This window comes from Tursiops truncatus, chromosome 11 (assembly GCF_011762595.2).
Source record: "Tursiops truncatus isolate mTurTru1 chromosome 11, mTurTru1.mat.Y, whole genome shotgun sequence".
Classification (NCBI taxonomy): Eukaryota; Metazoa; Chordata; class Mammalia; order Artiodactyla; family Delphinidae; genus Tursiops; species Tursiops truncatus.
This window is the reverse complement of record NC_047044.1, coordinates 58,883,073-58,955,161: the sequence shown is the minus strand read 5'-3', so window position 1 is coordinate 58,955,161 and position 72,089 is coordinate 58,883,073. Positions and strand designations below refer to the sequence as shown.

The following is a 72,089-nucleotide window of genomic DNA, read 5'->3' as shown; positions in this document are numbered from 1 at the left end:
AACTTGCCTTCCAAAGAGACAGGCAAGAAACAAGAGAATTAATCATATGGAACTTCCTTTAGGTATCAATTACTTTCCTGAAACTGTAGCATTTGAATGAATCCTTTTAACCTTTCTTCCTCCTTTTCTCCCTCTCTCTTTTCTACTTTCTTCCTTTTTGATTCCTCTTTTCCACCCTATATTTATCGATGTATTTAGCTGGACTTTGTGCTATATTTTAAGAAAATAGTGCGACATGAGTGATGTAAGAGTGCAGAGTCTAGATGTGGAGAGAGAATGACTATAATAAAAGTGAATGTAACAGAAAAGCAGAAGATGCAACAGGATAAGATGGCAGCTCACTGAACCAATGTGGGTCAAGGAAGGCTTCCAAGAAGGAGGATGCAGGAGTGAATCTAGAATAATGAGATTTCAGGCAGAAGAGGAGTTGGAAGGGTTTTAGGACAGGAGTTCACAGAAGGATTAGCATGTAGAACAGCCCACAGGGTGCATTCTAGTGTGGATTACCATGGTTAGAACAGTTCAAACTGTAAGTTCCAATTTGAAGAGGAGCCTTCTCAGAGCAAGGAGGAATATGACCTCATTGGGGTGTGTATGAAGCTTTATAGATTGAAAACCGGACAAGATTCATAGGGTTATAAAAAAGTTATTTAATACAAATTCCTGATAGGGATATAAAAATAAACTTCAAAAAGGGCAGTCTTTGTGAGGTATATGGTTCTGAAAACTTTTCCTTTAAAATTAAAAAAAAAATTTTTATACAAATTTTAAAGGTTACTTTCCATTTATAGTTATTACAAAATATTGGCTAAGACATGGAAACAACCTAAATGTCCATCGAAAGATGAATGGATAAAGAAGATGTAGTACATATATACAATGGAATACTACTCAGCCGTAAGAATGGCTGAGAATGAAATAATGCCATTTGCAGCAACATGGATGCAACTAGCGATTATCATACTAAGTGAAGTAAGTCAGAAAGAGAAACACAAATACCATATGATGTCACTTATATGTGGAAACTAAAAGAGGATGCAAATGAACCTATTTACGAAACAGAAACAGAATTATGAACATAGAGAAGAGACTGGTGGTTGCCAAGGGGTAGGGGATAGGGGAAGGGATGGAGTGGGAGGTTGGGGTTAGCAGATGTAAGCTTTTATATAGAGAATGAATAAACAACAAGATCCTACTGTATAGCACAGAGACTACATTCAACATCCTCTGATAAACCATAATGGAAAAGAATATAAAAAAGAATGTAAGTATATGTGTAACTGAATCACTTTGCTGTACAGCAGAAATTAACACAACACTGTAAATCAGCTGTATGTCAATTAAAAATTTAAAAAGCCCAAACCACATAATATTGGCTATGCTCCTTGCCTTGTACAATACATTCTTGAACCTATCTTATGCCAAACAGTTTGTACATTTATGCTTGTACATCCCGCTACCCCATCCTGTTATTGTCCCTCCCCACCACTGGTAATCACTAGTTTGTTCTCTATATGTGTGAGTCTGCTTTTTTTTTTTTTTTTTTTTTTTTGTGGTATGCGGGTCTTTCACTGTTTTAGTCTCTCCCGTTGCAGAGCACAGGCTCCGGACGCGCAGGCCCGGCGGCCACGGCTCACAGGCCCAGCCACTCCGCGGCACGTGGGATCCTCCCAGACCGGGGCACGAACCCGCGTCCCCTGCATCGGCAGGGGGACTCTCAACCACTGCGCCACCAGGGAAGCCCAAGCCTGCTTTTTTTTATGTTCACTCATTTGTTGTGTTTTTAAGGTTCCACATATAAGCGATATCATACAATATTTATCTTTCTCTGTTGGACTTATTTCACTTAGTGTAATGCCCTCCAAGTCCATCCATGGTGCTGAAAACGGCAAAGTTTTGTTCTTTTTTATGGCTGAGTAGTATTCCTTTGTACATATATGTGTGTGTGTGTGTGTGTGTGTGTGTGTGTGTGTGTGTGTGTGTGTGTCTGTGTATCTCACATCTTTATCCATTCATCTGTTGATCAACACTTAGGTTGCTTCCATAACTTGGCATTTGTAAATAATGCTGCTATGAACATTGGAGTGCATGTATCTTTTTGAATTAGTGTTTTCATTTTTTTGGATATATATCCAGGAGTAAAATTGCTGGATGACATGGTAGCTCTATTTTTAGTTTTTTGAGAAACTGCCATACTGTTTTCCAAGGTGGCTGCACCAATTTACATCCTCATCAACAATGGATAAGGGTTCCCCTTTCTCCATGTCCCAGCCAACATTTGTTATTTGTGTTCTTTTAAATGATAGCCATTCTTAGAGGTGTGAGGTGATATCTCATTGTGGTTTTAATTTGCACTTCTCTGATGATTAACCATGTCGAGCATCTTTTCTTTTCATGTGCCTGTTAGCCATCTGTATGCCTTCTTTGGAAAAATGTCTATTCAGGTCTTCTGCCCGTTTTTAATTGGGTTGCGTTTTTCTGATTTTGAGTTGTATGAATTGTTTATGTATTTTTGATATTAACCCTTTATCGGTTATATCACTGGCAAATATTTTCTCCCATTCAGTAGGTTGCCTTTTCTCTATCTGCTAATATCCACCTTCTGAGTGGGTGTCTTTATGTGGTTCCTAGATTGTCTAGGTTCTCCACTTCACACTGGACTATGTATATTGGGGCAGGAGAAGGTATGAGAAATTCCCTGTGTTTTCCTTGCTCTCTACTTTCATTTGGTTTTCCATAGCAAGTAGACAGAAATTGGTGGGACCACAAGGTATGTACTTATTGGCTACTACCTTGACTTATTTTTCCTTTAGCATGAGGTCTGTCTAACTTCATCTTTAATAGAAAATTTACGGTAAAGACCAAAAAGTTTCAGCCTTTGGCCATGTACCTATTTGTGGTAGCTATAATCAGTCAATTCACTTTCCCTTTGGAGAATTTCCCAAGAAGTAGAAAATGACTTTATAGTGGGTACTTGTCAGGGAAGAAGTATGGACCATATAATTTTGACAGTCTTTCAGAGTGTATTGGAAATGTTTAAATCTTATTGCAGGTCAAGATTTAGGCCTGCCTTGCAGGTTTACCTATTCTCCCCTTCCCACCAGCATACCGATTTATTATAAATATTTTTTAATCTAAGACTTCCGGGCACCATGTTAAATATTTCACATATTAAATAAAAGTTTCATCTTACACCAACTTTTAAAAGTAGCAAATTGTGAAGAAGTGGAAATGGATGTACAGAGATCGTGAGTAGCTGTTCTGGACACATGGCATATATGGCCAAGAACTGTTTTGTATTCAAGTAGTCTAAGTTCAAGTAGTCTAAGGAGGCTGTTACTAACATTGCTTTATATTATTTCACTGTCTGGCCATATGTTGGCACATGATCAAGGATCTGTATTGGACTGCCTGTGACTAAAATTTTGATCTTCCTTCTTTTCACAGTAAGGCTGTCTCATTGCATATTTTTGGAAAAAGATTTAATAAGTCTTGGGATTCTTCTCATTGTCAAACTTTCAGCTTGAGGTAGGCTCCTATGCTGGGTTGCATAGACCACCACATTCTTTTGGAGAAAAGTTGATCTTCTCCCATGTACTGGGCTCTAGGAGCTCAAAACTCAGATCCTTTGACTCTTATGAATTCAGTGACATTAGGCACTGTTGTTCCCCTGGCAGGTAGTATATAAGGGAGCCACATTCTGTAAACGTCTATGGAACTGTCGACAATCTCTCTCTCTTTCTCTCTTTTTTTAATGTGTGTTACAGTTTTATTTGCATGAATTGCCTCACTAGTGGGGGATATTTGGTGAAGTCACCCAGCTGGTCAGTCATAGGCACACGTTGCCTTTTCTGCCTTTGGCCCTGCTGGGCTGGAATGTGCCCACAGTTCATCTCACCTGATTGCCTACCTTCTCTTCACATCTACTCTTCTCAACAAATGTATCAGTATTCAAATAAAGCCACATTAAAAGCAAAATACATTTCCTCTTATAAAACTATCCAGATAGGAATGGAGAAGTCTCAGGGAACAGAGTTAGAGCTGCACTTTGGAAACTTAGAGTAATAAACATGGAGCATCTGCATTAAATAATATAATCTGTGATATAAAATGTGTGCTAAACATGCAAAAGACCTTAAGAACCCAGGTTATAGGTAGTTTCTTTCTGCCCGAAATGATAGTTTTTTGTTTTTGTTTTTTTTCTGTCTGCTTAATTATTTAATCAATATAACCAAGTTGGTCAATCTTCTTTCGTTGAAGACAAACCATCAAGGAAGTAAAGGAATGCAGGTGACCCAGTGGAATCCTGTTATCAGCTAGATGTCGGGTAGGTAGACGAATATTCATTACTAAGAGGCAGAGACCGTATTTGTAGAATGGCCTTAGCTGGGTGTCCAGATTTAGGGTTACTTATAGTAAATAATCCCAGAATCTATAGATTTATGAGCACAGGTTTCTGGAAATGGCTATGTCAGCCATACATTTCATTTAATCATTTCACATATAAAAGTTTGTTTTAGGGCTTCCCTGGTGGCGCAGTGGTTAAGAATCTGCCTGCAAATGCAGGGGACATGGGTTCGAGCCCTGGTCTGGGAAGATCCCACATGCTGCGGAGCAACTAAGCCCGTGCGCCATAACTACTGAGCCCGTGTGCCACAACTACTGAAGCCCATGTGCCTAGAGCCCATGCTCCGCAACGGGAAGCCACCGCAATGAGAAGCCCGTGCACCACAACGAAGAGTAGCCCCCGCTCACCACAACTAGGGAAAAGCCCGCATGCAGCAACGAAGACCCAATGCAGCCAAAAAAAAAAAATTTTTTTTAATTTTAATCTTATACCAACTTTAGGATATATACATATCTTCTTTTTCATATTCTTTCCCATTATAGGTTATTACAAGATGTTGAATGTAGTTCCCTGTGCTATACAGTAGGTTCTTGTTGGTTATCTATTTTATATATGGTGGTGTGTATGTTAATCCCAAATTCCTAATTTATCTCTCCTCTCCCCGTCGCCCCGCACTAGCCCTTTTGTTAAACATAAGTTTGTTTTCTATGTCTGTGAGTCTATTTCTGTCTTGTAAATAAGTTTCTATTATTTATTTAGATTCCACATATAAGTGATATATGATATCTGTCTTTGACTTACTTCACTTAGTATGATTATCTCTAGGTCCATCCATGTTGCTACAAATAGCATTATTTTATTGTTTTTTATGGCTAATATCCATTGTGTATATATACCGCATCTTCTTCATCCATTTATCTGTTGATGGACATTTAGGTTGCTTCCATATAAATAGTGCTGCTATAAACATAGGGGTGCAAATTACAGTTTTCTCCAGATATATGCCCAGGAGTGTGATTGCAGGATCATATGGTAGCTCTATTTTTAGTTTTGAAATGAACCTCCATACTCTTCTCCATAGTGGCTGCACAAATTTACAGTCCCCCCAGCAGTATAGGAGGGTTCCTTTTTCTCCACACCCTCTCCAGCAGTTATTATTTGTAAACTTTTTTTTTTTTTTTTTTTTTTACGGTACGTGGGCCTCTCACTATTGTGGCCTCTCCCATTGCGGAGCACAGGCTCCGGACACACAGGCTCAGCGGCCATGGCTCACGGGCCCAGCCGCTCCGCGGCATGTGGGATCTCCCCGGACCGGGGCACAAACCCGTGTCCCCTGCATCGGCAGGCGGACTCTCAACCACTGTGCCACCAGGGAAGCCCCTATTTGTAAACTTTTTAATGATGGCCATTCTGACTGGTGTGAGGTGATACCTCATTTTAGTTTTGATTTGCATTTCTCTAATAATTAGCAATATTGAGCATCTTTTCATGTGCCTGTTGGCCATATGTATGTCTTCTTTGGAGAAATGTCTATTTAGGTGTGTCCATTTTTTGATTCAGTTGTATGTTTTTTTGATATTAAGCTGTATGAGTGTTTGTATGTATTGGAAATTAATCCCTTGTCTGTAGCATCATTTGCAAATATTTTCTCCCATTCTTGGGGTTGTCTTTTCATTTTGTTTATGGTTTTCTCTGCTATGCAAAAGCTTTTAAGTTTCATTAGGTCGCACTTTTTAATTTTTGTTTTTATTTCCATTGCTCTCAGAGATAGATCCAAAAACATATTGCTGCAATTTATGTTAAAGAGTGTTCTGCCTATGTTTTCCTCTAAGAGTTTTACAGTATCTGGTCTTACATTTAGGTCTTTAATCCATTTTGATTTTATTTTTGTATATGGTGTTAGAAAATATTCTAATTCCATTCTTTTACATGTAACTCTCCAGTTTTCCCAGAAGTGGGAAAGCAATCTTGAACTTTAAATCTGGAACACATACTGTAGCTCATTCCTGACTTACTACAAAGATACACACATACGATCAAAGGATTTTTGCAAAGCTAGCCAAACAATTCAATGAGGAAATATAAAAACTCTTCAACAAATGGTACTTGATAAATATCAATATTACAAAAGAGAATCTAAACCTTATGTAATACCATTCCAAAAAATAAATTTATGATAGATTATAGATATAAACCTAAAAGCTAAATGAGAAAGCTACTAGTAAAAACACAGAAAGGTATTTTATGAGCTTATGGTAGCCAAAAATTTCTCAGAAGGAATACAAAATGCATCAATATTAAAACAAAAAATTGATGAGTTGGACTTCGTCAAAATAAAAAAGTTTGACTCATCAAAACCACCATCAAGAGAAAATAAACAAGCCACCAATTGAGATAAAATACTAACAACACATATCTGATAATTAACGAAAAGACAAACAAGCAAATTGAAATGGGCAAAACACCTGAAGATATAATTTACAATCCAAGATGTAAATAAGCACGTAAAAAACCGCTCAGGTTCATTAGCCATCAAAGGAATACAAAATAAAACCAAAATGAGATATCATTACATATCCACTAGAGTGATTAAAATGAAAAAGTATGACAACAGATGTTGGCAAGGATGTGGATGAACCAGAATTCTCATTCATTGCTGGTGGGAGTGTAGGATAGAAGAAGGACTTTGGAAGAGTGTTTGGCAATATTTAGAAAATACTTATATCTATCCTATAACCTGGCAATTCTATTTCTGGGTGTTTATTCAAGAAAACTGAAATATGTCACAAATGGTTTCATAAATGATAATTCACAGGAACTTTATTTGCAATTGCCCAACAGTTGCTGAATCTTTCTAATTTTTTCTGAAGTTTAATAGAGGTATGATGATAACTCCTGCTGAATTTTTTATATTTAATAAGAACTTTTTTTATTAGAATGGTAAGAAAGACATCCGTATATTAATAGGATGAGGACTAAATAAAGCCATACAACGTACATGCAGGATGATATGTGCGTATTCTTGCTGAGTTTAATCAGCATTTGCCAGTCAGTAAATTCAAGCGTCCTGCGATTGCTGATTAGCTTTCTGAGTTCCTTTTTTTGTAAGTTGCCTATTCACATCCTTTGCTCATTTTTTCTATTAAAAGTGGTTTTTGGTTGATTTTCTGCAGTTCCCTAATTATTTTAAATATTGGACATTTGTTGATTTTAGAACCAACTTTTTATGTCAACTGTCTATTAACTTTGCCCATCATGGACCAAGAAGAGTTGAGGAATTAGGCATAATTAAGAAAAACATGAAACTGGCATTTCCCAATAGCAGAGTTTTCACCAATTACAGATAGAAATCTTGACTAGAATAAATATATTATACCCTGGATCTTTTGTAGCCTATCCACACTATTTATTTGCACCATCCTTTGAAAAATCCTTAATCAGTATGGTTTGTGTTAGTGTATTCTGTTAAAATGATGAAAGAGTTTGGGAAATTAAGCCCCACTTTGTAGCATATATGTGTTAAAACGAGCTCATACATAGGATATATTTGGCTTTGTTTTTCCAGACAATTTCATTCACTGGAATGATCCCATCCTGGCACAATAAAGAATCTCAAAGACTTGATTATATAAATGGGAACTAATTAAATTAAAAAAACTAAATATATGATCCAGCAATCCCACTCCTGGGCACTTATCCAGAGAAAAACATGGTTTGAAAGGATACATACCCCTCAATGTTCACTGCAGTGCTGTTTATAATAACCAAGACATGGAAGCAACCTAAATGTCCATCGACAGAGGAATGGATAAAGAAGATGCGGTACACATGTACAATGGAAATTACTCAGCCATTAAAGAGAATGAAATAATGCCATTTGCAGCAACACGGATACAACTAGAGATTATCATACTAAGTGAAGTAAGTCAGAAGGGAAAGACAAATACCATATGATATCACTTATACATGGAATCTAAAAAGAAAATGATGCAAGTGAACTTATTTACGAAGCAGGAACAGACTCACAGACATAGAAAAGAAACTATGGTTACCAAAAGGGAGAGGGGGTGGGGGAGAAATAGATCAGGAGTTGGGGATTAACATACACACACTACTATATATGAAATAGGTAACAACAAGGACCTACTGTATAGCACAGGGAAGTATATCCGATATATTGATTTCCTATTGGCTGAAAAGTGTGGAGTCTGGAGTCTGTTCCTTACAGGGCACCTCTTGCTGCATGTACATTAACAACTCAGGACACACACAGGCCAACCTCTAGAAGACGTCTTAAAATATACAGGTCATGTATAATGTAACTAAAATATCTCAACAAATTCCCACACTCCCTGAGCTTCCTGATTTGTTCTCAGGGATCTCTCCATTCACCTGGGGACAAAGGCCAAGAACTGGATTTCAAACAGAAGCAAGTCTGTTCATCAAGGGCTTCATCATTATTGCCTTGGTTAAATGTACATTGCAGAGATCTCAGAAAAAAATATCTGTCTTTTAACCTATCTGCTACACAAGTGGTTGCTATTCCTGACGCTGAGACATCACAGGATGGACCGGTGAGAGTTTAGCTAACGACTCCACGTGTGGCCAGGCAGCCTGCAGGGGCCTTGGACTGACATGAACCCCTCCCGCAAACGCACACCTCAGATAACAGCCACAAGCGAAAGTAAGTTCCTGAGATGACCTCCCCCGCAGCCCTTGTGAGCAAGTCTCCCCTGCCTCCCAGGGCCCTTCCTCTGGTGTCCCTTAGGTGAGACCCCTGGAGAGTTTACCAAACCCCCGCTCTTCTTGGTTTGAATTGACCATTCGGGCTTTAGCTCAGGCACCCCAAAGCACTCCACCCACAGACCCTAATAAAGGCGTGTGGCCCAGGTCCTGCCGCCCTCTCTCTGCCTGCACCCAGCCTGGACTTCCCTGTGTGGTCCCGTTAGGTGTGCTGTGTTCCTCCTCCAGGACCTGTAATAAACTCTATTTCTTTTTTTTTTTTTACATCTTTATTGGAGTATAATTGCTTTACAATGGTGTGTTAGTTTCTGCTTTATAACAAAGTGAATCAGCTATACATATACATATATCCCCATATCTCCTCCCTCTTGCGTCTCCCTCCCACCCTCCCTACACCACCCATCTAGGTGGTCACAAAGCACCGAGCTGATCTCCCTGTGCTATGCGGCTGCTTCCCACTAGCTATCTATTTTACGTTTGGTAGTGTATATATGTCCATGCCACTCTCTCACTTTGTCACAGCTTACCCTTCCCCCTCCCCATATCCTCAAGTCCATTTTCTAGTAGGTCTGTGTCTTTATTCCCGTCTTACCCCTAGGTTCTTCATGACATTTTTTGTTTCTTAGATTCCACTCTATTTCAATTTCCTCTGGTCTTTTGTTGAACCACGGCTCACCATTTGACACCCTAAGCCTCTAGTTGAATGTTGGTTTAACAAAGTCACAACAGAGGCTGACCCAAGTTGTTTCCTAGCTCTCTCTTCTATTTCTCAAGCTCAAGGAAGTCAGTAGAGACTCAGGGCTTAGAAGAGTTAGAAGCCAGACCTCAGGCTTCAGGTGACCTTAGGGAACCATTATGTCCACCAAATTCATATCCACTTCCTTACAATTTTGTCCTTTACCCTAGATCATTGCTGCCAGGATTGGGCAACACTGGTGTCAAAGGAAATATTAGCAGAACAAACTCTTGACAGTCTGCACGTACACAGATCAAAGCTGTGTTACGTGAGGACAAACGGCTTGTGAGGCTTACAGTCAGTTTACAAAAGAAAACAGCATGGAAGCCTTTCAGGATATGCCTTAGTTTCTCTTTCAGCCTCCTAGAAGTTTTTCTGTGTGTCTCCATTTTCTTTATCACCTTCTTAATGATACATTATGCTTTCACAGTATTTCTTTGATTCAATTAATTAGATTTTTTTTTTCCTCTGGAAAGACAAGAGCTCTAATTTCCCATTTTGGGGGAGACTCACATTGGCTTACGTTCCTTTAAATAATGTAGCAGCTACAATAGGTATTGTGTAATTTACACATCAATTTGTAGCACAAATTTTTATTTATTGGGATTGTAAAATAAAAACGAAAGTAAATTATAAGACAGTATTATAGAAATAGAAAACCTATTCTATTTGACACCATTTTTTTCTATCCATTATGCCATGTAGTGTCTGGGAGGCTGTGTTGTTCATTTCCAGAGAGAATTCACTTTGTTTTAATAACAAATACAATTGGAGACCAAAGTTGTTTCAACATTTTTACTTCTTTTTCCTACTGGGTCACCTTTACATTCAAATAGAATCTGATTTAGATAGCCTTCTGGCATTGTTCTCTGGCCCTCATCCTTTTATGTTTCTGCTGCCTTCTCAAGGTCCCATCTCAATATATTCTTCTAACTTCTGGAAGCTTTTCTGTTTTGCCCATATAAGTGCTTATATGTGGAATATTTTTTTAAAAAATAATACAAAGGAACTTATGTACAAAACAGAAACAGACTTACAGACTTAGCGAATAAATTTTTGGTTACTCGGGGGGAAGTGGAAGGGGAGGGATAGATCGGGATTTGGGGATTGACATGTACACACTGCTATATTTAAAATAGATAACCAATAAGGACCTACAAACAAAAAAAGACAATATAAAGCTACAATAGGGATTTCCCTGGTGGTCCAGTGGTAAAGAATCCGCCTCCCAATGCAGGGGACGCGGGTTCGATCCCTGGTTGGGGAACTAAGATCCCACATGCTGTGGGGCAACTAAGCCCGTGTGCCACAACTACTGAGCTTGCACCCTCAATGAGAGAGCCCGTGTGCTGCAAACTACAGAGCCCACACATTCTGGAGCCTGTGCACCACAACTAGAGAGAGAAGAAAAAAAGAAACCCACACGTCACAACTAGAGAGAAGCCCGTGAGCTGCAACAAAAGATCCCACATGCCTCAGTGAAGATTCCACATGCCTCAACTAAGACCCGATGAAGCCAATAAATAAATACATACACACATACACACACACACACACAGATATGATGACAGTAATTATTAAAAAAAAAAGCTACAATAATTAAGACAGTGTGGTACCATGCAAGAATAGACAAATAGGAAAACAGAACATAACGTAGACAACTGAAATAGAAGAATTATACTTTTTTTTTTTACCACAAAGGTAGCAATGCAGAGTAGTCAGAAAATAATGTTTGTTTGTTTTTAAGTAAGTGGTGCTGGGACACTTGGATATCCATAAGGAATAAAATGAAATTTGACTTCTATATCATTGCTCACAAAAAATAAATTTCAGAAGATCTTAGATTTAAATGTGATGGCAAAACAGAAAAGCTGTTTTGTTTTTTTTTTTGGCTACAAGGCATGTGGGATCTTAGCTCTCTGACCAGGGATCAAACCTGTACCTCCTGCACTGGAAGGCGAAGTCTTAACCACTGGACCACCAGGGAAGTCCCCATCTCATTGTTTTTCTGTAGATTCTTTTAGATGTTCTGTGAACACAATTTTGTTATTTTTAAATAATTAGTTACAGTTCATATTTTTCTTTCTATTCCTCTTTTTTTATTTCTCACCTGATTGCCCTGGTTGAATCTCTAGTGCAATGATAATATAAATGGCATACATCTTCATCTCTGGAGAATGCTTTTAATGTTTCAACCTTTGGTATGATGTTGCTGTGGATTAAGATAATTCTATTTATATTAAAATTTTAAAAATATAATGAATAGGTATTGAATTTTATTAAATTTTTTTATGTATCAGCTGTGATAATCATATAATTTTCTTCCTTTATTCTGTTAATTAGTTGACTAACTGGTAGAATAATGAGTCCACAAAGATGTTTGCATTCTTCAACCTGAATACATGTTAGATTACATGAAAAAGTGGGATTAAGGTTGCAAATGGAATTAAAGTTGCTAATCAAATGAACATAAAATAGAGAAGTTACCCTGGCTTATCTGGGTAGGGCTGATGTACAACAAGGGTCCTTTATGGAAGAGGGAGGCAGAAAAGTCAGTGTCAGAGTGATGCAGGATAAAAAACACTCAACTATCCATTGCTGGCTTTGAGGATGGAAGGCTAAGAAATGTGAATGGCCTCTAGAAATTGGGGAAAAAAAGGACATTTATTTTCCTCTAGAGATTTCAGAAGGAATGCAACCCTATTGATACCTTGATATTTGTCTAGTGAGGCCCATTTCAAACTTCTGACCTCCAAATCTGTAAGATTAAAATTTTTTACTGTTTTAAGGCACTAAGTTTGTGATAATTTGTTATGAAGTAATTGGAAACTAACATAATGGCATTGATTGATTTTCAAATATTAAACCTACTTTGCATTTCTGGAATAAACTGAATTGGTCATGTTGTCTGATCCTTTGTATTTATCACTGGAGTTATTTTGGTAATTTATTTTTTATAATTTTGGCTTTTATGGTCACGAAACAATGGTTTTATAATTTTTCTTTCTCATAATATCTTTTTCAAGCTTTGACATCAAAGATACATTGGTTTCATAAAATGAGATTAAAAATATTTCATAGTTTTTCAACATTTGGGAAGAATTTGGATAAGATTGGTATTTTCTTCCCTGAATTTTAGATAGAGCTCTTGGTGAAGCCATCTGTAGCTACAATTTTATTGTTGGGAAGATGCATTATGAATTCATTTATTTAATAGATATATGACTATTCAAATTTATTGTTTCCTCTAGAGACATTTTTGTCTGGCCCCCTGATAAGTTGTTGAAGAACAATACTCTTACAATTAATTCCTAGAGGCCTTCTAGTTTAACAGGAAGAGTCTGTGACATACATTCATGAAATCCTTAGAGAGCTTAAGGACCAAGGTGAAAGCTTCTATAAGATTCTGGATATCTTTCTTTTTTTTTTAATTGAAGTATATTTGATTTACAATATTATATTAGTTTCAGATATACAACACAGTGATTTGATATTTTTATAGATTTTCCATATAAAGTTATTATAAATATTGGCTATATTCCCTGTGCTATACTTTACATCCTTGTAGCTTATGTATTTTATACCTAGTAGTTTGTACCCCTTAATCACCTTCCCCTATCTTGCTCCTCCCTCCACCCCTCTCCCCTCTGGTAACCCTAGTTTGTTCTCTGTATCTGTGAGTCTTTCTCTTTTGTTATGCTCTTTGTTTGTTTAAATTTTTTAATTATACATGCAAGTGAAAACACAGTATTTATCCTTATCTGTCTGATTTACCTCACTAAGCATAATATCCTCTAGGTCCATCCAAGTTATTACAAATGGAAAAGTTCTATTCTTTTTTTATGGCTGAGTAATATTCCAATATATATATCACAGCTTCATTATTCATTCATCTGTTAATGGATACTTAGGAGGTTTCCACATCTTGGTTATTGTAAATAGTGCTGCAGGGTATATTGGAGTGCCTCTATCTTTTCAAATTAGTGTTTTCATCAGAAAGTTTACAAACAATAAATGCTGGAGAGGGTGTGGAGAATAGGGAGCCCTCCTGCACTGTTGGTGGGAATGAAATTGGTACAGCCACTACGGAAAACAGTATGGAGGCTCCTTAAAAAACTACAAATAAGTTGCCGTATGATCCAGCAATCCCACTCCTGGGCATATATCCAGAAAAGATGAAAACTCTAATTCAAAAAGAAACATGCTCCCCAATGTTCATATCAGCACTATATTTACGATAGCCAAGACATGAAAGCAACCTAAATGTCCATGGACAGATGAATGGATAAAGAAGATGTGGGTGTGTGTGTGTGTGTGTGTGTGTGTGTGTGTGTGTGTGTGTGTGTATACAGTGGAATAATAGCCATAAAAAGGAATGAAATAATGCCACTTGCAGCAACATGGATGGATCTAGAGACTATCATACTAAGTGAAGTAATTAGACAGAGAAAGACAAATATTATGTATCACTTATATGTGGAATCTAAAAAATGATACAAATGAACTTATTTATAAAACAGACTCACAGATGTGGAAAACAAACTTATGGTTACAAAAGGGGAAAGGGGGTGAGGGATAAATTAGGAGTTTGGGATTAACCTATACACACTACTATACATAAAATAGATGACCAACAAAGACCTACTGTATAGTACAGGGAACTACATTCTATATTTTGTAATAACCTATAATAGAAAAGAATCTGAAATATATATAAAGAATGTATATATATAACTGAACCGTTATGCTGTACACCTGAAACTAACACAACATTGTAAATCAACTATACTTCAATTTTAAAAAGTAAAAAAGGTGGGAGGGAGGGAGACGCAAGAGGGAAGAGATATGGGGACATATGTATATGTAAAACTGATTCACTTTGTTATAAAGCAGAAACTAACACACCATTGTAAAGCAATTATACTCCAATAAAGATGTTTAAAAAATAAATAAATAAAAAGTAAAAAGAAAAACATAATAAAATAAAATCCCACCACAGCAAAAAAAAAAAAAAGAAAAAGAAAAGAAAAAAAACCCCTTGCCATTGTAAATTATTCCTCTACCCCTTTGAAACAGAAATCTCCAAGTCTCTTCCCAGTTCTACAACTCAGGACTGTCTTTTACAAGGACCTGGGAGCCATCTCTTTGGAATGTAATCATCGAAAGAGAATTAGCACCTTTATATCCCAGTTTCTGTGGGAGGGTAGGAGCCTAACATCATAGGTGCCTAGTCCTAAGTTGAAAAACTATCTCCTGTCACAAAGATATGAGAGAGGTTTTTCCTTTGGATAAAGCCAGTTAGCAAATACAGATGGCCTATGGCCACCTCCTAAGGTCCTTGGTGCTTTTCCATTATCTCACTCTCACCCTTAAAAACTATCACTCCTGCTTCAGCAGAGTTGAATTCAGGCTTAGTTCTGGCCTCTCTCCATATTGCAATAGCCATGAATAAAGTAACACAGTTAGTGAGTGTCTAGATTCTAAACCTACCCCTCACTTTACTGACATTCTGATGCTGTGAGTCAGGGCTTTCTGTCTCATTAGAATCCTTCCTAGAATAAACATTGCTGTGCTAAAAGCACTTTTATACCATTACTTTGCTTATTCCCATCCAGTATACTAGACAGGACAGTCCTCAGTAACTTTACTTTACAGTTGAGAACTTAGGGAGGTTAAACACCACGCCTAAATCATACAGCTGGCTAGTGACTGATGAGGGTATAGGCTTTCATATTTGGGGCCCCAAGTTGCACTCTGGAGCTGTGAATCTAAGTAGAGCCAGATACCTGGGAAGGGATAACTTGAAATACCTACCCAATCCTCAGATTTTGGCAACTCTGAAAGCTTATACCCTCTCCAAACCAGCTAAGGATCTCTGGTCCCTCTATCCCCATTCCAGTGGTCCCTCTCCCCACTCTTCCACCCAGCAGCCTCCAGAGGCCTTCATGTAGTCCGGAAAAGCCATCTCCTAAAGCCTTTTCCACCCACATTACTTTCCTTTGAACCAGCTCCCTGTAATGACCCTGTCTTTCCCCAGTCTATACTTAGAATTCACTTAGAAACTGCAATTTGTATATGGACACTTGTCACTTTGCCTTGTGGGGCTGCAAGTATGAGCAGCCTGCTTCTTGTGGGTGTCCTACATCCCAGATTGGCTCCTCTCCTTTCACAGGGTTCCTAGGTGACCCAGGATGGCAGTGAGGGCAATGGGGGTGAGGTGGGAGTAGTTGTGGCAGAGAGAAATCAGCATTGAAAGGGTGTTAGAGATTAATCTCCAAAATATACCAACAACTCACGTAGCTCAATGTCAAAAAACAAACAACCCAATCAAAAAATGGGCAGAAGATCTAAATAGACAGTTCTCCAAAGAAGACATATAGATGGCCAATAAGCACATGAAAAGATGCTCATCACTGCTAATTATTAGAGAAATGCAAATCAAAACCATAATGAGGTATCACCTCACACCAGTCAGAATGGCCATCATCAAAAAGTCTACAAATAACAAATGCTGGAGAGGGTGTGGAGAAAAGGGAACCCTCCTACACTGTTGGTGGGAATGTAAATTGGTAAAGCCACTATGAAGAACAGTATGGAGGTTCCTTAAAAAACTAAAAATAGAACTACCATATGATCCGGCAGTCCCACTCCTGGGCATATATCTGTAGAAAACCATAATTCGAAAAGACACATGCATCCCAGTGTTCACTGCAGCACTATTTACAATAGCCAGGACATGGAAGCAACCTAAATGTCCATCAACAGAGGGATGGATAAAGAAGATGTGGTATATATATATATATATATTCCATTGTGTGTGTGTATACACACACACACACACACACACACACACACAAATGGAATATTGCTCAGTCATAAAAAAGAACGAAATAATGCCATTTGCAGCAACATGGATGGACCTAGATATTGTCATACTGAGTGAAGTAAGTCAGACAGAGAAAGATAAATATCATATGATATTGCTTATATGTAGAATCTTAAAAAATGATACAAAACAGAAATAGAGTCACAGATGTAGAAAACAAACTTATGCTTACCAGTGGAGGAGAAAGGATGGGGAGGGATAAATTGGGAGAGTGGGATTGACATATACACACTACTATATATAGAATAGATAACTAATAAGGACCTACTGTATAGCATAGGGAACTCTAGTCAATACTCTGTAATGGCCTATATGGCAAAAGAATCCAAAAAAGAATGGATAAGTTTCCCCAGTTTCTGTGGGAGGGTAGGAGCCTAACTTAGGGGTGGGGGGAGGAGGGCTAGTTCCAAGTTGCAAAACTACCTCCTGTCAAGAAGATACCAGAAAGTTTACTTTTCCTTTGGGTAAGGACAATTAGCAAACAGAGATGGTCTAAGAAGCCTGCACTACAGCTCTTAAAAACTCTCCAGCCCTTTGTTTCCACCTAGCTAGGCAACCAGACTGGTCTATGCTCTATGACTGGCAATAGTATCAAAATAAAATAGAGTTCTGTTTGCTCATAATATCTGGTATGATTTTTTTTTCTTTAACACTCATGGTTATCCTTTCTGTCTAATCCCTTTCTCCTGATCTTTGCTATGGTCGACTAAAACATTATTCACAACCTAAAAATTGAGAGCTGTTTTTTTAAAAAATAAATTTATTTATTTACTTTTGGCTACATTGGGTCTACGTTGCTGCCCCTGGGCTTTTCTTTAGTTGCAGTGAGCGGGGGCTACTCTTTGTTGCAGCGCGCGGGCTTCTCATTGCGGTGGCTTCTCTTGTTGTGGAGCATGGGCTCTAGGCACACGGGCTTCAGTAGTTGTGGCACACAGCCTCAGTAGTTGTGGCGCACAGGCTTAGTTGCTCCGCGGCATGTGGAAATCTTCCGGGACCAGGGCTCGAACCCATGTCTCCTGCATTGGCAGGCGGATCCTTCACCACTGTGCCACCAGGGAAGCCCTGAGAGTTATGTTTTATTTGGCGGGAAGTTTTAGGACTTCAAGCCTGGGAGGCAGAATCTCAAGTAATCCTCAGAGTACTGCTCTGAGGAGGCCAGGGAGGGGAGCTAGGATACACAGGAGTTTTGTAACAAAGCGCAGGTAGTTGGGAACATCAAAAGATTACTGTTAATTAAAGAAAACCAGATATGTCAAGTTAAGGAATTTCGTGCTTTTCTATGTATGAGAAGATGCAGGAATATGGGCTCACTGAAATCATTCCTTTGATATGCACCTCAGCTATCTGGGGCCAGTATCCTGTGTTTTCATATCCTGAGTTTCCTCAGGGCTCACCGACTCACATTGAAGGGCTGCAGTCACTGATGACTGTGACATCCTTTGTTTATTGGTATGGTAGGCAATATTCTAATTGTCTACCATACACTATCTTGCAGTGTATTAGGTAACCAAGTAATACATTACTGTAAGCGTGCGCGCACGTGTGTGTGTGACCTCTCCCACCCTACTAAAATTTTCTTCGAGAAGGAATATATCTAAAATGCTCTATACCACATATAGCCTGGTAGAGTCCTGTCAGTGTTCAAGCTCTGTTTATTGACAAAACATTTTCCTTCTGACACAAACCACAACTACTTATTCTTTTTTAAAAATGCCAAGGTTGGGCTTCCCTGGTGGGGCAGTGGTTGAGAGTCCGCCTGCCCATGCAGGGGACGCGGGTTCGTGCCCCAGTCCGGGAAGATCCCACGTGCCGCGGAGCTGCTGGGCCCGTGAGCCATGGCCACTGAGCCTGCACGTCCGGAGCCTGTGCTCCACAGCAGGAGAGGCCACAGCAGTGAGACGCCCGCGTACCAAAAAAAAAAAAAAAAAAAAAAAAAAAGCCAAGGTTTAAAAACACATTTTTATTTGTATTGTTTTCTGCCAGCAGAAAATACTGTGAATTTTTTGCAATGGCCAAGAGGAGGGATTCTGAATCCCACTCATCTCTTTTCCTATGAAGATCCAAAATTTAGGATACAGGGTGAAAATGGTTTTAGTGGGGAGGCTCCAAGAGTATTTCCTTGGATGAGGCCTCAAGAAGAAAAAGAGGACACCTGTATGGTGGACGACTTCCTGGAATTTAATTGGGAGCACAGAGGGATGAACAGAGGCTCAGAGGGAATCCTACTGTAGGCTGCACCAAGGTTTCAGGGCCTGAAAGTGGGATTTGTGCTTCCTCATTTAGCTTGAGCCCTTTGAGAGTATTCCAGTAGCAACCCTTGTTCCTCAAATTTGATCATCCTTAAATCTTCTAACTGTCCTAGGCAGTGTCAAAGCTTGAGAGAAAATTAAGTATTTGTCCAGGTTACCACTGTCCCTATCATGTAGATCATGTATTCTAATACCCACAGAGTAGAAAAACCAAAGAGAAATGAAGTGACTGCCTAAGGTCTGTCTCTGTGCATGCTGTTCATGATAGCATCAGGATGGAGATTCCAAGTCTCTTACTCTGGTCTTCTGCCCGGTGTACCATGTTGCTTTTCTCCTACTGAGATTAGGAGTTTGTAGGGCCAGAGAGCAGGAGCTGGATACTGGAGGCCATACAGCCTCCTGCAAGAGGAGGTGGGAGTTAGGCTCTTCTATGAAGCTGCTGCCGTCAGAGCACGTGCTGTGGTGGTGGTAAAAGCCTGCAATGGGAATTTAAAAGAAACACATCATGCATTTTTTAAAAAATTGAAGTATAGTTGATTTACAATGTTGTGTTAGTTTCAGGTGTACAGCAAAGTGATTCAGTTATACATACATTCTTTTTCATCATAGGTTATTACAAGATATTGAATACAATTCCCTGTGCCATACAATAAGACCTTGTTGTTTAGCTGTTTTATATATAGTAGTGTGTATCTGTTAATCCCAAACTCCTAATTTATCTCTCCCCCTCTCCCACTATCCCCTTTGGTAACCATAAGTTTGCTTTCTATGTCTGTGAGTTTGTTTCTATTTTGTGAATAAGTTCATTGGTATCATTTTTTAGATTCCACATATAAGTGATATCATATGATATTTGTCTTTGTCTGACTTACTTCACTTAGTATGATAATCTCTAGGTCCATCCATATTGCTGCAAATTGCATTATTTCATTCTTTTTTATGGCCGAGTATTATTTCATTGTGTATATATACCATATCTTCTTTATCCATTCATCTGTCTGTGGACATTTAGGTTGCTTTCATGTCTTGGCTATCGTAAATAGTGCTGCTATGAACACTGCTGTGCATGTATCTTTTTGAATTAGAGTTTTCACTGTATATATGCCCAGGAGTGGGATTGCTGGATCATATGGTAACATTATTTTTCGTTTTTAAAAGAACCTCCATACTGTTCTCCATAGTGCCCGCACCAATTTACATTCCCACCAAGTGTAGGAGGGTTCCCTTTTCTCCACATCCTCTCCAGCATTTATGGTTTGTGGGTTTTTTAATGGTGGTCATTCCGACTGGTGTAAGGTGATACCTCATTGTAGTTTTCATTTGCATTTCTCTGATAATTAGTGAAATTGAGCATCTTTTCATGCACCTGTTGGAATGCACCTGTTCATGCACCTTGTATGTCTTCTTTGGAGAAATGTCTATTTAGGTCTTCGGCTCATTTTTTGATTGGGTTGTTTGTCACATCATGCATCTTTTTTTTTTTTTTTTTTTTTTGGGGTACGCGGGCCTCTCACTGTTGTGGTCTCTTCCGTTGCGGAGCACAGGCTCTGGACGCGCAGGCTCAGTGGCCATGGCTCACGGGCCCAGCCACTCTGCGGCATGTGGGATCTTCCCAGACTGGGGCACGAACCCGTGTCCCCTGCATCGGCAGGCGGGCTCTCAACCACTGCGCCACCAGGGAAGCCCACATCATGCATCTTTGAGACAACTTTGTGTACTGGATTGGTAGAAACTTTTATACCCTACCTGGGGAAATGTTTCTCACTACTGTAAGTAATATTTACAGTTATTATTATTAGCAGCAGCAATGGGATCAAAGAGTCATGTGACTTAGGCTTTCTGCTCTTCTCACCATGAAATGAGATTCCTGAAAAAGTTCACCTCTTAATGTTTAGACTTATAAAAGTATACCTACGCTTTTATTCTTATTCTTTTGCATAGACTGCTGAGCACTGCTGGAGAAAATGACAAAACTATTCCCAATCCATGTTCTGCACCTTGAGCTGAGCCCTAATGCTATTCACCAATTCGACTATTAATACATATTTCTATTAATAAATATTATTCTTGTCCTTTCTCCATAGTGGTGATCTCAAATCTTTGTGATCCTCCTAAAATTTCTTGCCTCATGCTTTTAATGATGACCCAACAGGAAAAAGAGAGAAACCAGTAAGCATATATTTCTTGACCTCCGCTCCAGACAACCAATGTAACTGTATTCACACCTGTCCTTTTTCCTTTCCTCTAAACTCTGGTAACCCCCATCTGTTCTCTGTATAATGAGTTTTGTTTTGTTTGTTTGTTTTGTTTTTAGATTCCACATAGAAGTGCAATCATATGGTATTTGGCTTCTCTGTCAGACTGATTTCCTTTAGCATAATACTTTTTTAAAGACGTTTTTATTGGAGTATAATTGCTTTACAATGGTGTGTTATTTTCTGCTCTATAACAAAGTGACATATACATATATCCCCATATCTCTTCCCTCTTGCGTCTCCCTCCCTCCCACTCTCCCTAGCCTACCCTTCTAGGTGGTCACAAAGCACTAAGCTGATCTCCCTGTGCTATGTGACTTCTTCCCACTAGCTATCTATTTTACATTTGGTAGTGTATATATGTCAATACCACTCTCTCACTTTGTCCCAGCTTACCCTTCCCCCTTCCCGTGTCCTCAAGTCCATTCTCTAGTAGGTCTGCGTCTTTATACTCTTGAGGTCCATGTATGTTGTTGAAAATGGTAAGATTTCTTTTTTTTTAATGGCTGAGTAGTATTCCACTGTATACATATACCACCTCTTCTTTATCCATTTATCCACTGATGGACACACGTTGTTTCCATATCTTGGCTATTGTAAATAGTGCTGCCATGAACACAAGGGTGCATGTATCTTTCCAAATTAGTGTTTTCATTTTATTTGGCTAAACACTCAGAAAAGCAATTACTGGTAGTTCTAATTTTAATTTTTTGAAGAACCGCCATACTGTGTTCCATAGCAGCTGCATCAATTTACACTCCCATCAGCAGTTCATGAGGGTTCTCTTTTTTCCACATCCTTGCCAACACTTGATATTTGTTGTCTTTTTTACCATTTTGACAGGTGTGAGGTGCGATCACATTGTGGCTTTGACTTGCATTAGTGATGTTGAGCATCTTTCCATGTGCCTATTGACCTGATCTGTATGTCTTCCTTGGAAAAACGTCTATTCAGATCCTGCCTATTTTTTAAATAGATTGTTTGTTTTTCTTATTAATTGAGTTATATGAGTTCTTACATACTTTGGATATTAACTGCTTATTGGGTATATGATTTGAAAATATCTTCTCCCATTCAGTTGGCTGCCTTTTTATTTTGTTGATGGTTTCCTTCACTGTGCAGAAGCTTTTCAGTTTGATATAGTCCTATGTATTTACTTTTGCTTTGTTTCCATTGTTTCTGGAGTCAGAGCCAAAAAAAAATATTGCTAAGATCAATGTTAAGGAGCCTACTGCCTATGCTTTTTTTTTCCTAGGATTTTTATGATGTCTGGTTTTACATTCAAGTCTTTAATCCATTTTGAGTTAATTTTTATGTATGGTGTAAGATAGTGGTCCAGTTTCATACTTTTGCATGTGGTTGTCTAGTTTTCTCAACATAATTTATTGAAGAGACTCTTCTTTCTTCACTGTATCTTCTTGCCTCCTTTGTTATAAATTGGTTAACCATACATGGGTGGGTTTATTTCTGGGCTCTCTTATCTGTTGCATCAATCTGTTTTTATGCCAATGCCATATTGTTTTTATGACTATAGGTTTGTAGTATAGTTTGAAATCAGGGAGTGTGATGCCTCCAGCTTTGTTTTTCTTTCTCAAGATTGCTTTGGCTGTTCAGGATCTTTTGTGATTCCATATAAATTTTATGATTGTGTATTTGATTTATGTGAAAAATACCCTTGGTATTTTGAAAGAGATTGTACTGAATCTGTATATTGCTTTGGGTAGTAAGGAAGTTTTAATAATATTAATTCTTCTACTCCATGAGCATAAAATATCTTTCCATTTATTTGTGTTTTCTTCAATTCTTTCATTAATGTCTTATAGTTTTCAGTGTAGAGGTCTTTCACCTCCTTAGCAGTGCTTCTCATAAATGTGGTAAAGGTCAAATGATTTAAATTTCAGCAACAGGGCACCAATAAAAGGGCCATGAAGTTGAAATTCTTGAGAAAGGTGCAAATTATGAGGGATGAGTGTCATTCTTTGCCAGGAACTTGGAGGAAGATTAAGACTTCTCTGGAAGAGACTAAAAGATGGAGTGGGAGGGATGAAAGCTGATAGCTGGGAACAAGATCCTCTTTTAACAGAAAATGTGCCCTTGTGCTAATTACAGAAAGGTGCTCATCTTATATAGATAAATTAGGGGAAAAAAATAAACTCTCTCTTAGAAGAAGAAGACCCTTGAGATTATGGAAGGTAAGCTCAGTAGAGCTGGGTTCCAACCCCTATTTGCCTCTTCAAGTGAGTGTCTTTGTGAAATATGAGGACCACACCACTAGACACAGCTGCTGGCTGGGTGCTGCTACCACTTTCTATCCATGCTTGCACCTCTCCTATGCTTGACAACAAGTAGTAGATTAACACCTGGGACTAGATACAGAGATCCTGGGAGATAATTACAGATCCTGGAAGGGGCAGTAGATCTGAGGAACTGCCCCACCTAGTTCTGCCTTTGATGGTGGTGAGTGAATTTCCCTATCCGTGTTTCTTATGCAGTCTTTAATCTTGCCAGTGCTGAGCTGTTTTCATAGCTACTTCCCACTCCATGTGATCTCTTAAAGGATGATAGAGGAGTGGATTGAGAGAGATAGCTTATAGCTTTGTGAGAAGATTAATAAAGAAACTCATAGAACATTGGAATGATTTGGGAAACACTGTGACCCCCTGCCTCAGCTGAAGTCTGTGTCAGTGAAGAAGAGATCTCTCATTTTTCTAGGGGAATCATAAAAGGAAAATCTATAAAATCACCTCCTCATTTACCTGAGAGGCTAAGTGCATTGAATTTCTAAAGTTACTGTGTTTCATTGAATCTGATAAAACATTGTTTGTAAGACATAATTAATTTTGTATTCCATTAAGAAGACAAATATATGTATTTTATACACACACACACACACACACACACACACACACACAAGTATATTGGTTGACACTGCCAACTGTTAGACTCATTCTATTTCAGAGATATTCAAGTGCAGAAAAATGTACATCTTAGAATAAGTGAAATATAGCATCTCTAAACACAGTAACTCCTGCTGTAATGAAATCCCATCACCTAGCAGAAAATGGAGTCTAGTTACATCTAGTTACTTATTTGAAATGTTTAACTCCTAGAAACTTCCTCCCTGGCAACTCAATTCCAATCTTTCTGTATACTGACCTTTAGTCAAAGATGGGACGTTTGTGAGAGGAACTGACGTTTTGGGTATTGCATGAATTGTCTAGAAAGGTATAATCATATAGATCCTACACAGCCTGCTTTGCTGGACAAATCGGCATTTTCTTGTGCGAGGCTGACATCTGCTGGACAAGTAACACTTGAGCAAAGCTTTGTTTTGCTATTTTAGAATAAATTAAAATTCTTGGCAGGGAAACCTAGCTGTGGTGCATATACTCCACATTTTCTATTCGAATTTGATAAGTTTAGCAGTTAATTTTCTTTTCAAATTTTGTATGCTGTGGCTGAGTTTCAATGAGCTTTAGAATGACAGCTTACCCTCGGGGCAACTTTAATATGTGAGGATAAAGCCCTTTAATTAAACTAGTCTTTCTTAACCCTCATGGGGTGTCAGAATCACTGTCTGTGAGAGACTGTTTATAAAGATGGCCACAGCAACCCTCCCATTCCACACTGCCTTTTCACAGTGTGACTCTGCCACTCCTATTAAAAAGTAAAGTCTGTTTTCCTTCCTTTTGAATCTAGGTAGGCTTTGTGCTTTGATTTCAGCAATAACATGTGGTAGAGGGGGCACTGTACAACTTAAAACGTATCCTTAAAAAGAGCCATTGCAACTTCAGTTTTTGCTGAACATCCACGTAAGAAAGACAAGTTAGACTACTGAAGAATGACTCACCACATGGAGAGAGTGCCCGCCTGCCTGCCTGACAGTCAGCAGAGAGATTCAGCACCAAGGCTAGCGCCAATAGGGTGAGCCCATTTAGACCTTCTAGTCCAGCCCAGTCAACTAGCCAAAAACAGCTGCATAAGTGAACCCAGATGAACCAAGCAGAAGAATCCCCCCCAGTAAACCCACTAAACAGCAAGAAATAATAAATAAGTTTTCCTTTAAGTCACTACATTTGGGGTGGTTTATTATGCAAAAATAGGTAACTGCTAACACTAGGAAACTTTTAAAGAAGAATAAACAATAATGCCCAAGTTCAAACCTAAGAGATTTGTATTTATTTTTATTAGGTGGAGTCCAGGAAATAGCAATTTTTTAAAAAGCCTGTAAGATTGGGATTCACTGATCTAAATATTTTGCCCATGATTACCTTTTCTAAAATCAGTAGCAGCAGCAACAGCAACGTCGTAACGGTTATTCCAGCATGGTGCATTACCTACACAAACTCTCTGTAAGGTTTCATAGGAGCAAACAAAGTTAAGTGAGCTTGGCAAGATTATTGAGCTAGTAGGAGGTAGGTCATTTGACTCCATATCTTAAATTTTTTCAACTACATATAGTAGATTGCTGTCTTCTGACATTTACCTCTTTTGTGAGTGACTGATACATACAAGCTATATATCTGGAGATGAAAGTTATGGGTAAGAGAGAACGTAGAGTGATTAGGACCCTAAACCCACAGATAATTAGAATTAAAGGAGTTAGAATCATAAAGACCTTTGTGATTCTGGACCAGTAACAATGAAATGTTGGTGTTAAACAAAAAGCTATTGGACTAGAAAGTGCAGTAAATAGTACTAAGACGTTCAAAATGGAGGGAACCCTAAGCAAGATGATTCATTTACTTAATTCAAGAAATATTTCAATTCTTCCTATCTTGGGAAAATCATTATCTCTGATGCCATATTCTCTGTGGTCCTAGCGGATAGGCAGTTGAAGTACCAGGAGATTAATTTCTGCTTAGTTTAAATAATAAATATTTAGTCAAATTTTTCAAAAAATAAAGGAAAGCTCTGAAAGAGTTAATACTCGAAATTCATATCTAGAGGAAAGACATTTTAGCTGCAATAACTACCTACGTGAGATTCATTGTCCTTCTTTGAGGAGAGAAGGAGAGCTATGTACATCAGACCCTAGCTGCAGAATGGAACTCAGAGCCTAAATGAACATACATGTGAGATACATTGAGGACTCTTGCCTCAGTCCTATGATTTGGGCTGATTAGAAAGTAGCTAAAAGCAGGTGCTGGGGTATAAATCTCCACGGTTGGTCTTCATCTGGTTGGTCTTCACCTGTTGCAAACTACAATGCTTCTCAAACTTCAATGTGCAAGTAAATCACCTAAGGATCTTCATAAAATTTGATCCATTAGGTCGGGGGTGGGGAAGGGCTGGGATTCCACATTTCTAACAAAATCCCAAATGATGCTAATACTGCTGATCTGCAGACTACATTTTGAATATTAAGGTTATACAGAATTTTCCCCCCGAGCAACAGTTCTCAGACTGTGATCACCAGACCAACAGCATTGACATCACTTGAGAATTTGTTAGAAATGCAAATTCCTAGGCCCTGTCCAGATCTATTCAATCAGAAACTCTGGGAGTTGGGACCTAGCCATCTGTAGTGTCACAAGCCCTCCAGGTGATTTTGATGCTAAAGTTTGAGAACCACTGATCTAGAAAAGTATTTATCCAGCCATAACAGAATTACACTAGGAGCTTTAAAACAAAAAAAATCAGTCCCTGGGCTCCACGCCATGCCAATTAAATCAGAAGGCAGGATGTGGGACACTTCACTGTGAGTATTTTTAAAAATCTTCCCATGTGCTTACAATGTGCAGTGAGGTTTGAGAAACACACACACACACACACACACGAGAGAGAGAGAGAGAGAGAGAGAGAGAGAGAGAGAGAGAGAGATCCACTTCACTTACTTCCTGAGTCTTTGCCAGCAAAAGTCTGGTAGAGGTGGTGGTTTCTGGATCTGCTGGGCCAGTGGCTCTCTTCCTCCTCACTGTTGCTTTGCACCTGTAACCAAGATCCCGGCAGAACTCAGTCAGTGCCAGTGTTGGAGAAAAGTGCAGAATGGCAGATGGCTGTAAGGGAAAGAGGCTGAATGTACTTGAGAGACTTGGCCTCTTCTCTTGTGGTAGGAGCCTGGTAGTGAGGAAGGCAGGAACAGCTCTACACTCAATGAGAGGTGACATACATGCAAATGACACTGCAAATCATCATGGCTTCTCTTTGTGGCAAGGATCTGAGGGCTTTTCCTCGAGACTCTAGCACTTGATGGCAGTACTGTCCATAGACCCAGGCAAGAAGAATTCCAAGTTTTAGAGAGCTCATGGGATGAAGAGTTGGTGGACCTAGAGGATGTGTCCACTTTGATCTTGTACTACCCCTTCTAGACCATGCTCTGGATACCCAGAATACCCCCAAATGCTATTCAAATGGTCCCAAGCCTGTTTCAGGGAAATGCATTGGCTTTGCCTCGTGTCTGTTCTCTCAAAGACCAGCCTTTCTCCTAGTGTATGCACTCCCAGGCCTGAGTGATGACTAATGGTTATATGTGTGGGTAGGGGGTTTGTGGCATTTGTATATGCAGGCTGGGGTGTTCACATATGTAGTGCAAAATCCCTTATGGTGCAGGGCAGATCTGGCCATGGGAAGAGAAGGGGACAGGATGGGGAGGGTCTCTGCCCACCCTGCCATGTTCTAGCACTGAAGTCCTAAGAGTGAGAATTCTAGATTTGAACCTGAACTTCTAGGACTTTGCGGTTACATGCTTGTCAAGGTAGAAGAGAAGATTTTATTTAATCGTGTTTAGCCTAGTGTGTAACCTCTATCTGTACTCTTGTGTGGATCCCACAAATGACAGGGGCAGGTGTGCTTGATGAGAAACTTCAGTGAAGATCAGATTAGATAAGGAATTAGAAAAATAGTGCTAGAAACCTGGGCACTCTTAAGAAACCAGGCTCATTTCTTTTTCTCCCTCCTTGTATATTAACCCATTCCCAAAGGTTTCTGAATATAATTCAAGAATTGAAAAAAATAAAACAAATAAATAAATAAATAAATAAGAATTGATATATCTGGCAAGGAAAAGGAGCCTGGATTTCCTTTACCCAAGGGAAGGAATCCAGAGCCTTTCTCTGCCAGCCTCTCCCTCACTTTCAACCCACTCACCTCCAAGTCCAAAGTGTCCTGCAGCTGCTGGGTTAGAGATCGGTGCAGTTCTGTTCTCTCTTGGCCCTGTTTCCATTTCTGTTGGATGGTGGACAGGTCCAGTGATTTAACCTTCCTGCCCATGGGATTCTTCTGAAACAGACTCTTTCTTGCTCTGCTCTTTCTTTTCCAGAAGGTCTCATCCTTGGTTGAATGGGCTTCCTTACTGGTGGCTTGTAGACCCCACAGCTGTCTCTTTACCTGTGCAGGGTCTGTGCTCCACTGTAGATCTGCTCTGGGCACAGAATGTGTGCAACAGGGGTTAGAATCCAGAGTTTCTGATGGTTCTTGCAATGTGGACATCCCCTGCTGTGTTTCCTCTTTAAAGCAGAGGGCACATGGACAGGAAGAAGTGGGCAGCTTTGTACCCCTGATGGGGGGCACAGGATCTCCCTGTGGGACTGGCCCAAACCCAGGGTCTTGCTGGAGGACCAACTTCTCTCCTCGCACTCTGTCCATCACTTCCCACACCACCTGGTCTAAACTGTTCCTTTTGGGGGTGTGGTCGGGTGGTGACAGCCTATCTCGTGGGCACGTGTACAGGCACATCTTGGAGATGGCTTTCCGGAGGCGCTCTCTGGGTGAGTGAGGTTCAGGTTCTGGGGCCAGAATCTTGATGGATGGCACATCAGTTGCGTTGCAATTCCAGAACATGTGGGATGGTGTGAACTTTTGGACAGGGGTCTTAGATACGTAGGAGTAGAGACAGAAGAAGGCATCGGCGGTGACGGCCAGTGTTTGCACTTGCTTAAACCTGCCTGAGTGCAAGGGTTGAAGATGGTGAGTCTAGGGGTCATCAGCAAATTACTTCTTGAATCTTTCCCTTCAATAGCCTTCCTAAAACCCAAAATTCAGAAAGAAGGTGCCATTTCCAGCGTTTCTCCCATTTAGATTTCTGACACCCAGGATTCTCTTTCTTGACCTTGACTTTTTGACTCCCTATCCCAAATAGTCCAAAATTTAATTCTATACGGGATGAAAAACTTTTCTGTATCTTGATTTAGCATATCCTTTCTGCTGTCAGTATACCATGGTCTCTATCACTGTGTTTGCCATAGATGACAAACATGACTAAAAAGGGCAAAACTAACATTATTTTCTTAGTAAGAAAACTTTAGGGTTATAGAAGTCTTCTTTGATAGCAGCAAATTTGAGGGATAGCAATTACTAGGCAATGGACAGGGGTAGAGAAATTTAGATGAACTGTATCATTTCTGCTAGACTTTGCTTCTCAAAGTGTGGCCAGTAGTCCAGTAGCATTGGCATTACTTGGGAATTTATTGCAAATACAGACTCTCAGACTGTAACCCACACATCTACAATATCCTTCAGTAATTCATACATACACCCATGTTGGAAAAGGACTGTGATAAACCATATATCCCTTAAACTGTAAGTGTCCTAAAGGCAAGAATCATGTTTCTCTTGCCTAGCTGCTGTTCTTCCAGAATTTAACAACTAATTATGTACTTGGCACATAAAATAAATTCAATAAATCATCCTCAATCTTTAGTGTGCGTAAGAATCATCTAAAGTGCTTGTGCAAATACTCCAACTCAAAATCCTTGTTCCAGCAGGTGGAGCTCAGAAGCGTAGTTTTACCAAGTTTTTAAGTTGAATCTGTTGCAAAGAATCTGAAACAGCACTGTCAAAAACACTATGTTGGGGGGCTGTAAAACAATATAATTTGAAATATATTGTAACATATAGAATAAAATAGAGACTTTTATCCCTCATCCAGGTAGAGAAGTCCTCTCGTATCTTTCCTTAGTATGGAATTGGGACAACTGAAATCATTGTTTCCCTAGACGTGGTCTAAGTATTATACATAAGAATCATCGGCGTGCTTACTTAACATAAATATTCCTGAGCCCTTCCTTCTCTGGAAGAAAAGCCTATGACTATGAATGTTTTATTAACTCCTGCACAATTTAACATAATTAACAGAACCACTGCCCTAAATGGAAATGATTTTAATGTAGTGGCTATAAATGGGGAACATTCAATAATTCCAACTGAGAAATAGAAAATGGGGACAAGATTTAAAGACATTGTTCCTATTTGATTTGGCTAAAAGAGAGAAGATCTAAAGAAAGTAATAGTGATATGAGGTCTCTTGAAGACAATTTCTTCAAGAGAGAGAAGAGAAGTCAAAGTTCTCTATCTTCACTGAAGACAGCATAGGAAGAAACAGACACAAGAGACAAAGGGTCGAGTGAAGCTGACCAAGAGAAAGTAGTATTTAGAGCCACTGATCCCTGTTGTGAATGACTGCAGGCTGGGGAGAAGTTGAGCATATATCTGTGGTAACACTCACTGGCCAGCATGAGGCACGGGTCTTCCATCTCAATCCTCCGCACCTGGGACTTCAGGAAGAGCTGGAAATCAATGCCTTTGGCCTGAGACGGAGTGGTGAAAAATCGGGCAGGAATTCGAGAAGTGTCTTTGTGGTCCTCCTGGCCAAAGCCCAGACTGAAAAGGACATCTTCTGCATCTTCTTGCACCTTGTCCAGAATCTCTGAGATGCTGCAAAGAGGGGGTTTGGGTAAACAAGCAAAGCTTTGAGACACAGGGTAATCCAGAGTTATCTAATAAAAGTGTCAGGAGACTGAGATACCTTTCTGGCCATTTCTCCATCTACCACTGTGACTGAGAAAAGCTTTCACTGCTCTGAATCTAAACTCTCTGTCTGAAACATGGGAATTACAATCTCGGCCTGGTTTAAAAACGGAACGAGATTCTGTCATGACTACAGTGATTACAGATGAATGAAAATTTGCTATGAGAGGGACCTGAAAAATCAAAAGCAGTCTAGATGCAAAGAAACCTTGCAGTTGTGTTATTAACCTGTCAGTTCCCACTTGCACATACTGTGACACAGCTGGCTTTTGCCAAGCGCTTTGTAACTTGCTACCCAGCTTGTGCCAATGGCTGTGTGGAACACCCAGGCAATGAGTGGGTAAGGAACATAAAACTCATTTTATTCTCACCCTGAGGATAAAATTTTATCTATACAGGTATGCTCAAAACCTGATTTTGAGAAGTAGGCCCCTTTACAGCACAATTTCAGGACAGAAGTCCTGCATTACAGACCAAACACTTTCTCTCCGTCTCTGTCTCTCTCTCGGGGGAGCTGTGAATTATTGGAGGCTTTGACTAATCACTGCTACTCTCTTCAGAAAGGATGCTGGGCTTTTTGATCCAAATCGAGACCATCATATTCAAGTAATAGCTGGATAATTCGAATACCTGGATCTATTCTCGTGCATTCCTCCTAACTGCCAATTTTTTTTTTTTTTTTTTTGTGGTACGCGGGCCTCTCACTGCTGTGGCCTCTCCCGTTGCGGAGCACAGGCTCCGAATGCGCCATGGCTCACGGGCCCAGCCGCTCCGCGGCATGTGGGATCCTCCCGGATCGGGGCACGAACCCGTGTCCCCTGCATCGGCAGGCGGACTCTCAACCACTGCGCCACCAGGGAAGCCCCTAACTGCCAATTTTATCTTCATGATCCTAAGTTTCCTTATCTGAATTGTGGGCATACGACTAGATCACCGAGGAGGGGGGAGATCAAGGTGGCAGAGAAGGAAGACGCTGAGTTCACCCACCCCAACGAACAGATCAAAAACACATCTCCATGAGGAGCAACTCTCGCTGAAAACACATTGGAGACTGATACACTCTTACACAGCCAAGGCTGTAAAGCAAGATCTACATGGAGTTGGGTAGGAAGAGTAGAGAAACAGTCAGGTCAGGACCTGCATCCCTGCAAGGGGACACAGAGGAAGAGGGGGAATTACATGGGCTCTGAGATCCTCCCTGGGGAGTGGGCGGTTCAAACCACAAATTGGGCACCCCAGCCCTAGGGTCTGATGCTGGGCAGAGGAGTCCCATTAGCTGACTTGAAAACCAGTGGGACTAACAGGAGGGCTGCAGGAACCCCAGACTCTGCTCGCGAAGAGAGCGCACTCGTTCGCTGACTCCCTGAGACAAGGAGGAGGAAGCAGATTGAAAGTGCCTTGACTTTGGCCATCTTCCTGTGACCCACACGGGGCACCCACTCTAGTCCCTCTTGCTCCATGGTGCAGCTCTCCACTAGGGTGAAGGCTGCCATTACTAAGAAGAGTGTGTAGCTGTGGGCGACGGAGCTGGCTTGGACCTGGCGCTACATCTGAACCGGGCAATGGCAGCCATTACTGGCGCTCCCAGCAGAGGCAGATGGAGAGCGGTCTGGAACTCTGACTCGTGTGCCAGGACCGCTCCCCAATGGGCCCTTGCTTGCAATGGGCACCTGCCCCAGCCCTTCTTGCTCCAGCCCTGCTCCCCTCTGGGGCGAAGGTACCAATGCTGGGATGCAGGAGAGCACACACTCAGAGGGAATGGAACCAGTTCAGACCTGACCCTCAGGAATTCTGCTCCAACAACTTAGGACACAGTCTTGCCCCGGATAGGGTGCTGTGAGCCACTGAGCACAGGAGAAGCCCTGGCTCACACCAGGCTCTGGCTCTAGCCCTTCCATCTCCAGCCACAGCTTCCACTAAGGTGACAGCTGCCAGCACACCTCGTGGGGGAGAGGTGACTTGTGTCCACTTCAGACCCGGTTATAAAGCTATAGTCATCAGAGCAGTTTGGTACGGGCACAAAAGCAGATATATAGATCAATGGAACAGAATAGAGAGCCCAGAAAAAAAAAACCATGCACTTATAGTGCATGAGTATACAATGGGGAAACAAGAGTATCCAATGGGGAAAAGACTGTCTCTTTAATAAGTGGTGCTGGGAAATTGAAGAGCTACATGTAAAAGAATTCGAAAATTTTCTCACTCTGTATAAAAAAATAAACTCAAAATGGGTGAACACTGTTCCATAAGAACAGAAGTCATAAAACTCCTAGAAGAAAACACAAGCAGAACACTCTTTGACATAAATTGTAGCAATATTTTCTTGGATCTCTCTCATAAGGCAAAGGAAACAAAAGCTAAAATGGACAAATGGCACTTAATTAAACTTAAAGCCTTTTGCACAGTAAAGGAAATCACTGATAGAATGAAAAGACAACTTACTAAATGGGAGAAAATATTTTCAAATGATATGACTGATAATGGGTTGATATCCAAAATGTATAAATAGCTCATACATCTCAATATCAAAAAACAAAGAACGTAATTAAAAAATGGGCAGAAGACCTCAATAGACATTTTCCCAAAGAAAACATACAGATGGCCAGTAGGCACATGAAAAGATGCTCAACATTGCTAATTATCAGAGAATTGGAAATCAAAACTACAATGAGGGGCTTCCCTGGTGGCGCAGTGGTTGAGAGTCCGCCTGCCGATGCAGGGGACACGGGTTCGTGCCCCGGTCCGGGATGATCCCACATGCCGCGGAGCAGCTGGGCCCGTGAGCCATGGCCGCAGAGTCTGCGCGTCCGGAGCCTGTGCTCCTCAACAGGAGAGGCCACAGCAGTACCTTTTTTTTTTTGCGTACCGCAAAAAAAAAAAAAAAAAACTACAATGAGGTATCACCTCACACCAGTCAGAATGGCCATCATCAAAAAGCCTACAGGGCTTCCCTGGTGGCACAGTGGTTAAGAATCCACCTGCCAATGCAGGGTACATGTGTTTGATCCCTGGTAGGGGAAGATCCCACATGCCGTGGAGCAACTAAGACCGTGAGCCAAAACTACCGAGCCTGCACTCTAGAGCCCAAGAGCCACAACTACTGAGCCCACATGCTGCAACTACTGAAGCCCATGCGCCTAGTGCCTGTGCTCCACAACAAGAGAAGCCACTGCAATGAGAAGCTTGCGCACTGCAATGAAGAGTAGCCCCGCTCGCTGCAACTAGAGAAAGCCCACGTGCAGCAACAAAGACCCAACACAGCCAAAAACAAATTAAAAAAAAAAATGTCTACAAATAATAAATGCTGGAGAGGGTGTGGAACAAAGGGAACCCTCCTACACTGTTGGTGGGAATGTAAATTGGGCAGTCACTATGCAGAACAGTATGGAGATTCCTCAAAAAAACCAAAAACAGAGTTACCATATGATCCAGCAATCCTACTCCTGGACACATATCCAGAAAAGATGAAAACTCTAATTTGAAAGATACATTCACTCCATTGTTCATAGCAGCACTATTTACAGCCAAGACATGGAAGCAACTTAAATGTCCATCAACAGATGAATGGATAAAGAAGATGTGGTATATATATATACAATGGAATATTGCTCAGCCATAAAAAAGAATGAACTAATGCCATTTACAGCAACATGGATAAATCTAGAAATGATCATACTAAGTGAAGTAAGTCAGACAGAGACAGATAACTATCACATGATATCACTTATATGTAGAATCTAAAAAAATGATTCCAATGAACTTATTTACAAAACAGAAATAGACTCACAGACATAGAAAACAAACTTAAGGTTACCAAAGGCGATAGCAGAGGATGGGGAGAGATAAATTAGGAGTTTGCAATTAACACATATACACTACGATATATAAAACAGTAAACAATAAGGACCTACTATGCAGCACAGGGAACTAGACTCAATATCTTGCAATAACCTATAATGGGAAAGAATCTGAAAAAGAATATATATATATATATATACACACACATATATATGTGTATATATATATCTGAATCACTTTTCTGTACACCTGAAGCATTCTAAATCAAATATACTTCGAAAAAACTTTTAATGCAGATATTTGAGTCTCATCTCCAGAGATTCTGTGTTAACTGAACTGGGGTGTTGCCAGGGCTAAGGTTCAATAAAGACATATCACTAAAGATAGTTAAGAGCTAATAAGGTCTCAAGTTCAAACTCTGACTCCAAATTCCAAACAATTTTGATTATAGCACACTAGTTTTCATCACTTTCCATCTTGTTTTAAAGTTATCTGTGTGTGTATTTTGTTCACCCTATAGGCTTGGTGGGCTCCTGCGGGCAAACTCTTTGTCTGCTTCATCTTCAAATTCCACACAGTCATTGCCTGGCCTGCATTTGGGGGTACAAAGTTATCTGAATGAATCAATGTTTTATTGCCTCAATCAACTAATCAATCAATCAATTAATACATTTATTGATTGTTTACTGAGTACTTATAAGTCCAGGCACTGTGATGGTATCGATACTACACCTCTTGGGGTACAAGGTTCAGGGGAGGAGACACCTGTATTTTACACACAGCATCCAGCTCTGAGCAGCAGATTCCTCTGCATCCCTGCTATTCTTGAAGCAAATATTGTTATGCTTGTCAAGTATGTGACTACATAAAAGCTCTAGCAGTATATCCCAGAAAAAAAACTGGCAACGGTTCTCAGTTCCATTCTCTTCTACCTCTCATCTTCCCCGCCCTTACACCCCTGCCAAACTTGGCACCTACCTTGAACTAGTCTTGTTGGTCCCACCAGTCATGCTACTGGAAGCCAAACTGCAGCCAAGATCCAGTAGCTGCCCAGGCCGGGCTGTCTCCAGGAAGCTCCTGCAGGGATCAACGCTGAAGTCATACTAATCTTGTGAGCAGTCTGCACCCTGGTTCCTAGACATGCCCTGCTGGGCATTGTCACTCCATGCTGGGTACCTTTGAACCATCTACTGTAAAAACTCAATCTATGGTCTCATTCCGAGTTGGAAATCTCACCCTCTATTGTGAATCTTCAGCTCTTTGTTTTTAATTTCTTGGACTCTGACACCCACCCCAGTTCAGTAGGTCCTGAAGGAGACATCGTTCAGCCTGGCTCAACCGAACACTTACCTGGAGAAGAGTTTGCTGTTGGCGGCCAACAGTGTGGCTGGACAAGGAACAGAAAGGCAAAGAAAAAGTTAGAAGGGAAAATGCAAATCACCTAAGCTGTCCCTCCGAGTATAAAACTCAGCCCCCTCTGTTCCCCTCTGCCACTACTATAGGCCCCTGAATCCCATGAACTCTGTTCTTTATGTAAGTATCTGAAGATTATCAAACACAGACCTGGACAAATATAGCAGAGAAAAACTGGCCCCGAGCCTCTGAACTTCTGAACCATGCCTGGTGTCCAGACAAGAGTTTCTCTGTCCTGAGGAGGACAGAGTCATTCAGGCACCCAGGCTAGTGTTCCTGCCTCACCACGTGAGTCTCTACGGGTCCCAGAAGACACTGGTAGGTTGCGGTACCTCCATCCTTTATCCCAGCCCTTATTTTCCTCCAATGGAGTCTCTCTCTTACGCCCAGTACTCAGACTGCCTGGGGCTTCCTATACAGAAAACCATCTCAAAGATGTCTGGGCAGCCACTTTTATGGTGACTTTATATATTCAGGGGCCAAAGGAAAGCTCCAATGATGGACCAGTAGATGTCTTGATAGGCTGGTGAGGAAGTATTTCTGGGCATGTGACACTTTCTGAGTTTTCCATTAGATCATATGAGATGGCTCTTTCCCTGCAGATAAGACTCCAGGGATGGGCTGCTTCTTTCTGCAGTTCTCCCCTTCCATTCTATCCTTAATTCATCCAGTAGATAGCCTCTTCCTCAATTCCAACCTCAGAGAGCTGTGCCACTTACCTTCTGCTCCGAGGGTCAAGTCATCTTCAAAGCTGGTTCCATGGCTGGGGCACCCTGTCAAATAATAAGGCAAAGGCTGCAGAAAATCAGGCTTGGACTCACACACACACGCACACACATACAATCACACATTAGTATACACATCTACACCACACAATTACATCATACATCCACATGTTTGAAAAACTACCCCAGCCACACAGATACTAACTCAGAAGTCACATTCATATTTTGATTTAAAAAATCACGTAAAAACTCACCTATAATTAACCTGTCCCCTATATCACATAGTCACGTACACAATCTTCTGCCAAAGAACTGGCACATGGGGGTATGCACTCACACGTAAACATACATACGTAGACACACATTTTATTTTATTTTGAATTTTATTTTATTTATTTTTTTATACAGCAAGTTCTTATTAGTTATCCATTTAATATATATTAGTGTATATATGTCAATCCCAATCTCCCAATTCATCCCACCACCACACCCCCGTCACTTTTCCCCCTTGGTGTCCATACGTTTGTTCTCTACATCCACACATATTTTATAAAGCTCGTTTTCCATAGCAGTGGTTGTTAGCTGAGCAGCCACTAACAGGAGCTAACCTTTGAGGACTAGTCAGCCTGTGGGCTCTGACCCAACACTTACTCTATCCTCTGGGCCTCCTGGACTGTCTTATGACCACTAATAGGTGTTCTGTAGGCAGTGAAAAGATAGCATCTTACGCACGCATACACACATGCACACACACACACACACACAGCCGTGTCACTGTCTAAGGTAGAGGAACAAGAGGAGAAAGAACAGAGCCTCTGCTTACCGTTGTGGATCGGCTGTCCTGCTTCCTCAAAAAACCCTTCTTCAAAGTATCTAAAAACCAAAAAGAATCTCATAGGTTTAAATCACTACATTTTCGAAAGGGCTTTTCTTCAAATATTTCCCACAAGTTCACGTAATTTTCCAATGAGAGTCAGTAGTATTTAAATTGCTTTTATGTTGAAGAAAATGGAGAGTGATGATTTGACTGACAAATCCATAGAGGTAGTCAGAAGGTGTTGTATTTTATTTTATTTTATTTATTTTTTTTGTTCATCACATTTATTCATTTTCATCCTAATTAATAATAAATAGAATTAGTTAAAGCAGGAATAATGGATTTGAGATTTGTTAGATAATGGACTTGAGAGTTGTTAGAGATCTTGCCAACATAGAGACACACAACACAATTTCTTACATAAAATAATTTTACATCCCAAGGAAATTATCAGTATGATACACACATACACACACACACACACACACACACACACATATATATATATATATATATATATATATATATATATATATATACACATAAAACTTCATAAACTGCCAAGGTGCTGTATTTTAGATTGTGCTACCATTGTGCTGATAACAGTGTCCCAAGTCAGTTTAGCAATGATTCTTCAGTAGCTAGGAAATAGGAAAGATACGGAAGCAAAACTGGAGAAATATATTTACAGAAGCAGGGGTCTGGGTGCCATAAACTTTCCATCAGAAATACAAATATTGAAACTAAGAAAAAACTCTTAGGAGGTCATCTCATCTACCTACACCTCCTTCCTTTTCTTTGAGCCCCATTGTTGCTGAATAGCACGTCTTTCAGGAAGCAGCAGGAACCGCCTCTTGGTTAGAGATGACATTTCTACATTTTGAGATATGGGCTTATCAAACATTTACTGTCTCCACAGGAAGAACAATTGGAATTCAGCATACATGGTAGTGAGAAACAACTTAAATGAGGAAGAAATTCGCTGTCTCAAACGGGTGATTGAAGTTGTCTGTGAAAAAGCTTTGAACAGGGACTGGAGCACCTGGACTCCAGTCCTGGCTCCTGGCTGCTGCTATGCTCCCAAATATTAAGTAAGGGGATTTAGATGCCTAGATATTATCATTATCTAAGTTCACTTCCAACACCGACATGTTGTGAGTTTTATAGTTGGCTTTCCTGAAAGTTTTAAAAATGGAAGTTGCACATGATGCTTTGAATGTAATCTCAAATGGAGGCTGGAATAGAGAAGAGTTGTTCAAGTGAGTTAACAGGGAAACTGACTGGAGAGCATCCATTGGAGCTGGTCTTAAACGAGCCTTCTCCTTTATCAGTCTCCAGAGATCTAGGCACCTCTCAGGCTATTGGAGTATCAGTTCACGAAATGTTTATTAATGAAAATGGGCTTACAGACTCAACGTCTGTAGAACGAGCTGTGTTTAATTTTACAAAATAAATCCCTACATATATAGACATCTTTTGCTGGTACTTTCCTTTCAATAGTGAAAAGATCAACAATATTGTCTAAAATCTGGATTTTTACATGTCCTCATGAGAAAAACTGTACATCAATATATGCTATAAAATGTGGAATGATACTCAAGGTAATTAAGAATGGGTAACTAATAAACACAACTAGAACTACAAATACATACTTCTCTTCCTAATATATAATTACATAAAGATATATATTATAATACTACAAACGTGTCAGTGTATATATAACATTACAAATATTAGTATAAATTAATATTTCCTATTACTATTAAAAAACATTATGATAACAATATAGTCAACTACTAGAATGCTGAGATCTACTGTTGCATTTAATGCTTGTGCTGTAGCTACACAGTAATGCGACTACTAAAGCCTACAATTACTATAACTACAATGAAACACACTACTGTTACACTTCTAGGTATGCAATCAATGGAAATGCCTGTATACGTTCACCAAAAGAAACAATGTTTATAATAACTCAGAATTGGCAGACCTCCAAATCTCTAGTTATTGTAAAACGGATAAATTGCACGATCAATAGACAATGCTACACAACAATGGAAAAGAATGAGCTATTGCTGGATGCAAACACATGGATGAACATCACAAACATAATGCTGAACAAAAAAAAGGACACATAATACAGTGCATATTGTATGGTTCGATTTATGTAAAGTTTAAAAAGTACAAAATTTATCTTTGATGCTACAAGTCAGGGTACTGGTTACCCTTGGAAGCAGGGCAGTGAACAGAAGGGGACAGAAGGAGCTTCTGGAGTGCTGGTGATGTTCTATTTCAGATTTCATCACTATATTCCCTTTGAGAAAATTCATTGAACCGTATATTTAAGACTCGTTTATTTTTCAGTAAATACTTTATACTTCAACACAATTTATATTGCTATTATTTTATATTTATATGTATACATATGTATATTTATATTTACATACAGCTTTATTTAGGTATAATTGATACACAAGGAACTGCACATATTTAATGTGTGCAACTTGATGAGCTTGGACATAGGTAAACACTGGTGATACCATCCATCACCCATCGAACTAACAGACACATCCAACAACTCCCAGAGTATCCTTATTTCCCTTTGATTTTTTTTTTTTTGGAAGTAAGAACACTTAATATGAGATTTACCCTCTTAACAAATTTTGAAGTGCACAATACCATATTGTTAGCTATAGGCACTATGTTGTACAGCAGGTCGCTAGAATTTATTCATCCAGCATAGCTGAAATTTACATCCATTGAGTTGCACGACAATTTATATTAAAAAGAAAAATGCTACTGATATGTATGCTATACTTCAATAAAATTTACATTAAAAAATACCACTGATAAAATTCCTTATTTGCCCAAAGCAAAATTTAGTAACACAATATTTGTTGGGTGTGCATCTTTCATTTCTGTTTTCTAGCTGTGCCCTACCAGGCATGTCCATAGGCTCTAGATGAGGACCAGCTCAGGCTGACCCTTGTGATGGTATGCTTTTCTGTGTGTATGTGGAATACACCACAGAAGTATGGACATAGGCCTGGATCTGTTGATCCATGCTCAGCTCCTCTGAGCATGGTGGTTTGAAATTTCATGTCCCTCATCCAAGTCCCAGGCCTTTCATGAGTTATCGCTTAGGACATAAAATCTATGACTAGAGACTAGATCCATAGCTGCTCCTCTCCGCATTTGCGCTGAAAGGTCCCTTAGCATCATTTCAAGTCTGACGTAGAAGAGCCAAGCTACTGCTCTTCCTGTATACCCCATTCATAAACAAAGAGTAGGGAGGAGGATTGGACTGTGAGAAGAAGCATGTAGCTATTTTTAGCTTCTTCCAGAAATTTCCATAGATTTTGCCTGCAGAGACTGATGAAATAAAAATTCATTTTAAGGCAAGACAAAAATTTTTTTTCTGCCCATTTTGGCCTCCTTCCTCCCCTCTGGTGTGCACTGTGCACCTGCATTATGCATTAACCAGACCTCTGCAATGGCAGAAATATCTGCTCGACCGTAGAGATCAATGTTTCTTCTTCTGGCACCAGCCATGTAACGCCCTAGATGATATTTCTTTCTCAATCCTACGTATGGGGTCGTGATGACCCACCTCTCGCCTTGTACGTGCAGACATCTTTGGTGAACTTTATGTACAATTCCAATATGTCATTTCCCTTAAAGATAGGGACTGGTGCAGAACAGACTGGTCAGATGACCTGCGGAGATACAGGGCAGCACCTAATAGAATTTCTTAGCTTCAATACTTACTTATGACCTATTAATGTTACTAGCTACATTACTTGTAATCTTATTTTTAAAGATTATTTTTTCTTGCATTACCGTATGTGTGACTGAGCTTCAGATCAAATTAATGATGATTAGGTGACTTGAAAAGATTGATCAAATATGTAGTTCTATAAGATCAGTGATAGTGTAAGTCTAGATATAGGAAGAAACAGCAAGAGGAAACAATTTCCTGGACCATAACAGACCAGTAAGACAGGTGGTCCAGAGGCTTTCGGCTACTGTTAACAAGGCCTAGTCCAGTAATAGTACATTGAGTGGCCTATCAAAGAAGTCCTCACCTGACCTGGGAATAAGCATTCCTAGTGCCATGGGACAAACTGGTCATGAAATGCCTCTCAAAGCTTGGTCGAAATTAAGACTGAAAGGGAAGGGATTGTAAAATGAAGAATGTTGCCCACCATCCAGTTCTACAAGAATCAAGTCATTAGCCACTGCAATCGCTGACCTACAATACACCTTGAAGGAATTTCAGGGCAAAGATCAGGAGAAGGCACTTTTGCGCTCTGGGAAAACTGACAGAACTGGCCCTCAGATACTTAGATATTTTCAGGAGAAGTTTTACTCCCATTCCTTCCTAACTTTCTTCCTTCCTAGAGGTAATCACTGTCCTAAAGTTGATATGCATCCTATCTGGACACACTTTTCCGATAAATAAAAGGATACAGATAGATGCCAGGTAAATAGATAGATGGACTTATTTTGTGAAATTTTAAAGTAGCATAAAACTCATCTTTATAAACTTCATGTAGGGGAGCAAACTTTGCCACCCTGAAATGTCTCTTTGGCATGTGGATTATTTCAAGCTGAAGACAACCAAGGCTCAAAAGACTCAGGAAGAAACTTTGACCTTCTGCCTTAGCTGCCTAAAGAATTTGGATAGAGGGACTGTAACAGGAATAGAGATCTCACTAGAGAATATGAACTAGGTGTGTTGGAAATCAGAGTCTGCTTAGTATCCCATTGTCTTTACATAGTCCAGTAAATGTCTGTTTACCAAACATTTGCTTTTTCATCTCCGTGTGAATTGCCTTCCTCCCCTTTGAAGTCCCAAACCACTATCCCCAATATCATCTTTTGTCTTTAGCTGAGGATGGTATTTAAGGGGAGGGTTTCACCATTTGGGTGAGTTACTCAGTTCTCTGGGGTGTCTCCCATGGATACATGTTTAAACTTTTGTTTGATTTTCTCCTGTTAATCTGTCTCATGTCAATTTAATTCTCAGATTAAAGAATTAAAGAAGGACCTAGAAAGACGGGTAGAGGAAAATTCTTTCCTCCCTGACACTCACCACTCACATACTACTACAAAGTATAAAGCACTTGTACACATAGATCATTTAAATCTCACAAGAATCTTTTGGAACTTTATTATTCTAGCTCTCCACTTTACAGAAGAGGAGTCTGAGATAGAATTTCAGTTGTTTGCTTACAGCTGGTTATACAGATGCTTAGCACAAGAATTAGGCTCAAATCTTGGAGGCTTTTCACTCACCAGACTACTTTTTCATCATAAATTTTGGTTCAGGGTTTATCCTGGTAGAATATAGGTAGGGAAAGGTGATTTCTGGAATTTACAATCTTGTATTTCTGGGAATTTATTCTTTTCAACTAGAATGTAGTATGTTTGTGGTCAAGGAGCATATTTTAAACTACTTGGCACCCCTCTATGCCATTTAGACAATCAGACAGTTAGCAAACGCACGGTCAGTAATTAATTATTGACTTGAATTATAAGACTGTAGAATAGTTAATGGGATAAAGACAGTAACTGAGCCCACTGGTTCTCCTGTACGTATCTGGAGAAGCATTTTAAATCCTAGGACAGTTCTCACACACCCAAACCTGCAAACATTACCACCATCCATTTACTTCCCTATATTTTGATTACCCTTAATAAACTTTGAAATTCTGAACCAGATTATGACAATAAAGACAACATGTTTTGTACACAACAAAAACACAAGATAAATTCTTCCTTGCCTTACCTCCCAGGGCAGAGTTAAAATAAACAACCTTGGATTATACAGTGTTATTTATTTCCTACCAAATAAGCCGGGATGGGTTTATTCATATGTTAATAAACAAGTTTAGATGAAAGGCTATATACAGCTTGAAACATTTCTGAAGAGGAAATAAAGAGTAGGAGGGAGTTATAAGTTCTGAGAATTCATTATCACACAAATGATCACACTTAAATAGGTCACAGAAGCTTTCCCTCCAGGTCTGGGTAGACTGAACCTAAAATGGTACAGGCAGAGGGGGTGTAGGGTTTCAAATTTTAAAGTGTTTCTCAGGAAAGAGGTACTACATTTTGCCTTGAAGTACCTGCTCCAATTCGTCACTGCTTTGAATGACTGGGGTAAACCCTTAGCCCCTCTTCCTGTGTTCTTCAGTAGAAATAAACAACATAATGATTCATAATGAAGAAATACTCTGACCATAAGAACAATTAGGTTTCTAAGTCCTCTTTTGTTACACAGTGTAAAACTCCAGTCTGAAGGGAAAAGCAATGGAGCAGGAATCTGGAATTTAGCCCAGCTCTCCCCTGTGGCTACCCATTTCCATCCTTCTTAGTTTTAGACCAGGTCCAGCCTGTACTTCCAGATCCTCACCCTAACTTAGTCTCAGCCCAGAGATGCACTCGATTCATAGCCCCAATCCCCACACCCACCCCAAATCTTTACAATCCCCTCTCCCTTATTTCAACCTCACTTCTAATCATTACGCCCAATTAAAATTCATGTCCCTGAGCTCTGAGTTCTCAAGAGTCAGAGCCTGTTAACACACCCAACCATCAACCACGCTCAGTCCAGCTGCCTCGCCAGCACTTACCCACAATCCTGCAGCCAGTCTTCAATCTTGTTGATTGGATTCCCTAGAAAAGCCAGACATCAGATCACCGTGGAAACTGAAGGAAATCAGATTTCCTCCCTGAAATTCACCCCATTCCACAAACATCATTATATAAGCCACCTCATGACTCCTTTTTGTTCCCATAAAACTTTTCTTTAAGATAAAAGAGGAATATACCCGTGTATAAAAATAGTGGATAGGGCTTCCCTGGTGGCGCAGTGGTTGAGAGTCCGCCTGCCGATGCAGGGGACACGGGTTCGTGCCCCGGTCCGGGAAGATCCCACATGCCGCTGAGCGGCTGGGCCCGTGAGCCATGGCCGCTGAGCCTGCGCGTCCGGAGCCTGTGCTCCACAACGGGAGAGGCCACAACAGTGAGAGGCCCGTGTACCGAAAAAAATAAATAAATAAATAACGGATATTTCTTCTCTCTCTGCCTCTGTGCCCCCTTTCTCCCAGAAACTTGGAAAATACCCCAAGGTTTGGGAACAGGAATAGATCCTTCTCTTCAAAAAAAAAGGAAAAGAAAAAAAGAAAATAAAAAGCACAATTTTGCGTTTGTGCTTTTTGTTTCCTACCAAATAAGCGAGGGTAGGTTCACTTACATAAGATTTATTTTTAAATTTATTTTTTACTTTTTACTCTTATGTCTGCAGCGTCATTGGAACCTAAAAGAAGCTCTGAGAGGCATGTGGAAAAGGTACTATTACTATTTCAGGTACTAATACTTCAATTAGACAAGCATGTCCTAGAGCGGTGAGTGACTTGCCAAAGGTCACGTCACACAGCTGAGTTGCAGCCAGAGTCCAGGCACCCAGATTGCGTGTAACCTTGTTACACAGACACAGAAACACTCCAAACATTCATAGAGAACCCTGGCCTCGGATCCTCACAGATAGCTGCTCAGGACGAGGCAAAACTGTGCCTCTTCCTTTTTCCTAATCTTATGCTGTTTCTTTCTCACATAATTCATGCCTCATATTACTATACTCATCTTCCCTTAAACTCATTTAACCCAGTCAAAATAAGCCTTGTGGTGGTGGTGGGGGGGGGGGGGCTAGCCTAAACCCAGGACCCGCTGCCCGCACTGCAGACCTGGGCATCTGGCACGTTTTCCATATCACAAGAGAACGTGCAAGTCTGTTTGATGTCTAATGGCCTCTTACCTTCCTGGAAAACATCATCCAGGCCAGAAGGCTCGGGATCTGGGACACCCTGCAGGGCTGCGGCAGCCTCCTCTTCCAGGACCTGGGTCTGCCAGTGCCGGCTCTGTCGGAGCCAGGCCCGTCGCCTCTCCCAGGATGTGGGGCTCAGCACAGAGCCCTCCATGGCGCTGGTTCAGACTTCAGGGCCTCCCGCCACAGGGATGCTGTCCTGTGAGTTGGAACACAGTGCTGCTGCCTCATCCCTGGTCAGTAATCACCACTCCCAGGGCTGTCCCCACATCTTCCCAGCTCTGCAGAAAGGAGCGTAACCCTCTGCCCGTTCCGGAGGAGGGAGGAGATGTCTGGTTCCTCCTCCATCTTCCAAAGAAAGGAATGCCCTGAGCAATCTAAACACCAGGTCTTCCAAGTTTGGAAACTGGAAATATCATATGATTTAAGGGACACTGAGAAAGCGCTTCTGACTTGAGAGTTGCTACTTCTCATGATAGGTGAAATGCTGTATTAGAAAACATTTTCTTTAGTTCTTAAGAATTTTGTCTCCCAGAATCTTCCATTGTAATTAAAATATCTTTAAATTTGCAATGTGTAAATTTCACTTTATTTGATCCTCATAAAGATACATGAAGTCTCAGACCTCAAAGGTTAAACGGATTTTCTAAGGTCTCACAACCAGGATGTCAGTCTAACTACAGTCATTCTGGGCTTGTTTTGTTTCCTATCTAGCGTAGGATTTCTCTGGGGGCAGTAGGGATGAGGGTGGGGAGAACCCCATAATAAAAACAACAAGGAGACATTGCCTGAAGCAATTAGCAGTTACCACTTTCAGGATCATCACTTTCTAATTCGTCAGCTTGGGTTTCTCCATGGCTCTGAGTTACTTGTCCAGTTCATCAGTGTGCTAATACTTCATTTAACACTGCCTAATCAACACCTCTGTATTCTTCCAAGAGATATATTCTGATGGCACGAGCCACTGATTCAAAGAGGAAGACAGAGAGGATGAATCATTCGATTGTCCAAATAGAGCGTAAAAAGACTTGAGGCTAATGTACAGTCATTGGCTTATACTCTGTCCTCCTGCCTCTTCCCCACCAGCTGCACTCACAGTCCCCACAGTGAACAGGTGGAGGTGGGACCAGCCCTTGTCACTGGAGCTGCCATAAACGCTTCATCCTCATGGCTACACCTTTAACTGCTGGAGTAAGGAAAAATAAAAGGGGGAAATAAATAAGAAGAGTGCCAGTTTCCAGAGACTTCTGCTTCTCAGACACTCAAAAACAAAATCATCAGTGAAGCATTCAACAATGTAGGCACTAAAATACCTATTTTTGAAAAGAAAGTCCTGAACATAAAATGCATTCCTAGGGCAATAAAATTCTTTTGGACGTTTCTGCTTGTGACAGACAAAACATACCCAGAGAAAAATAGTACATGATTACTGCCGTCTGATCTAAATTCTTTTACTGCAGGTCCAGCCTAAGGCATGTCTCTCCCCCAAGGAGAGACAGCAGTTGGCACTATGAAACTTTATTAACCCTGGACACCCGGCCCTTTCTCCACTGCCTGTGCCTTTAAGGGGAAATTAACAACTGAATGAAGTCTGTGGTGTATAGTGAAGCCACAAAGAGGGGTAGCAGAGAGAATTTGTTGTCCTTTGGCCAGAGCTGTTATGAGGTGATAACATGAGGACGAAACTGCCACTATGAAGAATTTAGGGAAAGAGTCTAAAAAGCCTTGTTAGTGTGCATTTACCTAGTACTGCACCTCCATCCAAAATATTTAACATGTTGGTGTCAGTCAGTCCGGAGAAGAAAATATCAAAGGCTAACTTGCCTATTGTCTTTAATTGCCAGGGCAAATGAATCTCACCTAAATCACAAGAAATCTTCAGGTCACAAGAAGAACTAATTTGGTGATCAGGGGAATTTAAAAGGAATTCAGGAAGGAAGGGAGGGAGGGAGGGAGAGAAGAAGGCAGGAAGAAGGGAAGGAAGGAGGAAAGGAAGGAGGGGAGGAAGGAGAAAAAGAAGGAAAGAAGGAAGGAACCTTCAACTCCCACACTTTATTCTGCCACTTACTAATGGTATAGCCCTGGCGAATTCAATCCCTTTCTCTGGGCTCAGTTTCTCCATGAGGATGTTACAGCCTAGCACAGTGTCAGAATCTCACTAATTGAGATGAGTGATGGAGGCCTCTACTTTGGTTTCAGCATCCTCTGTGATGTGAATCTATCCCACACTCCTCCTACATCTTTGAAAATACGCCAGACTCACACAGGCTCATTTCCCCTCTGCCCCCTGAAAATGCTTATCCCCCGTTCAACCCTAGGCTTTCCCCGTGTTTTTCCCCTCCCTCTTCTTCCCTCTCAGCCTTTGGCACCCTTAACCTGAAAGCCCAACTCTTAACCAATTTCTCCGTGAAGCCAGGCCTGGCTTCCACTTCCTCCAGATGATAGGTGCTTCCACTGAGCTCCTTCCCTGCTTGACTTTCTTCTTCCTTGTTCTTATCACTAACATACTTTATGTTTTATTTGTTAATGCAATTTACTGTTTATTCTTCTGATTAAAATAGAAGCTCCACAAGGACAGAGATTTTTGTCTGGGTTGTTCACTGCTATGTCCCTGAGGCCTAAAACAGAACCTAACTGATCTTCCCCAATCTCTGCCACACGTGGGTTATAGAGACCTGTTCACAGGGCATTATGGGGGAACACTGTAAGTACAGCAGTATTTGGAGGCCGGGAGAAGTAGAATTGTCTGGTTAGCGGTAACAGAGGGACGCTGTGCTGCTTGGAGATGAGACACCAGGTGTTCTCTGTGGAAATCTGGAGGAAGCGGCACGTGATTATCAGACAAGCATGTCGGCAGTGAGAGTGTCAGAAAGAACTGAAGGATGAATGCACACAGCTGTCAATATGGCACCTTTGGGAGCATGGAGGGTCCTTGTGACAGACAGAGGGCATGGAGAGATTTCCTCCAAACGAGTCATACAAAAAACACACACCTGGATGTACAATGGAGTTTGGTGCCGTGGAAAGAGCACTGATGGGAGTCAGGAGTCTTGGGCGTTCTTCTAGGCTTTCTGTCCAATTAACTGACTTCTGGCAAGTCAATTAGGTTTTCTATTTGGGCATTGACTTCAACCTCTAGAAAATGAATTGGTGGGACTCAATGTTGTAAAAGTTCGCCTCTAATACCATTGTTTATGAATTTATTCCAATTGAGTCTGAAATATTTGTAGGAATAATACCTGTACAAAAGATGCATTTGTGTAGTTTTTCCTGTAAGAATTAGGAAACGGCCCAGTGGCCTCTGGAGTTACTTGCCACTTAACAAATTCCCTTTCAAATTAACACTGACTTATGAGGTTCTTGGACTTAAAACCTTCAGTGACCAAGGAAGGTGGTGAGCCTGGATGAGGGAGGCTGAGAAGGAGCCCAAGGAGTGTGATTCAGTCAGGAGAGCTCAAGGACCCCCAGCACTTCTTGAACTTCTCTGCTTCTTTGCTTTAGCTTACCCAGTTTCAGCCACCTTCCTCTCTGCCCAAACACATTCTACATTTTGAAGGGCTCCTCAAGTCATCTCCGTTCTCTTGCCCACCACTAGCACCCAGCACGTGCGCCTAGACCACATTCAACAAGTCGTAAGTGGCTTACCTTTCTGGCCGTTATCCACCATTGCTTGTAACCTGTCCCCTAAATCCTACCTCAGGGCAGTGTATGGTACATTGCAACAGAAGGGGCTCAGTAGATACTGCACCTGCAGAGGACCAAGAGTCACGCTGCTGCTGAAATATTAACCCCCTCTAGTGTGTATCATAGGCCAGGGGTTCCCGACTTTCCACATGGTCTCAAATCCTAATGTATGTATTTTGGATACATTCTAATGAAGAGGAAAAAGGCCTGGGGCATAGTCACGCCACCCTTTTATTGATAGAACATAGGGCCACACAAATCTGACTGAACTTATAAGCTGAAACTATCAACTTCTCTTGTCCTAAAAAAAATATTTTCCAGAATTTTTCATTGTAGGTTTTTATTCCCTGGTCAAAAGTTCCTTCTGGAATCTGAGTACCATTTTTCTTGATGCTGGTTTAGATTATAATATTACATTTAGTCTATCTTCTGTGGGGATGAAAGTCTGATGCCTGCTGATATATTTTCTCTGACATTCCCACTAAGCACCTCCCCACCCCCAAAAAAACAACAACACGAATGCCACGCTGGTTCTGTTTCTACTTGCCTGAACCACCCCAAAGCCTCCTTTCCCCCTCTGCTATCATCTTCAGTCCTCTGTCTTTTCTTCTTTCCTACATTTTTCTAGGGATTTACTCCCAAAATATTTCTCCACAATCTGTGTGCTCTGGAATCTGACTACAACCAAGTACAGTAGGAGAGAATTCTCTTTTTCTGAGGATGTTATAGTTCAAAGTAGAAATTGCAGCAGCCGTGATTGAAGTTAGACAAGAGGAATCACCATTAATGGTTTAAGACTAGGGAGCTGGGGACTTCCCTGGTGGCGTGGTGGTTAAGAATCCGCCTGCCAATGCAAGGTACACACGTCTGATCCCTGGTCAGGGCATATCCCACATGCCACGGAGCAACTAAACCCATGCGCCACAACTATGGAGCCTGCGCTCTAGAGCCCGCGAGCCACAACTACTGAGCCTGTGAGCCACAACTACTGAAGCCCGAGCGCCTAGAGCCCGTGCTCCGTAACAAGAGAAGCCACCGCAATGAGAAGCCCGCGCACCGTAAAGAAGAGTAGCCCCGCTCACGGCAACTAGAGAAAGGCCGCACGCAGCAACAAAGACCCAACGCAGCCAAAACTAAGTAAACAAAATAAATTTAGTTTAAAAAAAAAAAAGACTAGGGAGTTGTTTCAGAGCTTTGAAAGGAATATCTTCCAACTAAAATCATTAGCAGAAGCAGTAACTTTACTAGCAGAGAAAACCTTTATGGGTATGTGATTATTACTACACTGAGAACATCACTTACTTCCAGGCTCTTTTCTAAGGAATGTAGTCAGATATTCACTTTATATAAACATGGGCAATTCAAAGCAATAGGTACTCATAATAACTGAGATGTATAGAGTTCCTTATATTTATCCATAAAACTGTCTCATTGTCAAGTATATCTTAAAAAAAACAAAAAAACTCTCCCACAAACTACTTCACTTAATCCCAACAATCTCCTTGGAGCTAATTATTGCTATTTGAAGCTCAGAGAGATATGTGACTAGTCCAAGGTCATATATTTAGGATCTTATGGTGCTGAGATTTAAACTCACATTAGTCTGACTCTAGTTGTATCATCTTTCCACTAATAATGGAGTAAGAGAATAACCTAAGATCACCATGCAGGTGTCACTGATAAATGTAATTTAGGATAAAGGAAGAAGAAACTATGTTAGTAGATTCTCTATTTCACATGCTAGATGAACTCTCCATTTTATAGTCTAGCATAGAAGAGGCAGATAAACCAAAAGTAATTTATGCTTGACTTTGTGACAATCTTAGTAAAGGAAGAGTTGCTTTGTTTGGTTATTAGTGTAGTTTTCCTTCTTGACTCCAACTAGATGGTTATGAGGCAGTTTTGCCTTCCTCAAGCTTAGAGTGGTTTAGCAGCCAGGGAGGGCCCAACTAGGTTCTAGCTCAGAGAAGAGAGTCTGCCTGGCATATCACATTACTTGTAGACTGTTGTGGCATTCAGAACATTTAGCAATGGTTACGGAGCAGCACAGGCAACTCAGAGGTCATACCAGTCCCAGTCCTGTGACTGGGTCCTTCAAGTGTGTGGCTAGCTTGGCACTGAGTTTTTGGTGCCATCTGGGGAGTCTTGTGGGAAGAGCTGGGGTAGCTGGGTTAGTGATGGGCACTCAGTGGTCTTGGAGTGATGAATATTTATCATAATTTGATATGAACGTATTTTAATATCTTAGCAACCATATGGGCCTACCAATCTAAAATACGAGCTCTAGTTACAGATGTCTCACCAAGGGGATACTCTGAAGGGGTCTAGGAAGGATGGCCAGCTCTTGAGGAGGAAAACTGTAGAAGGAGTGTGGGGCTGTGCAATCAGAGTAAAGCTTGTCTGAAACCACAGTTCTGCCTACTTACTGCGTATGTGTCCTCAGTGACATCCTTATCCCCTCTAAACCCGAGTTTCTTCATATGTAAAACAGACAGTGTACCAAACTTGTTGGGTTATTGGGGTTTCAAAATCAAAACTCAGATAATGCATACTAAGTCCCTGATGTATAAAGGAGGTGCTTAATAAATATAGTTATTATTGTTATTAATTTCCCCTCAGTCTAAGCCATTCACTAAAGTTGGAACATTTTCAGGAATAAGGAAAGAAGGAAGGAGAAGGAGTGGGCAGAGCAGGGTACAGAAGTGTGCGTCAAGTCCAGACGGTGAAAGAAGGATGATGCTGTCGAGAAGAGATAAAAACTAAGCGGTAAATAGGCCCTCTGTTCTTACTTAATGCCTAAAGCGATCAGAGAGATCATCTAATCCTGATCACTCATTTTGCAGTGAAGGAAACTGACACAGAGAGAGAGACAGAGAGACAGAAAGAGAGAGAGAGGCTTATCTTAAGTCACATAGAATATTAACTGTTATCAACAGGACACACACAAGTTCTGAGTCCCAAGTGTGTGCTTTCTTCCTTTATATCACACAGCCTTCCTCCTCACTCTTGGTTTCCAAGACCCAGCCTTAGGTTTCTCTTGAGCACGCTGGGCCTCCTCCCGGGATGTGTATCAAACAGACCTCTCTTCTCTTCTGGCTGTACTGTGCCTATACCCCAGCAGTGCCTGTGAACTGGGACTGAGAGTGAAAACAAGCGTGGGAGGAGAGAAAAAGGAAACGGAGTTTCCATGATGGGGCCTGTAAGACCTTCCGCAACTTATGCATCTTTTCTGCAGTCACAGACAAGATAGACATCACCACTCTTGCAAGGGGTTGTGGGAAATCCCAGGACAGCCAATTTCTCGGTTTTCAACAAGGACAAACTCCACCTCAAGCCAGGTTGACTGCCCCCCATTCTCCATACCCCCAACCCCTGCAACAGGCTCTCACACTCCTTCACAGATAGGCAATGTCTTGCTAATCTCTAACCCTCTCCCATGTCACTGCCATTTGGAAGAACATCAGAACAAAAATTACCCTGAGTGCAGCATTTTTGCATCCTGAGACTTCTTGTGGTCTAAGGGAGCAGTTCAATTGATTTGAGGAGAAAAGAGGGATGCTATTTGATAAATAATACCAAGAAAAATGCCCACTCACTTTCATAACTCGTTTCCTCTCTCTTTTCATCTCCTCCCTCCCACAAATAAGTTTAGCTGAATAAATCCCGAAAAAAGACCATCTACAGCCTCTTTTTCTCTCCTCTTTCTTACTTACTTCTACCTCCATGATGTGGATGAGTTTTATGGGAGCCTTGTAAACTCCTACAGGAAATATTAAAGTTGTACATTTGGAAAAAAGGGATCACGTGCTGTCCATGTTGGGAGACACTAGATTCTTTCATCATCAAGGCATCAAGAATAAGAGACATCAGTTTGCCTGGACTGGTTTACAGGTAGTTCAGTCTAGAAACAGGAGTGAGAATAAGCAGACTTCTAGATCTTGAGTTAGTTCTGTGAATTCCTATCTTTAATTCTTCAGTCTCATTTCCTTGGTAACGAAGCTCTGTCCCTCCGATGCTCATGTTTATTCTTCCCTCTTTTTCTTTCACAATATCTACACCCTCTTTTCTTCTTCTCAAAATCTGTGTTTAAGCCTTTTTGCAGTAGGCCCGTGTATGGGCCGGGCACACAGTACTGTGGGTACTGGAATACCCACCTTTGTCTTGTCCTTTAGGCTGTAAACAGAACAGTTGGCAGTTATCAAGTGGAGATAGATGTCTGATCATTTCCTCTTACTGTGTGAATCATGACCTGGGCTGGGACCAAACTTCCTCTCCATTTTCTAACAGAATATGAATCATTAACCAAATGATGGTATTGGGTCTCCATGCCTACTACATTATGCTTAATCACTGGACTCCATCTAAGTTTCAGCAGAGCAAAGGAGTTATGAGAAAGTGTCTTTAGTATGGTTGTAAAGAGTTTCCTTGGGATGCACATGAAGAAAAAATCATTTGTAAGATCTCTTTCTATCTCTCTTGTGATAGCTTTAGCTTGTTATCTCTGATAGTCTCAGCAGAGATAGATAATAAACCTATCTTACTTTATTCCTAATAATGTTTCAAGTTACATGAAAATTAGACCAGATCTTTAGCTCTAATCACTCAAGCCTAATAACTCAAGATTGGACACACAGGTCGAAAGTCTGCAACCTCCAACCTCCTATCCTGGGCGCTGCTGTGTACTGTCTAGAAAGTTCCCTTGCCTCTCTATTTAGGGCTATTTGCAGTAGACAGAGTCACTGGGGATCTCTTCCAAACACTTGGGGTCTTATCAATTCTGGGGGGCTCTTTCATCGTGTCCTTGTTCTACACTGGGGACACACCTCTGCTCCTCCAACCACTGGTGGGTTCAGTAGCAAGGAGGGCACGGGAAAACCCCAGCGTAGAGGATCTTTCCACTCCTCTACCTTCCCCCAAACTCATGCAGGTGGTGACATGCTCAGCCTGGCTACCACTGAGACCAGGTGTGTTGGAGGAGCAGACCCCATCCCTCCTCAGGATTACACAGGTCATTAAGCGGTCAATAGATTCATCGATCCAACTCTGAGATGTACGGCTTGAACACTAAACCTGACAGGGGGTTATTGATCTTGAGCCTTCCAGTAAATTTGGCCCGGTGTCGTCCAGTTGTATAAATTCTCCCTCCCCTTTCACCCTAGTATATGTTGCTATAGTTATCTCCTCAACAACTTTCTTCTACAGCTTTTGAAGAAAGTGGTCATACCCACAAAAAGCAAAATTCATTCTGGCTAGGTATTCCCGAGAGTCAGAGTTATGGATGCTAGAATGGGACCCAGATGAAGCTAACAAACTTTTCTCCTTGAGAACTTTTCCAAGTGAGAATCAGATTGAAATGCAGCAAAAGTGAGGACAGCAAGACACAGAGAGGAACTTCTCAGATGAGAAAGATGAAAAATTCCTAAATATTAATTCAGGCCGTCGAAGGAACCCATGTTCTGTGACCCTAGCAAGAGTACCTCTCTGATAATAGGAAGGAAAAAAAAAATAAAGAGACCTTGTTCCAAGAGGCGCAGTGATGTATTTTTTAAGGTTGAAGTCAGGGATGTGGGAGCTTTTCTCCTGACATTTCCATTTTTTTGGCAGCCTGATTTTTCTCTGACTTGTTTCCTCCTATCCCCCAGCACCATCCTAAATCAGTACAGTCTTAAAATTGAGGTGGAAGTTGTACTCACCTGTTCGCTAGTAAAGAGCTGAGTTTGAGGCAAAGCAGTTCTCAGAGCTGGGCACAGCCCCTCCCGGCTGGGATGGAGGTGAGGAAAGGGAGAAGGTATCATATTGCATATTGTATCTTTCTCTCTGTCTTCATTAAAATGCTGTTGCCAGCTTGAAAGGGGAAGCGGAAATGAGAAAACACACACACACGTACACTCACATATGTACAGTCCCCTCCTCCTATCCTGGCCACATCCTCTGCTCTTTAGCTCTGCAGACTGACTGTAGAAGAAAATATCTGCGGTCCCCAGAGCTCACCACTAGGGAGCCCGTCCCATCACAGAGCTGCTGTGTTCTTTGCAAGACAACAGGAGATCTTTTCCTGTTAAGGGGAAGGTACAGCTCATTTAAGGATGTGTGTATAGGAAGTCTTCTAACCATATAACTGCCTCAAATAACCCCACTGCCTCACATAAAGCTTCTGTCTCCAGGAGGAGAGGTGTCTAAAAATGGTAAGGCTCTCTCCCGAAAATTATCTCAGAGAAGATGCTTACAGCCCCATCACACCCCTGAGAGGGCTCTAAGCCAGAGTGGATCTGTTTTCGTAACTCTTTCACACTCTGGTAAATTCCCCAGAAGCTTGTTTTCAAATACTGCACCATTGTAAGCAACTGTTTCTCTGTGTTGACTTCTTTTTTTTTTTTTTTAAGCAAGTTTCTTTTCGTTTCTTTTCTTTTTTAAATTTTATTTATTTATTTTTGGCTGTGTTGGGTCTTCGTTGCTGTGCAAGGGCTTTCTCTAGTTGCGGCGAGCGGGGGCCACTCTTCATCTCATCATGGTGCATGGGCCTCTCACTGTCGCGGCCTCTCTTGTTGCGGAGCACAGGCTCCAGACGCGCAGCTCAGTAGTGTGGCTCACAGGCCTAGTCGCTCCGCGGCATGTGGGATCTTCCCAGACCAGGGCTCGAACCCGTGTCCTCCGCATTGGCAGGCAGATTCTCAACCACTGCGCCACCAGGGAAGCCCTTGACTTCTTAATATTTTGTTTTCATGCTCAAACCAATTCAAAGTATTTCTTTTTGTAAATAAATGATTGCTTTCCGAAGGTTTTCCAAAATCTGTCACATCCTGGAGATGTCTTCAATTTATTGGCTTTCAGTTCCAAGAAGACTTACTAGACTCTAGAATTTTTTCCCATTCCTCTATCACTTTCACCTCTGACCAGCATTCAGCATCCTTGACAATACCTCTCCTTATCTCTCCAATATTTCCTAATATTTTTTCTTCTTTGTTGTTGCACCATTCAAGTTATTTCCTATCTTTCTTTCCTGGTCCTAATTCTGTTTCCTTCCCTGTGTCATTTACTTATAAATATGTATCATAATATTTATTGTACAAGACACACCTCTGATGTGCTAAGTAACTGTGACTGACTTTCGCGTATTCATTCTTTTTTTCCCAAAAAATGTATGGCTATAACTACAGCTGGATCTCTTTTTACCATGTTCCCAAATTCCATTTCCAATTGCCAACAGGACACCTTCATTGGATACTCACAATATATAGTATCGTGGAGAAGCCTAAATAAAATTGCTGCTCAGCAAATTGTTCTCTAAACATTACTTTCTTCAAAGATAAGTAGTATTAAAATAATAATTCTTGATGTCTCTCTCTCTCTAATACACAGAGACACACACAATACATTCATTTATATGTAGGGATAAAAATGTCTAACATATTCTCCCAGTACATGGTAGGTGCGTTTAAACATATGCTTTTCTGAGAATCAACTCAAAATCAACAGATAAAAAAGCCAATGCTAGCACTCCCTTGGTCTCTTTAACATTATTTTTTTCTGTACAAATTAACTACAACAACTAGCTAATGGAACTCTTAAAATTATTTTTAACCTTAAGTTTCTGAAATTCATTAATTTCCTTGACAGTTATTTTCAACATGCTGGGGACAGGGAAAGTACCACCTCTATAGCGCATTTTAATTTTTAGCGTGATAGGAAGCTGCTCCCGGTATTTAGTGCCTGAGGACCAAAGATGCTGAACGTCTCCGAAGCCGCAGGACTGTTCAGCAACAGGAATGACCGTCCCAGCCATAATGCCAACATTCTGATAAACATGGGTGGTTTCACGGTTAGGAGATTCGGTTCTGGAGTCACACCCTGGTGCTAGGTGACTCTGTGGTCCTGGACACATTAATTAACACCTCCAGGCCTCAACTTCCTATCTGCAAAATGAAGATAATCTTAAAGGACTGGTTGCAAAGCTATAGGAAAAAAGGAATGGAGAGTATATAGTCCAGGGCTGAACTCACGGCAAATGCTCAACAAATTGCAGCTATTTTCTTAAGGCTCTTGAATACAACGTTTTCAATTTATCTATCAATTGAAATGCTATATATCCCTGTATCCATCAAAGTGACCTTACTGATTAAAGAAGCCATTTCACAAGGAAATTTCTAGAGATTCTGTTTGTTAAAGAAATGTTTGCTTCTTTATAAGCTGTTGCTGAAAGATGAGGATGGGGCTTCCCTGGTGGCGCAGTGGTTGAGAATCTGCCTACCAATGTAGGGGACACGGGTTCAAGCCCTGGTCTGGGAAGATCCCAAATGCCGCGGAGCAACTGGGCCTGTGAGCCACAGCTACTGAGCCTGCGCGTCTGGAGCTTGTGTTCTGCAACACGAGAGGCCGCGACAATGAGAGGCCCGCGCACCGCGATGAAGAGTGGCCCCCACTCGCCGCAACTAGAGAAAGCCCTCACACAGAAATGAAGACCCAACACAGCCTAAATAAATAAATAAATTTATAAAAAAAAAAAAAAGATGAGGATGAAGGCTACATGATTTCCAGGAGGATAAAGAAGGCCAGAATATTCTTCTATGTTTGTCTTCTTCCTCAGTTGTAGAGTATTTCTCTCTTAGCTACTCTTCCTCTGTCCTTTAATAACATTAAGAGCCTCAGTTGACACTGTAAAGTTCTCTGATCATATATTCCACAGGCTTCCTGAAACTTTGACCAATTGTCCTTTTTCTGCTAGATGCAGTTCAGGATTTCAGGAAGTTTTTAGGAGATTTTGTTCATTTTTTTTTTCTTGGTTAAAAATAAAAACCCTTAAACCATCTGAGATGTTGAGTTAGCTCTCTGCTGCCCATGCGATTCATCAGTTCAACACTTCATCACATGGCCAGATTGTCATCTTAGGGTGGCCTCCCTCCGTGCTTTATGAAATTTAGTAAAAACACTGAACTGGGAGTAAAAATGCCATCTGGCTTTAACACTAGCTATATGACAATTACTTATCTTCCCTGGCTATCAGTTTCCTCTTCTGACAAACAGAGGAATATTTTCTAAGATTCTCTTGGGTCTAGAAACGTATAATACGTACATACACTGTTTTTCTCTTCTTTCATGTACCCATGTGTGGTTTATTACAGAAAACGAAAATATTAAGTGACGGATCTTTGGTAAGAAATCACTAGGAAGATAAGAGAGAATGCGTTAGGGAAAAAAAAAAAACAAACCTGTTGGCCTTTGCAAAGCTAAGTAAAAATTGCTTTTGCATGATATTATCCTCCAGACATGTAACCTGATAACACTGATAAGTAAGCACTGAGGTGTCATCAAACAGATGAGCTGGGGCTGGGCATGAGTTCTGAAGCTATAGAACGGAGAGCTAGTTGGCAGGCTGCCAGCCAGACCTGGGGCAGAGCCAGGACAGCTGCCTGGCGAGGCTGTCCCAGGATGGAGAAGCTGCTGTTCACAGCCGCTGCTCTGGGCCGAGCAGCTGGGCCTCCCTGCCCAGGCCCAGATGCAAGCGACATGCTTCCATCTCAGTTCTCAGCTTTCCCTTTTTCACACCCTCGGGTTTGCAAACAGCCATTTTCTACTGAGTCTGTCTCTTCAAATTACCAATGTGGGAGTTTGAGTGAGTTTGTCTCCTTCCTGTGCCAAAGGCTCAAAATTGGGGAGTGGGCGTGGATGGAACCCTAGGGGAGAAGGTGAGGGTTCAACTCGTCAAGGAGTTGAAAGTTTTCTGAACTGTCTCCACACCAGAAAATGTCCTCCGAGATCATCTTGTCCTTTTCTCTGCTTCTGTGCTCTGTGAGTACAGGATTCCAAGAAGTGGGATTTGCTAACTTTTCTATCGCACCCGTTCCCCTGAATCACTCAACTTAATTGCAGGAAAGTTCTTAGTTCTGTTTTGCTATCTCTTCCCTAGTTGGAAGTCCAGCAGAACTAAAGAGCAATATGTCACAGCCCTCTGCAGAAGGTGTTCCTGTAGAGATCTGAAATGATAATTCTATTTAAATTGTATTTAATTGGGTACCTTCTAAGTTCCAGAGATAAGCTAGATCCAGGGGGATACAAAGAGAGACAATATGAAATGCTATCTCCTAGAGGGCTTACTCTCTTGTGTGATCAAATAATTTGGGAAAATACATGGTTAACAAAAGAAAAACCTGATTCTTTAAGGTACAACTTCTCGAAGCTTTTAATAAGCTGATATGAATTGTGACTCTCTTAGGAGTTTCTATTTCCCAAATGTCTTAGTCTTTTTGTTTTGTTTTGTATTTTTGGAGGAACATCCCAAGAAAATTACTTATGGGGAAGTTGTCCTCCACTACATCCATTTCAGTTCTGCCTTCTCTAGATTAAATAATGACGTTCCTGTCTTTTGTCATACTCAGATGATTTGAACACAGATTGTTTGACTATCTGGTAAGCCTATGTCCTAGCTTTCATCTGATCAAGGCTGTTTAATTTAGAAGCACGTTGTTTAATTTAAAGGTCTCACTGGGGTCTCAAGTGTGATTCACGTAGTGAGCTCAGTGTTTTATAACCCCTTTGAGGAGGACAGAGCCTGGGGTCCACGGATGTGAGTGGAGGAGAAGGGATCTGGGGATTTCACAGGATGGGAGTCAGAGGACTTTGGGGGCCCTGTGGACTTCAGGAATGAGAAATGTGGAATAATTTTCAGCTTGGTCTCCCTACCTAGAAGAAAAGAGGGCTTCTAGGAGGGTTCCTCTCTCTACCAGGAACCTGATACAAAGTCAACACTTATAGCAATGGTAAAACTGGTGGTAGGAAAAGAACAAGGGGGATGACTGAAATGCAATCAAAATGTTTGGGTGAAAGAGCATTTAAAGTGGGTTGAACCTTCGAGAAACTATGGAGCAAGTGCCAGCAGGCGAGTGACCTCATGGACTTGGGAAGCGTTTTAAGCTGGGGTCTTTAGGTCCAGCACTCTAAAACCTTAAAAGGATAGGCATGAAAAGCCACAGCAGCAGGTAGAATTTGGAGGCTGCTGTAGATTTAGTATAAGGGAAAATATGTAGGGTTTGAGTGTGGGGTTAGGGTTTAGAGGCAGAACACAAGAACTTGGGTTCCAGTGAAGACGGCGCAAGAGTTAAACAGATTGGAGGAAGCGGGGGCCTCTTTTCTAAGCCTACGTCCTTTGCTCATCTCTACAGAAGGGAAGCTCCGAAGCCCTGAGGCCATTCCTCCAAAGCAAGACTGCTCTCCCCAGACACAGTGGACCAGAGACCCGGGCGGAGTGGACAGGCAGGCACGGGAGGGTGTGGGGCAGCACCCGTGATGGGGGTAGAACACCACACCAGGATTGCTGGAAAGATGTCAAAATGCTTCATCCGCGTCGTGTCAGTTAATCAGAGGAAGTGGGACAACCGTCAACCTCTGATCAGAGGGACTGTTGCAGAGAGGGAGATCGTGTAGCATCCAGCCCAGCCCTTGGTCTGGGCAGGAGTCTCGGCTCCAAGGAGAGTTCTCTCTGTTAGGGTTAGAGAGAAAGAAAGAGGAAGAAGTGAGGAGAAGAAAGAAGAGAAGACAAACCAGGGAGAAGCACAGAGAGAATCTGAAAGGAAGTGATTCACACACAAGAGAAAGTAAAACTGGAGCGTAACCTCCCCAGTTTTGAAAGGCGAGTTGCTCTAACCGACCTCTTACAGGAAACATCTCATCTTTCGCAGGCACCTGGTCCCGTCACAACTGCCCTCCTCCTTCCCTGGAGGAGCAGTTCCCTCCTCTGGAGCCCCTCCTGCCCTTACCAGCTCAGACCTAGCAGCTGGCAAGGCCCACCTTAGAAGGTAGGGGTAAATGAGAGGGTGGGTGTGAATGAGATTTAAACCAAAGTGTTCTACAATCCCATACTATCATTTTTGCTGCGCTCAGGAGGAACTTGTTTCTTTTGACCTACATTTGCTAAAAGAGTGAGGAGTCCAAAAGCCTGTCCTTTAGGCTTTGCTCTGAACCTCTCCTGGATTTCAGGATTCTTCACTACAAAATGATCAGATACAAATAAATGGTCTTTAAGGTTCTTTCCAGTATAATAGTTTCTGTTTCTAATAATACTAGTTACCATTTGTTGAGTAAATCTGGGAAAAACAATGAATGTATATTAACTCTAGCCTTCAAAATCCACTTCTGTAGAGTGGATTTGATAACCCACAGATGAATTAAATGAGACTTTAAGCAGAATCTGTGTGTCCTGACGTTTCCCTTCCCGCAAACCTCTGTACTCACAGATGAATTCTTCAAATAATTTTTTCCCTAAAGACCACCAGGTGGCAGCCTATACCAATTCTCTGAGTTCCGGTTGTGGTTACTTACTAGGTGGCATCAGCAACTAGCCCACAGCTCAGAAGGTTGACCTAACCCAAAATGATGAATTAACCCAGGAGACTGGCTGGATTTAGGGGCTAAAGTGGGTAAATGAGGGTTTCTTCTTCAGATTGGGTAAATTTTTATTTGGGTCAGAAAGTTCAATAGGATTTCAGAAGGTTGAGGAAAAAAATGAAGGTTAATGCTGGCAAATCTGAGCAAACATTAAGTACCAAGGTGGAAAATACAGGTTATGTTTGGGAAAACTCAAGTAGCACAAGGTGAGTTGTATGACGAAGAACGAGAGGAACATAAGATTGTTAAGACAGTTTGAGGCTAGATCTAAGAAATCCTTGGATGTCATGGCTCAGGGTTTGAACTTTGTTTTATTTTGTAAATTTTTCTTTTGTAATAATTTCGAATTTATGGAAGAATTGTAAGAAGAATAAAGAGAACTCCAGGTCATCTGTCACCCAGACTGACATATTTTTCTTTATCACAGTCTCTTTTTTTTTTCTGAACCATGTGAGAATAATTTGCAGATGTTATGCCCCTTTACCCTTTACCTAAAAACAAAGCTACTGATTTTTACACATCTAGTACAATGATCAAAATCAGGAAATTTGACAGTGATACAATACTATTATCTAATATAGATCTTATTCAAATTTCATTTCTTCCCCCATAATGTGCAGGATCACACACGGCACACAGATTTCACGTCTCTTTCGTCTCCTTTTGTCTGGAACTGCTCTTCAACTCCCATTTGTCTCTCATGACCTTGACATTTGGGAAGAGTATAGTCCTTCTATCCTGTAGGGCGTCCCCCAAGTTGGTTTTTTTGCAGTTGCATGTTATTAACGTTGGGTTAGACAACTTTCATGGGTCAGGATGATGTAAGTGATGTAACATCCTTCTCAGTGCATCACATCGGGAAGCCCATGGCATAAATTTTCCCATTATTGGTAACACAAGGCAGTATTCTCCTTTTGTTTTGTCTTTTATTGTAAAGTTATAATTTTCCTATTTAATTAATAAGTGCTTTTAAATATTTTGAAAGTAAGTAAACATCCTATTCCTTATCAAACTTTCAACTTTCACTTACTAGTTTTAGTATTATATTTTCTTAATGGTGGAGAGTCAAAAATATACCAAAAATGTATGGAGTAGGGTAGGATATAATTAGAACCATGTTTAGAAATACCATTCTGGAAGCTGTGTCTGTGCATTATGTGTTTGTGTGTGGTGTGTGAGTGTGCGTGTGTGTGTGTGTGAGAGAGAGAGTGATTTTACTCTCTTTAACTCCTGTTACTGACCTTCTTCTGCCTAGAACTCTGGTATTGGAGTTCTAACCTGCTTCAAGAAATCTTTTAACCTTGAGTCTAGCACATGACAACCCTGATAGATTAGAGAGGGAAAAAAATACCCTCTTCCAGGTCAATGCTGCCCGATCTCAGAGCACCCACCTTGGTTGTATTTGCTCGCTTGGGCAGACACCCCTGTGCAAGACACAACCAGCACAGTGATAACTGCAGGAGCCTACAGCTCTGGGTTGGATTTGGGGGCCATTAGAATCTGGGAGAGAACAAACATTTCTTAAGCTTTCACTATCCACCTACCTCTCTTCTAGATGTTTCACAATGCAGCCACTCAGTTAAATCTCACAGCAAGGAACCCTTCAAGGCAGGCATTATTATTCCTAACGTACAGATGAAGAAAATGAGTTCCAGCGGTCTCCGTATAAGGCCAGGATTTCATCCCTGGTCTGTCTGATTATGAAACCTGTATCACTTCTGCTCCACTCATTGCCATGGCCATACCAAGAGCAACCCTTGTCATTGTCTCAGTAACTGATATAAACAGCTTCTTAATATGCATTTTCCTCCCAGCATGGTGGGCAATAAAGAGCAGATACCATTTGTCTTATTTTATAGAGGAAGATATTGCCCACACAGCTAGTGACAAAATTAACCTTTTTGACTTTCGGTCAGAAGATTTTTCTAATTATAGCTTGTCCCTCCTTCTTCTGAGGAGGGAGGAGAGGATATGGGTGGCTGAGGGGGGAAAACATAGGGCGTAAAAGCTGTAGGGATGGAGGATTTCAGGGGTAGGGAGACGCCTCTTCTGGCTTCCTGGACGTGGGCTGTGGAGCTGCCCAGTGGTGCCTGTGGGCTTTGGGATGCAGGTCACATCTGAGCCCTTCTTGGCTCCTTTGCCAGAGCCCATGAGATTGGCAGGGACCCTAGAGAAGAACCACTCTTCTCTCGGGGGCAGGGCCAATGCTGAGCAGCTGAGCAAGCAGGACTGGGCAGGCAGGCAGGGCCATCTCCTCCAGCTAATCGGTTGTCCAGAGTCCCTGGAGCATAGCTTCCCTCTGTCCTTCCTCCCTCCCTCCTTCCCTCCCTTGGGAGGCAAGAACTGACTTCTCTCCCTTCTTACTCCCAGTGGCTCTCAAGGCCCCCGGGGGAGATCTCTGCCTGGGAACAAGAGAGAGCTGAAGGAGTGATGGAATCTCAAAGTACAAAAGCAAAGGAAGAACCAGGTTTCTCCTCTGTTTTTTGCTTAAAAGACAAGAGGCCCCTAGGATATAGAACAGACGACAAATTTGCAGACATTGCAGGGGAGGGGAAAAGTTAAAAGCCACAGGAAAAGTTAACTCTGAGAGTAAAGAAAAAGAGCCTCAATAAATATCTATATGTCTTCCCACTCCCCCAAATAACAGGCTGAAATGTGAGTGGGAACTGGCTTAGGATTGAAATAAAGGAAGATTTCTGTGGAGTTTTGAAGTTTTATGTCACTTTATGGGGGTAGATAAACCTGTCAGGTCCAGCTTGGACACTGAGGGAAGGGTGGGATGATGCTGGAAGGAAGAGTGTGTTTCACAGGAAGACAGTGATGAAGCGAGTGGTGGGCTGTCAGGATTTGAATCCCTGCCCTGCCATCATTAACCAGCGATGTGAGTTTGCATGAGCTGCATGGCCTTGAAGCCTTAGTCTTCTCATGTAACATGGGACAGTAACAGTGCACATCTCTGGTGTAGTGGGAGTGAAATGAGAGGGTATATAAAGCTTAGTATATCACCCAGTACATAGTAAGTGAGCAAAGAATTTAGCTGTTTGTTATCACACTTTTTTTTTTTTTTTTTTTTTTTTTTTTGCGGTACGCGGGCCTCTCACTGTTGCGGCCTCTCCCGCTGCGGAGCACAGGCTCCGGACGCGCAGGCTCAGCGGCCATGGCTCACGGGCCCAGCCGCTCCGCGGCATGTGGGATCTTCCCGGACCGGGGCACGAACCCCTGTCCCCTGCATCGGCAGGCGGACTCTCAACCACTGCACCACCAGGGAAGCCCTGTTATCACACTTTTTACTTATGATGAAAAGAACGTTGGGTTGAGGGTGAGGAAAACCGTTCTTTTATTTCTACATCTTTCAAGATATCCAGTTCTTTTCCTGGTAAATAATATCTTCTTTCCTTTATATGTCCTTTATGCAAAAGGGCTGCATAGTGTGAGATCCAAGATCTGTTTCCAGTTGTGATATTAACTCACGTTTTGAGATAATGCAAATTATGTCACTACTCCGAGCCTCAGTTTCCCCAAATATATATGGAGAGGATAACACCTATTTTGGGTTGCTGGTTAACAGCATAGTGTTTTGAATCAGACAGGCCTGGATTTAAATTGTACCTTTAACACTTACTAGCTGTCTGACTGTGAGTATTGTAATTAACATCTCTGAGCCTCAGCTTCCTCCACTGTTAAGTGGGAATTATAATACCAAATACCTTGTTGAGCTTTCAAAGGACAATTTAAGACATTTAAGTATAAGCTGCTTAACCCAGAGCTCTGCACAAAGTAGGCATCCTCCAAGTAAAATGAGTAGCTGGTAGCTTTTTGGTCTAAATGAAATTGCCTACGAAGTATTTTTTTCAATCACATTTCTTTTGCCTAAGACAAGACGTAGATAATGAGTGTACAAATTTAAAATCCTTCTGCTTTCCCCATTTAGACAGACCCACTGAAAAGGTATCTGAGAATATCAGTCCAGAATTCAACCACAGCCTGCTCCAACACTCCCGTCCCCTGTTCCCTTCCCCTCCACACTAGCTAACAAGGCCCATCCGTCAACTCTCAAGCTCACCTTTGTCATGCAGAGTGGACGAGTCGCTAGCTACCAAGCTCACCACCCCCCCCAAAAAAACACACCAACACAGGTGCACACATTCTGCGCTCCACACACATAATTTCTCAAAAGCCAAATTAAAGTCACCGTCCATCCAAGGACAGAAGTCTCTTTCCTCGTCCCTTCTCCCGGGGGAATCCTCACTTTCCACTGACATCACCCTGCACTCCCCATCCTCGAACACAGGCACAAACTGGACACCATCTCACTTCTCCTCCCCTACTCTATTGCTCAGTAATTATATTCTCCGCCTCCCAGTGTCATGCTAATACAGGCTCCTGGCACAGCTGCCCAGATTAAATTAGAGCCCAAACCAGCAGGCTGACTAATTATATTTTCAGCCTGGAATTCTCTTCCCCCACCTTTGGGGTATGGAGCCAATGAGGAGTAAATTAGCGCTGCCAATATTTGCTGAGGACATTTGACTCTTCTTGCCTGGGTGGTTTTGTCTTCCCCATCCAATCTGGGCCCCTGGAATTAGATTAGATCAGAAAGAGAGAAGAGAGTTTTACTCAAAGGACCTTCCTAAATCCCATCCATCCTCCTGCCGGCTAGCTCAGCTGTGCGTGGCCACCAACATCAGGCCAAAGACGAAAGAATGGCACCGAACTATTTCTCAAGACTGAGATTCTACTCCTGCCTTTAGGAGTCCTTCCCCTCTTCCCAACTCCGAAGTCTCTTCTCCAAATATTCATTGCCACTTATCCTGCAATGATTGTGGCTGAGTTCTTCCACCTCTGTCTCAAGTGGAAAAGAAGGCTACTTTCTTTAACAGAATACTGTTTTACAGTTTATCCACCAACTTTTGTCTTCGTGGCTGGAACATAATAAGTATTCCAAATTGCCTGGAGACAAGATTTGCCAGTCCTTCATTTCTTCATTCCATGAACATTTGTTGTGCACTTACCATACGCCCCATAATGAGATGGACGTGAAAGTATGGAAAGGCGTAACTCCTGCTTTGAAGAAGAGCAGGGACGCATGATTGGTCTAACTACGTATAGATGTGCAGGTGGATAGATCCTTTGAGAAATCTGTGCTTCACGCAGTGCTGGCACAGAGGCTTGGGACAGGGATCAGCAAAGGCATCATTGAAGAGGTGACCCTTGCGTGAAGTTTTGAAAAGTTGTTCAGAAAACCATTAAAGGACTTCTCTGGTGGCGCAGTGGTTAAGAATCCACCTGCCAATGCAGGGGACACGGGTTCGAGCCCTGGTCCGGGACGATCCCACATGCCCTGGAGCAAATCAGCCTGTGCGCCACAGCTACTGAAGCCCACGTACCACAACTATTGAAGCCCGCATGCCTAGAGCCCGTGCTCTGCAACAAGAGAAGCCACCACAATGAGAAGTATGCACACCGCAACGAAGAGTAGTCCCCACTCGCTGCAACTAGAGAAAGCCTGTGCACAGCAACGAAGACCCAACGCAGCCAAAAACAAATAAATCTATTAAAAAAAAAAAAAAAGAAAACCATTACAGTTAGGACAGGAATTCTGAGAGAAGAGATCAGAGATACAGAGGCAAGAAAGGCACGGACATTCATGACCTGGAAGCATAAGGAATAAGACAAGTCAGAAGGATGAGTCTTGAGAAGTATAATAATGTTTTATTTCTAGATCTTTGGGGGGCCCTAATTCATGTCTTCTTAGCTCAGGGAGAACAACTGCCTCTCCAAGACCTGAGCTCCCTCGGTTAGGGTCCCTTCCTTTGTTATCAACTTTCCTCTTCAAGTTTGCTTGTAATAATCCCTCCTACAAAAAAATGTCTTATTCTTATACGGGACTATTTCCTTTGGAGGCACATTTAAGAAGGAAGCTACGATTTCCAAAGAACTGAAGGCAAAAAAATTCTGGTGGTAGATTTGTTGAAAATAAAATAAAACCAGAAAAAACCAAAACAAAACAAAAACCTCTGACTGGCTCGTGGATGCTTTCCCATATAGTTACCAATCTCCTGTACCTCTTCCTTGCTTCATTTGTTCATTTAGCACTCATTTTCCCAGGCTCTTTTCTATATCAAGCACTATTCTAGAAATGATCCAGCATCGGTGAATAAGACAGCCCTTCCCCTTGAGAAATTTAGTCTAGAGGAAGATAGACTGACACACTGATACTTAAAAGGAGAGTGTGGTGAGAGCACAGAGGAAGAACACTGTATTCATTTCCTAGGGCTGCTGCAGCCAAGTACTGAAAGCTGGGCTGCTTAACACAGCAGAAATTTATTGTCTCACAGTTCTGGAGGCTGAAAGTCCAGAATCAAGGTGTTAGCCAAGCCATGCTCCCTTGAAGCGAGTGGTGGGAAATCCTTCTTTTTCTCCTCCTACCTTCTGGTGTGTTGCTAGCAATGTTTGGCATTCCTTAGCCAGTATAAGCATCACTCCAATCCTCTGGGTTCACGTGGCATACCCCCTGTGTATCTCTGTCTTCACATGGCTGTCTTCTTATAAGGACACCAATCATACAGGATGGGGTCCCACCCTCCTCCAGTATGACCTCATTTTAACTTAACTAATTACATCTTCAGTGATCTAAATTTCTTGATAAGATAGCATTCTAAGGTACTAGGGGTTAAGATGTCAACACATTTTTTTTTGGAGGGAACACAATTCAACTTGCATCAGGTACCTAACTCTTCCTAGGTATATCATGAAGTTTCCTAGAGGTGTGATTGAACTAAGTTTTGATTCCAGAAAATCAAGTATGAGTGAGCCAAAAGGGTGATTTAGGGGAAGATGTTCTTACAGAGGAAATAACATTAGAAGGGGCATAAAAGTATAGAAGGGGCATGAACAGTCCAGGGAAGTGTGAAGAGTTTCCCGCAGCTATAGAATAGAATATTCAGAAATAAAGTAGTAACTATGGACATGAGAAGTGCTTGCATCAGATAGTGACAGGCACTAAGATGTGTAGACTTTTTCCTAGTGTCAATGAGATGCTGTGTTTTACTTAAGGACTTGTGACTTACCACTCTGACCACAGAAGAATGGGGCCCTTGGCTGTTAGTAAGTGTGATACAGGAAAAGGAAAGTGGCAGATGGCTCTTTCTCTGTGGCTGAAATGGACTCCTATGGCCCTCCTTCAGTAGAGTGGGCGTGGGCCTCATCTCTGGACTTCCCAATAAGATACAAATCCCAAAGGAAACAGACTCTGTCTTATTCACGTCTATGTTCCCAGTTCTCTGCACAACAGCTGGTGCAATACAGTGCATGCTGAACTTAGATGGGCTGAGTGAATGGACAGATAGTAAGGTATGTTTAGGGCATGAAGACTGAGCAGGCCCTGTGGGCCAAGTAATATACCTAGACTCATGCCATTTACTGGGCCTTGGCAGGTCATAAGGGAAGACTCACAGAAATCTCCTTCAGTAGTCCAGGTTTACTGTAAGGCTATGTGGGGAAGTAAAGTAGCAGGAGAGCACATGGTAGCAGCAGCTCAATTATTCTGAATCCAGGAATGCCAGGACCGTGATGCCCAGAGAGGGAGAAAGGGATAATTGAGGAAACAAGTTGAGCTCTCCTAACTCACTGTCTGCGTGTCCCTAAGTTTACATTTCCCAAGAAAGGATCTGATTAGGTCTCTTCACCAATATCTGAAATGAAGCGTCCCACTGCGTTTTGTTTTTTGGTGGTTTTTTTTTTGGCTGCGTTGTCTTTGTTGCTGCATGCAGGCTTTCTCTAGTTGTGGTGAGTGGGGGCTACTCTTCGTTGTGGTGCGCGGGCTTCTCATTGCGGTGGCTTCTCTTGTTGTGGAGCACAGGCTCTAGGTGCATGGGCTTCAGTAGTTGTGGCACGCGGGCTCGGTAGTTGTGGCTTGAGGGCTCTAGAGCACAAGCTCAGTAGTTGTGGCGCATGGGCTTAGTTGACCCGCAGCATGTGGGATCTTCCCAGACCAGGGCTCGAACCCATTTCCCCTGCATTGGCAGGCGGATTCTTAACCACTGTGCCACCAGGGAAGTCCCCCACTGGGGTTGTGCCCCAGGCCCTTTAGAGGGGACTGATGTCCTTCACACATAATCTATACAAGGTCTCCTCTGGCCATTGGTGCAATCAACTCCACTGTTGAGCTACAGTTTTTAGATAAAGCCTTAATTATAACTTTAGGGGGAATGAACCACCATCATCAAAAAGGGACAGTGGGCCAAGCAGACCCTTAAATAAATGCAATGTACAAACTCCTTTAACAAAAGTAACGGGTAAAGTCAAACAGGCTTTATATCAACTCAAACTTATGTGAAGAGAAAAACTGACTAGAAGAAATTTTATCTTAAACACCTTACAGTAACCTACTTGCATTTAACTGAGCCCTGTTGCTGTGAAGAATATAGCTCACACACAGGCGTGGATGAATAATTTGTACATCTTTCAAGCATTCACTGAATACTATCTTATATACACATGTACATTAATTTGAGAAAGATTTATCTGCCGATCCCTAGATATACTTCTTTTTTGTTGATCTTTTGGAGGGGTGGTCTGAAGAGAAGAACGGGTGGTCTGAAGAGAAGAACAGTTGGTCCTCACTCACGAACCATGTAATGCCCCCAGCCTGAACTCTTCGGATACCAAGTCTCCTCCACTCTTCTCTACTTCAGACATCAGATGGGTAGTGGGTATTTGTTTGGAAAGTTCTCTGGGTAATGTGACGTACTGGTACTTGTAGTGTTTGTCAAAGGACAAGTCTGAGTTGTCAGCGAGTTGCATGTCCACCTTGGGCCAAGGCAACGACTGGACTGCCAGACACTTATTTTTAAGACCCTTCTTCAGAATAAGCAATTGACTGTATCAGAATGAGATGGTCTGTGTCAGAAATTCCACGGCCCTTGAGGATCCTGCCATTTCCTCAGCATGTGCCTTGTACGGGCTTATGCATATTTTATGGACTGCCTTTCGTACTTTTCCTCACACGCGGGCCTTATCTATCTCCCCAGCCACACTGGGTGATCAAAAGATTATGAACCTTGCAGTCAGGTAAGTGTGGGTAAGAGTCCCTCTGTGGCACTTTACAGACGTGTACCTTGTTGAGTTATTCACTTTCTTCTTAACTGCTCAGTCCTCATCTGCAAAAGACGAAATCATGTTTCTTTCCACTTTTTGGGGGAAATGTTGTATCAGTCAAGGTTCTCCGGAGAAATAAAACCAATTATATATATTTATTTATTACAGGGATTGGCTCACTTGGTTTTGGAGGCCGAGAAGTCCCATGATCTACTGACTGCACGCTGGAGACCAAGAAGGAAGATAGTGTAATTTAGTCCCAGTCTAAAGGCCCAGTAACCAGGAGCACCGATAAACTGAGGGCAGGAGAAGATGGATGTCCCAGCTCAGGCAGAGAGAGCAAAGTGGCCTATCCTGCACCTTTTTGTTCTATTCAGGTGCTCAGCACATTGGATGATGTCCACCTGCATTGGTGAGGACGATCTTTACTCAGTCTACTGATCCAAATGCTAGTTATCTCCCAGAAACACCCTCACAGACACACCCAGAAATGTTTTACAGGTTATCTGGGCATCCCTTAACCCAGTCAAGTTGACACATAAAATGTATCATCACAAACATTAAATTAGAAAACGGCGTGAAAGGCTAGGGACATAATCATTTTCTTTCTCTTTTCCTTAAGAGCACAGATGATTCACAAGAGTTCTTTGCAACCATTTTCCCAGAACCTGCATCAGAGCAGACACCCACAGTTTGCTTATAAATGAACTAAAAGCAATTCAGATACATTTGCACAAGAGAATATCTTACAAAGTGCTAATGAATATTACAGCACAACAACACTGAGAAACAACTGCAAAACAGTACAAATTGTTAAGTGTTCAATAAACCGGCACTGCCTTCAGAATATGGGAGAGGAACACATAATTAGTTTCTTCCTAACTTTGAAACTGCTGCAGGCCTCTGCGGTTTACTAGACCAGCTGCTTTGTCAGGGCCCTTTTCATCCCTCCACTGATCTTCTCAGCCACATCCCCCCCACACGTATCCCCCAGCCAAAGGATGAGTTATCCAACAGCAAGGTGTGTGGAGGAGGAGAGAGCCTAGAAGGAGGTTAATCTCAGTCCTGGCTATTAAACCTGCCACATCACCTCTTCTAGGAAGCCTGGCTTCATAATGCAGCTCATATTTTTTTTACTTGACGTACGGTTGATTTACAATGTTTCAGACGTACAGCAAAGTGATTCAGTTATATATATATAACTGAAGAAATATATAGATACATATATATATTCTTTTTCAGATTTCTTTCTATTACAGGTTATTATAAGATATTGAACACAGTTCCCTGTGCTATACAGTAGGTCCTTGTTGTTTATGTATTTTATATATAGTAGTGTGTATATTTTAATCCCAAACTCCTAATTTATCCCTGCCCCCC

The 72,089-nt window shown here is 41.4% G+C and overlaps 1 protein-coding gene across 1 annotated transcript; it reads right to left on the bottom strand.

Moving 5' to 3' along the window:
* Positions 1-16,684: 16,684 nt before the first annotated feature.
* TESPA1 (thymocyte expressed, positive selection associated 1) lies at positions 16,685-55,067 on the bottom strand. Its single transcript, XM_019947017.3, has 11 exons — positions 54,926-55,067; positions 45,540-45,747; positions 44,356-44,398; positions 37,724-37,773; positions 36,895-36,948; positions 36,113-36,149; positions 35,741-35,839; positions 30,663-30,871; positions 28,307-29,103; positions 27,055-27,148; positions 16,685-19,438 (listed from the first exon to the last, which is right to left on the bottom strand). The coding sequence occupies exons 2-11, from the start codon at positions 45,700-45,702 to the stop codon at positions 19,233-19,235; spliced, it is 1,752 nt and encodes a 583-aa protein (XP_019802576.1). The 5' UTR covers positions 45,703-45,747; positions 54,926-55,067; the 3' UTR covers positions 16,685-19,232.
* Between the last annotated feature and the right edge of the window lie 17,022 nt (positions 55,068-72,089).

What these genes read in the sequence shown, in the direction of transcription:
- TESPA1 (XM_019947017.3), bottom strand. Translation starts at nt 45,702, where the DNA reads ATGGAGGGCTCTGTGCTGAGCCCCACATCCTGGGAGAGGCGACGGGCC. An exon ending in GACTGGCTGCAGGATTGTGG is followed by an intron (nt 37,774 to 44,355) that starts GTAAGTGCTGGC and finishes TTTGGTTTTTAG; the next exon opens with ATACTTTGAAGAAGGGTTTT. An exon ending in AGGACACTTTGGACTTGGAG is followed by an intron (nt 27,149 to 28,306) that starts GTGAGTGGGTTG and finishes TCTTGGTTACAG; the next exon opens with GTGCAAAGCAACAGTGAGGA.